Here is a 66,861-nt window from a genome sequence, read left to right as displayed (position 1 = left end):
CAATGATGGAGATTCCACAACCTTTGTAGGTAATTTGTTCCAGTGCTTATCGACCCTTACAGTTAGGAAGTTTTTCCTAACATCTAACCTAAATATTCCTTGCTTCAGTTTAAGCCTATTAATTCTTGTCCTGTCCTCACTGGATACGGAGAACAATTTATCACCCTCCTCTTTATAACAACCTTTGGTGTCCTTGAAGTCTGTTATCATATCACCCCTCAGTTTTCTCTCCTCCAGACTAAATGAACTCAATTTTTTCAGTCTTTCCTCATAGGTCATGTTTCCTAGACCTTTAATCATTTTTGTGGCTCTCCTTTAGACTTTCTTCTATTTGTCCACATCTTTCCCAAAGCGTGGTGCCTTGGGAAACTGGACACAGTACTCCAGTTGAGGCCTTATTACTATGGAGTAGAAGAGGAAGAATTATTTTTTTGTGTCTTGCTTACAACGCTCCTGCTAATACTCCCAGAATGATGAGTTTTTTTGAAACAGAGTTACATTGTTGACTCATATTTAGTTTGGGATAAACTGTAACCCGCAGATTCTTTTCTGCAGTAGTCCTGCCTAGGCAGTCATTTCCCATTTGTCCAATTGATTATTCCTTCCTAAGTAGAGTACTTTGCATTTGTGCTTATTGAATTTCATCCTATTTATTTCAGGCCATATATCCAGCTTGTCAATGTCATTTTGAATTCTAATCCTGTCCTCCAAAGCACTATTTACCCCTCCCAGCTTGGTATCATCCACAAGCTTTATAAGTGTACTCTCTATGCCATTATCCAATCCTTTATGAAGATATTGAACAGAACTAGAACCAGTCCCAGCAGGACTCCACTCGATATGTCCTTCCAGCTTGACAGTGAACCATTGACAACTACTCTCTGAGTACAGTTTTCCCGCCTTACAGTAGGTTCATCTAGGCTATATTTCCCTAGTTTGCTTATGAGACAGTCATGTGAGACAGTATCAAAAGCTTTACTAAAGTTGAAATAAATCACATCTACAGCTTCCCTACATCCACAAGGCTTGTTACACGGTCAAAGAAGGATTCACCATGGATTCACCGAGGGCAAATCATGCCTGACAAACCTGATTGCCTTCTATGATGAGACAACTGGCTCTGTGGATATGGGGAAAGCGGTGTACGTGATATATCTTGACTTTAGCAAAGCTTTTGATTTGGTCTCCCACAGTATTCTTGCCAGCAAGTTAAAAAGTTATGGATTGGATGAATGGACTATAAGGTGGACAGAAAGCTGGCTAGATTGTCAGACTCAACAGGTAGTGATCAACAGCTCAATATCTAGTTGGCAGCCGGTATCAAGCAGAGTGCCCCAGGGGTCGGTCCTGGGGCTGGTTTTGTTCAACATCTTTATTAATGATCTGGACGATGGAGTATATTGCACCCTCAGCAAGTTTGCAGATGACACTAAACTGGGGGGAGAGGCAGATATGCTGGAGAGTAAGGATAGGGTCCAGAGTGACCTAAACAAATTGGAGGATTGGGCCAAAAGAAATCTGATGAGGTTCAACAATGACAGCTGCAGAGTCCTGCACTTAGGACGGAAGAATCCCATGCACCGCTGCAGGCTGGGGACCGACTGGCTAAGCAGCAGTTCTGCAGAAAAGGACCTGGGGATTACAGTGGATGAGAAGCTGGATATGAGTCAGCAGTGTGCCCTTGTTGCCAAGAAGGCCAATGGCATATTGGGCTGCATTGGTAGGAGCATTGCCAGCAGATCGAGGGAAGGGATTATTCCCCTCTATTCAGCACTGGTGAGGCCACATCTGGAGTACTGCGTCCAGTTTTGGGCCTTCCAGTACAGAAAGGATGTGGACAAATTGGAGAGAGTCCAGCGGAGGGCAACGAAAATGATCAGGGGGCTGTGGAACATGACTTACGAGGAGAGGCTGAGGGAACTGGGCTTGTTTAGTCTGCAGAAGAGAAGAGTGAGGGGGGATTTGGTAGCAGCCTTCAGCTACCTGAAGGGGGGTTCCAAAGAGGATGGAGCTAGGCTGTTCTCAGTGGTGGCAGATGATAGAACAAGGAGCAATGGTCTCAAGTTGCAGTGGGGGAGGTCTAGGTTGGATTTTAGGAAACACTATTTCACTAGGAAGATGGTGAAGCACTGAAATCGGTGACCTAGGGAGGTGGTGGAATCTCCATCCTTAGAGGTTTTTAAGGCCTGGCTTGACAAAGCCCTGGCTGGGATGATTTAGTTGGTTTTGGTCCTGCTTTGAGCTGGGGTTGGACTAGATGACCTCCTGAGGTCTCTTCCAGCCCTCATCTTCTATGATTCTGTGAAGGATATTAGGTGGTTTGACATGATTTGTTCCTCACAGATTCATGCTGACAGTTACTTATCACCTTATTTTCTGATTATTTGCTCCATTATCTTTCCAGGTACCAAAAATAAGCTAACTGGTCTATAATTCCCTGGGTTGTTCTTATTCCCCTTTTTATAGATAGGGCAAATGTAGTACCTATTCCAGTCCTCGGGATCTCTCCTGTCCTCCATGAGTTCTCAAAGATAATTGCTAATGGCTCAGAGATCTCTTCAGCAGGTTCTTTAAGTATTCTAGGGTGTATTTAGTCAGGCCCTGCCACTGTGAGGACATTGAACTTGTCTAAGTAATTTTTAATTTGTTCTTTTCCTATTTTAGCCTCAGATTCTACCCCATTTCTACTGATATTCACTATGTTAGTTGTCTGATCACTGCTAACCTTTTTGGTGAAAAGTGAAACAAAAAAAAAGGCATTTAACACTTTGGCCATTACTGTGTTTTCCATTTTTGTCTTTTCCCTCCTTATTGAGTAATGGGCCTACTCTGTCCTTGGTCTTCCTCCTGCTTTTAATGTAATTGTGAAACGTTTTCTTGTTACCCTTTGTGGCCCTAGTTAGTTTAATGTTGTTTTGTGCCTTGGACTTTCTAATTTTGTCCCTACATTCTTCTGTTATTGTTTTTTTAATATTCATTCTTCATAATTTGTCTTAGTTTCCACTTTTTGTATTTATTTATTTGAGTTTCAGGTCACTGAAAATCTCCTGGTTAAGCCAGGGTGGTCTTTTACCATTGTCCTGTGCTTTGGAATAGTTTGCTCGTGACCATAATAATGACTCTTAAAAACTGCCAACTCTCCTGAAGTCTTTTTTCCCTTACACTTGCTTTCCATGGGATCTTACCTGCCAATTCTCTGTGTTTGCTAAAGTCTGCCTTCTTGAAGTCCATTGTCTTTATTCTGCAGTTTCCCCTCTTACTTAGAATCATGAACTCTATCATTTCATGATCACTTTCACCCAAGCTGCCTTCCACCTTTAAATTCTCAACCATTTTCTCCTTTGTCAGAATCAAATCTAGAAGAGCCTCTCCCTTAGTTGGTTTCTCCACCTTCTGGAATAAAAAAAGTTGTCTCCAATGCATTCCAAGAACTGGCTGGATAATCTGTGCTCTGCTGTATTATTTTCTCAACAGATGTCTGGGTAGCTGAAATCCCCCATCACCACCAACTCTTGTGCTTTGGATTATTTTGCTAGTTTAAAAAAAGCCTCATCCACCTCTTCTTCCTGGTTAGAGTAGACTTCCTGAACAAGCTGTACCTTCTATACCAATATTCTAGTCGTAAATTATCATCTGTGATGCCAATTATGTCCTAAATATGATTCTTCACTAGTATTTCTAGTTCTTCCTGTTCATTCTCCATACTTCTTGCATTAATACACAGACATCTAAGATGTTCATTAGATTTCCCCTCTATCTTGCCTTGTCTCTCCTTTATCCCTGCTGTGATTGACCACGTTCCCCCCAGATTTTATATTTTCACTTAGGTCTCCATGTTCTAGACTTACCTGCGGGCTTTTGTCTCCTGCACCCATCAAACCCAGTTTACAGCTAGGTTAGCCAGTCTGTATGTGAAGATACTCTTCCCCTTCCTTGATAGAAGAACCCCGTCACTGCTCAGCAGTCCTTCTTTTCAGAACAGCATCCAGTGGTCGAGGAATCTGAAGCCCTTCTGGCAACATCATCCATGCAGCCATGCATTCATCTCCAGTATGTGTTTGTGTGTGCCTGGGGCCCTACCCCTGACTGGAATGGTCAATCAGAACACCACCTGTGCCAGCAATCTGGTTTGGTTTTGGTTTAGGTGAAGCCCACACTTCCTGTCTAGGCTCCTCCTTTCCCAAAAGGTTCACCAGTCCTCTTCTCAATACCATTGTCTCAACCATACATTGAGATTCAGCAGTTCTGCTGTCTAACTGGCCCTGCTCATGGAACTGGAATGAGAATGCTACATGGAGGTCCTGGACTTTAATCTCTTACCTACCAGCCTAAATCTGGCCTACAGGGCATCTATCCTATCTTTCCCGATGTCACTGGTACCTACATGTACCACGACCACTGGCTCCTCCCCAGCACTGCACATAAGTCTGTCTAGATGTCTCAAGAGGTCTGCATCCTTCGCACCCAGCAAGGAAATCACCATGCAGTTCTCCTGGTCATTACAAACTCAGCCAGGGGTGAAAGTAGGCTGGTACAGCATGCTGGTAAGAAGCTGGTACTGGCCCCATGCAGCTGATGTTAAAGCGCTGCCGCGTGTCACTGCCCCTTTTGCCCACCCGTCGGCAGCCCTGCCGGTAGGGGCAAAACAGGCAGCTGACCCAGGGCTTCCGGCTGCTGCCGCTGCAGCCAGAGCCATGGGCCCTTTTAAATCACCCCTGGAGCCCCACGCAGCGCAGGCCAGGCAGCACGGATGGGCTGGCCGGGGAAGGCCGACCCCCAGCCCCACCCCTTCCGCCTGATGTCAGGCCCCTGTACTGGTGTTTATTTTTAATAATAATATTATTACTTTCACACCTGAACTCAGCTATATATATTTCTAATAACCAAATCCCCCATTACTATTACCTGTCTCTTCCTAAAAACTCACTGTGAGAGGGTACCATGACATCATCTGGAAGGGGGGTCCCAACTATAGGTTCATTTTCCTCTGCTCAAGCTTGGTGTTCTCCTTCTCCAAGACCTTCGTCCTCCTCAACATCGCAGCAACTGTCAGACTGGGGGTGGGAACCACTGTACTGCATCCGGGAAGTTTCATCAATGTACTTCTCTATCACCCTTGGCTCCTCCAGTTCAGCCACTCCGGCCTCGAGCCCATACTTGGTCTTTGAGGGCCATGAGTTGCTTGCACTGAATGCACACATACACCATCTGCTCACAAGGCAGAGCAGCCTACATGTTGCACTCAGGACAATAAATTGGATAGCCCCCGCTCTGCTGCTGGACTTCTGCCTGCATCACTTTTATTCTTGCAGGGGTTTTTGTTTGCTTTGGTTTTGTTTTTGTTTTGTCGATGGGGATTATTAACCTATGGTTAGGGTATGTTTGTTAAGTGTACCTGCCTCTCCCTCTCCCAACTCCCTCACAAAACTCCCCTGTTTGCTAGCTCCTCTTGCCACTTAGGAGCTGGTTTTTTAAACCTCTTTCTCCCTGAGTTATCCCTGAACCCTTGTCAAGGAATCCTAAATGGATTAGGGATACCACGCTAGATCCTCAGTAGCAAACTCTCAGCCTAGCCTAGCCACTGGCTGCTTAGCTCCGCACACAGTCCTCACTATAAACTACAATCAAGCCAGAAGATGGGTAGCAAGCAAGTGCACAACAGTCAAACTAACAACCAACATACTCTCCCCAAGGGGGTCACACAGTCACTGCTCCTTCACCCGGAGAACTCCCTCGCCAAACTCCCCTGATAATGGCTCCTGTTTGCTAGATCACTTTGCAAAATCTTGACCTTAATCTCTCTGGGTCTGTGTGGAATGAAGACAATGATTCCCTGCCTCCCAGGGATGCTGTGAGCATAAATCCATGACTATTTGGGAGGCGCTCAGATACTACAGTGACTCTTAGACTGTAAGACCAGAAGGGATCATGTAGTGTGACCTCCCACATAACATGGGCCACAAAGCAGCTGCTGGAATCACGTGATTATGTGAGAATCTCAGCTTTCATTATCCCCACCCCCACCAAGTTTCTAGCCCTCATGGTTGCAGAGAAAAGCCTGAAATGCAAACCCAGGGCATCTACAAGCTTCAGAAACCAGGATACAATGAGAAAGAACCCAAGGTTTGTACAGCGCCTAACACAATGGGGTCCTGGTCCTTGACTGGGGCTCCTAAGAGCTACCATAATATACCAAATAAATAGCAATAAATATGTGCAGTACCTGGCACAATGGAGTCCAGCCCCATGACTACAGCTCCTAGGCACTACCATAACAAAGCAATTCATAGTAATAAGATTTATTGTTTTGTAAAACACATGATAAAAAACCAGCAGTCAGGCCTCAAAAAATTAACACATCCAGTTGGCAGTACTGCTAACTGATTTTTCCCAATTTTGGCTGGGATTTCAGTGCCTAAATCCTATTGAATGTTGGGCTCCTCAATCCCAGCCATTAAATTCTCTTTCCCCAAATTCAAATGGAATGATCATCTTCAAGAGACTTTTTGGAAAGCTCCATGTCACTTTGGTAAAGGCCAGTTTCTCCTGGTCTTTCCCATGAAAGGACTCGAGATGCTATGCTGTTGGGATAACTAAGTTCTAATTTATTACTACTCATTGAAAGAAAGAGAATAAAATAAAATAAAATAAAAATGGAGCCATCATGACAACTCAATGCACAAAAATTTCAATCCAGTACATTGCATTTCAAAAAAACAAATGGGCACGTTGCTGTTCACAAGCAGTAAAACATTTCCAAGCTGATCAGAAAGTACAGGCAATCAGAGAGACAGTGGGCGCCAGTTACAAAAGCAAATGAGCAGATACTAGAAAATATATAAATCTCAGTTAAACTGTAGTTAAGTAATTACCATCTAATATTTTAGCATTAACCTCTTGTCGGCTGGCAGCCACTCTCACAGGCAGGGGGCAGGTTCCAGCATCTCTGATCCTAAGTGAGGCTTTTATCCCCTCTGGGGATGAGTGCAGCGGAGAGTCATTCTCTGGTTAAGTCTCTGTCATCCCCACCCAGCACTCTGTGGCAGATGGGATGGAAGATGCCCAGCTGAATGTCAAGGTATTCTTCTCCCTCTGGCCTCAGCAATGTGGGTCAGGAAGGGTTCAGGCCTGACCAGGGGGGTCATCTCCCCAGCTTCCTTCTTGAATAATACAAAGACCTTCACCTGGAAGAGGTGGGGCCACCACCTGGGGTAGGATCAGGACCAGATACATTTGTGTCTCTGTCCCTCAGGGAGATTGTCCTTTTACTTGGAGCTGGTCCAAGGCAGGTCCATCTGCGAGGAGGCACTGAGCTCTCTGTCATGCAGTTATTACAATGCAGAGCCCCAGCCTGCACTCTGGAGCTAGGAGAGGTCTTTATGGAGCTGTGTGCCCCAGTAATTTCCTGCAGCCGCAGGTTCCATAGGTTAATCACATGCTGCAATAAGGATTTTTCCATGAATAGAATCTCTCATCCCACGCTCATGAGTGTTACTCACACCTATTTCCTCCATCCCCCCCATCTTCTCTCCTCTGACTCCCTTATTTCCCCTGCTGGATAGGTTGGGCCCAGCAGGTCCCATGAACCGATGATTTAAGAGTTTCTCCCTTTATCTTGTCTGAGTCACTGCTACAGGGAAACTCCCCAAGTCAAGTCTGAGCAGGAGATGGGACAGAAGGGAAGAAACTGTGCATGGGGAAGTGGAGGGAGGCAGGGTTGGGGGCAGAGAGGGAGAATGATATAGGGGCAGCATTTCTCCAATCCTGCCCCTTCCCCCTCATTCTATAACCTCCCAACATTTGATCCTCCACAACCAGAGCTCCCTCCCTCTCTAGTTCCCATCCCCGCATTACCAAACATTCAATCCCATTTCTACCCATCCCACAGCTGCCTCCCACTCTGGTTCTCATTCCCCCATCCTCAAACACTCGACCCCCCACCCCCTTCCACAAACACACGAAGCTCCCTTCAACCTCGGTCCCCATTCTCTCATAAGAGCCAGGGGCTACCCTTTAGCTCAGTGGAGAACACCAGGAGGAGACCCACCAGATGTCCTGGAAGAATTTGGAAGAAAAGGGGTTATGAAGACACGTCCACTTCCTCACCGTCTCCCCAGAAACAGATCCAAGCAATGGACATGTTAAGAGACAGAAGGCCACTGGGTCTCAGGTGCTCTTGGGAAGGTGTGATGTGCCCGATATCCCTGTTCCCAGACTCGAAGATGAGGGAGACATAGTGAGGGCTGGGGTTCTCCGTTCCTCTTCTGCTGGGCCCAGCAGTGGGAGTAGTGTGGACCGCAGGGCATGGGGAGGGGATCTTCAGCCAGGAGCAGGAAGCTACAGGAGGATGGTTCTCTCTCTCTCACCCACCTGGGGTCTGCTAGGCTGGGTGGAGTCAGAGGATCACCAATCATCTTGGGGTCACCTGCTGATGCCCCCTGAATCCAGAGACAGACAGCTGGGTACTTATGCCTCTGATATGCACTGCAGCCAGCCCTCACCAGGGCATCTATAGGGTCTCTCTCCAGTGCAGTCTCTGGTGCATAACAAGCAGTGAGTTCTCACCCAAGCTTTCCCCTTCAGTCAGGTCACTTATAAGGGTGTCTCTCCAGACCGGATCCTCTGATGTGACGCAAGCCCTGAGCTCCGGCCACAGCTGGGCATTTATAATGGTTCTCTCTCCTGCATGGAATCTCTGATAGGCCATAAACTTCTCCTCCACCACCACCATAGTCAGGGCACTTACAGTCTCTGTTTGTTCCACATCGAGCGGCTAGCATGTGCTCTTGCCCCACAGAACACAGAAAAAGACACGGTCCCTGCTTTAAGGAGCTTACAACCTAAGAGACAAAGAGAAGACAGCAGCTCAGACACATGAAGCAGAGAAAGTGGGAAATTTGGCCCTGAGCCCAGAGCTTGCCAGAGGTCCACGAACAAACTGGTGCTTGGACCCCTGGCAGGCCTTGGGTCCAGTATCTCCCCGCTTGACTAGTCACTGGAGCGTAACAGAGCAGGGCAGCGTTTGTTATTAACAAGTAAATAAGTCAAGCTTTTGCGGGTAGCGGAATAGCACAGCTGCTCTTCGCAGGGATCTGAAGAAGAGAGGGCAGGACCCTGCTCCACCAGCATGGGGAGGTGTTCCCGCTGTAGCATCCATTCTCAGCATCATGACGGAACGCTGGGCCAAATCCAGGGGAAGCTGCCAAGCACCAGTGTATCTGCAGGGTTTTTTCTAGCGCCCATCAGGGTGGTATAATTACAGGTGCTTGGACCTCTGGCAGGCCTTGGGCCCAGTACCTCCCTGCTTGACTAGTCACTGGAGTGTCACAGAGCATAGCAGGGTTTGTTATTAACAAGTAAATAAGTCAAGCTTTTGCGGGTAGCGGAATAGCACAGCTGCACTTCGCAGGGATCTGAAGAAGAGAGGGCAGGACCCTGTTCCACCAGCATGGGGAGGTGTTCCCAGCGTAGCATCCATTCTCAGCATCATGACGGAACGCTGGGCCAAATCCAGGTGGAGCTGCCAAGCACCAGTGTATCTGCAGGGTTTTTTCTGGCACCCATCGCGATGGTATCATTGCAGGTGCTCAGGATCACTTCAGGTCTGGCCCAACATGCCCTGAAATTGAGCTAGGCGGCCAGGTCTCTTCCCCTAGAACTTCTGTGAACCTGCAAACAGTTACCTCAGCCAGTTCCTCAGCTGGTTTAATTTGCATAGCTCCCGTTAAGTCAATGCTGCTCTGCCAGGTTCCAGCAGCTGAGGATCTGTCCCTAAAACTTTATTACTCCCACACTGACTATGAATGCCAGTAAAGATCTGCATGAGAGCAGCTGCCTGTGTATGGGGTTCCCCAGGGGCTTATTCTGCCAGCACTAATTACATGAGTAGTCCCATGAGAGTCACTGGGCTTGATCCTCAGCTCTGATGCATCAGTTTTACATCAGTGTAACTCCAGTGGGGTTACATCTGATTTACACCAGGGTGAGCGAGAGGGGAACCCGCCCCCAGGTCTCCAGTGGGTAATTCCCAATATTTAACACCCACATTTGCACAGGTGTAAATAGCTCCACCAGATGGGAGAAAGGCAGTCAGCAGTCACTCCCTGATCCTGCAAACACTCACACAAACAAGCAACTCTGTTCACGGTCCCAGCCAGCTTAACGGGGTGACCCAGGTGAGTAAAGTTTACAGTCTCTCTCCAGATACCCAGACTCCATCCACACCCACCCCTGGCTGTTGCTCAGGTCCCTTGGAGCTGCTACTCCAACCTCTGTGCTAGAGCAGCAGGCAGCCCCTTTGCACTAATTCCAGTGTGCCTTCCCACAAAGAGATCAGGGACACCAGCTTACTCAGTGTGGTTTTCTGTCCCGCTCTAGTGGTGGATCACATAGAGATGTAGGAGCTGCTGCAGCCTTCTGTTCAGCTATCAAAGCCAATTCTTTTAGCTCTGGCAGCACAGCTTTCAGCTCATGCTTTGAGAATCAGAGGCCCAGGGTTCCAGCCGCTGACATCTCATCCAGGGGCCTCATGTTACAACTTGCATGCCTGCAGGGTTGCGGAGCTCAGTGACCCCACACTGGGGGTTCTCCATATCAGGGATGAATTTCACCCCACGTGTATGAGCGTTTGCAGGGTTCGGGCTATATCAGCATCTGTAGTTGCCACAGGTTTCACTGGACACCGATGCCTCCATGCCTTTCAGATCATCAGCTGCGCGCCTGATTCCTCTCATTTATTGTTTCCTCCTTTCCACATTGTCTATTGTTTTGTTTCAGTTGCTTTTATATGATTCGAACCATTGCCTAAAATATCCTCTATTAGTTTTAAAATTTTTTATTCCTTTCTCTGTTTTTATCTTGAACCATTGCCTTGTTTCTATTTAATACACGTTTTCTTTAATTTTCCTCTTCTTGTTGTACGTAATCAGAGTTTAAGGCTAGAAGGGATGACTGAATAATCTAGTCTGACCTCCTGTACATCACAGGCCACCAGCACGCACACGCTAAACCCAACAAAGCCTTTCCTATTTTTTATAACTTTTTAACCTTTTACAGTTTCCTCTTTTTTTTTTTCATTTTTTAAAATCTATTTTCTTAGACACAAACATTTCAAATTTCATTTTTAATACCGTCCAATTCTGGTTTTTATTTCTATTTTAAACCTTTCATTTACTTTTAATTGTTTAACCCCTTGCAATTCCTTTCTTTAATATTTAATCCTTTCCTAATTTCTTTTAATTTTAACCATTTACAGTTGTATATATATTTTTCAACTCTTCCCTATTTTTTTTTTTTAAACTTTAACCTTTCTTATTTTCTATTTTTTAGGTTTTTTTCCTTTAACCCTTTTTTGTTTTCTTCTTTTCTGATTTTCTTTTAAACTCTTTAGTATTTTTCAGTTGTGTTTAACCCTATCCTTTTCCACTGGTTTTCCAGAAACATCTTTTAACTCTTTGCACTTTTCTTGAATTATTACAATTATTGGGTTTATTCATTTAGGCCCTCAGCCTGCAAACACTGATGCTCATGCTTAGCTTTATGCACTGAGAATCACTCTGCTGATTTCAATGGGACTGTATCAATTAAGCATGTGCTTATATGTTGCAGGATGGGGGTTTTAACCCTTTCCTACTTTCTTGTTTAACTTTTATCCAATGCCCGGATACGCTCCTCCGTTCCCTCCCTATTACACCTTCCAATAAGGAACACAATGGAGAAAATGGGATATGGCCTCTCAGCTAGCATAACCTGGTGTTTGCCCCATTGATGCAGATTTGCACTAACTCAGGCTCTGGCCCAACAGCTGAAGGCCACAGTGGGCACGATTAGGCAAGGGGATGTAGGCAGGAAGATGGAGCGAGGGAGTGGGGTGTAGGAGGAGATAAGATCCGAGATGCAGGCTGGAGCAGCCTCATGCAGCCTTGGAGGGGAGGATGAGGGACCTAGCTCAGCAAAGTGCTTGAGTCCCAATGAAATCAATGCTGAAATGGGACAGTCTGTGGGATCAGATGCGAGGGGTACAATACTGCTGCAGGAAGAAGCAAGGATTGGAATCTGGGAGGCAGGTGGTATAGTTGGAGCAGAGAGCGAGGAAGATGGTCAGCGTGGACTGACGGGATGTGAAGTGGGAAGCAAGGAGGCTGGAAGGCAGTAGGGTGCAGTGATCATGTTGAGACTGGGCCAGGGAGCAGTGGGAAAGAAAGGGAAGCGCTGTAAGAGGAAGAACTGTTGGGAGCTGGGGACAGCCAGAATGGGGTAGAAGGGAATGGAGAGATTAGAGTCTGCGATAATTCTGAGGGGGTGACTCTGAGCAGACAGGAGGACAGTGGAATTGCCAACAGAGGCAGAGAAAACAGGCTAAGGAAAGAGCGGGAGGGAAGTCAGGGAGCTGGGATCCTGCTGTGCTGGAGTGAATGCTGGAAGGCCGATGGAAGGGATACAGAGGGATTCTCTACACTTGAAATGCTACAGCAGTGCGGCTACAGCACTTCAGTGTAGACACCACCTGTGCTGACAGAAGGAGTTCTCCCATCAGGGCAGGCAATCCACCTCCATGAGAGATGGTAGCTAGGTCGATTGAAGAATTCTTCCATCAACCTACTGCTGTCTACACTGGGGGTTAGGTCAGCTTAACTACGTCGCTCCAGAGTGCGGATTTTTCACACTCTTGAGCAATGTAGCTGGGTTGATCAAACTTTTTAGTATAGACCAGTCCAGGAGAGAGCTAGAGAAAGAGAAATCAAGAACTGAAAAGAGATGGGGACAGATCAAAGGATGAGCAAATGGAACTGGGGTTCAGAAGAGAATTGGGGAAGCATGGGTGGGGAATAGAGGACTCCTACCAGATGGCACTGATTTCTTTCCCTTATCTGAAGTACTTAGCAAAGTTCTGGATGGAGAGAAAGAGAGAGAGAGAGAGAGAGAGAGATGGAGAGGAGAAGGCAGGTGGAATATTGATCAGGACTGAAAGCAGAGGCAGGTCAAGAGGCTTTCAATGGAGCTGGTAGAATTTTTTCATTGTGAATAATATTTGTTTTGATTTTATCTTTCTTCTGTGAATGGGTTGTTCACAAACCAGTCCTGATTCCTACCAATAGATTTATGGAGCCAGTTCTTGAGCCGTCATAAACTGATACCGCTCCATTATTTACCCCAACAAAGACTAGCTGAACACCAGGACCAATGATTTGTAAATATCAGCAGAATAACCTACGTGAACAATTTATATTCTATGGATTGTTTGCCAGTTGCCTAATTTGACTGTACACTACTTTTATGTGTGTCTTTTGTGCCATTGGTCACCTAAGTCACTTGGTATTGTTTCTGCTTCCTGATTGGATGAGTGAAACTTTTGTAAAAAAGGATATCACACTTTCCAGTGAAAATTTTCAAACAAACACATATGAATATGAAAATTTGTGGAAAAGTTCTGGATTTGTGAACATTTTCACAAATAAGTTGTAGGCACTCCAATTAATAAAATTGGCTGAAACTTTTCTTTTTTTAACTGTGAACATTTCAAAAGTATTTTTGTTCTTTTGTTTTTAAAAATAGTTATTGATCATTTTCATTTTTTCTAAATTTTCAGAATTTTTTTATAGATTAGTCTTCATTTTTGAAAATCATAATTTTAGAAAATGGAATGTTTGAATCTGAAATGAAAATTTTTTGACAATGAAAGAGTTGTTTTGATTTTGAATAATTACCAGCATTTTACTAAGCCCACCAGTCAAAATTGGCAATGGAAATAAAACAAAATGGAAACCGAAAATGTGAAAAAGTGAGAAAAAAAAAACTCACATCAAAGAACAAGAGGCTAAAATATTTGCAACATTTCTGTAAAAAACAAAATTGAAAAATTTGAAAAAAACAAATACCCAAATGATTTTGCAAAAATGTTCATTTTTAAAAAGGACATGTTTTGTCAAAAAATATTTTCTTTAAAAAACCCCCCAAAAACACTGAACAGCTCTACTTGTGAATAACAGTAACATAGAATATAATATGATCCCACAAAAGGGAGCAAAATAGATTTCAGCCCATTTGAACACAAACATATTCACAAATCACTTTCTCAGTTGTTCATCTAGCTCTAGGCTATAATCAGGGAGAAGAAGCACTGGATGGTACCTAGATCGAGCGATAGGTGATGGGCAGAGTTAGGCAAGGAAGATGGTAGAACAGAATAAGTATTAACCTTCAGTGGAGGAAATATGCATCATCATAGGATATTCTCCAGAGCCCCACTGCAGCAAGGGAGTTGGAATAGAAGCATAAGCCAGGGCGTGGTGATACAGACAAGAAAGGTTGGACGTGCGAGGGATTCCATGGCTAATGGATTGTAAATAATGAATCTCACACCTCCCAGTGTGAATTTGTAGCAAGATGAGAAAGAGGCTGAGAACATCAAGGAAGGCATAGACAGGAGATCATGGGAGGAACATCAAGCTGGGTAGGCGGTATGCAGGAAGTGGGCTGTATGGAAAGAGGTAACTTCATTACTGGGGAATAAGAATTCAGAGCCCAAGAGGGGCCAGAAAGGGAACAGGGTGTGGCGAGGACCAGGTCAAAAGAGAGTCAAGGAAACTGATCCAGTGCTGCAAGTCAGATGAGGATGCTGGGGACAGGAAGCAAGATGCAGTCATGTTGGATGGGTCACCAGCATGGAAGCTGGAGGCACCGAGAACGGAGGAGCCAGGCATGTGAAGGGCAAGGAGAAGGGAGAGAAGAGGTGGATGGTGTGAATTTCGAAGGAGGAGAAGGAATGGGGAAGGAGGAAAGAGTAGGAAGCCAACTGCACAGCCCTGGGAGCAGGGAGAGTGAGAGGGGTAGCAAAAGGCAGGGCAGAGGGGGGAGATAGGGAGGAGGTGAAGAGGGAGGCAGGCGAGAATCAGGGGGAGTGACGGGGAACAGAGAGGCTGCGGGGGGCGGTTAGTTTATTAGTGACGGGGCTGGGGCCCCGGACGGAGCAGGCGAGGGGAAGGAAGGGTGGGGGAAGGCGCGGGATGGGAAGGACAGGGCCCAGGGCAGATCCAGCGGGTTGTTGGAGAGGGCGGGGATGGAGATGGGCGAGGGGGAGGAAGGGAAAGAGGGCAGGGCGGGGAGGGGGGCGGAGGAGGTGCCCAGTGGGGACGAGAAGGAGGCAGAGGAGAAGGCGGAGGAGGCCTGCAGGGGGTTGCTGGCAGCGGCAGCAGCGGAGTTCTTGGAGGCGGAGAGCAGTGAGGGCTTGTCGCCGGCATGGGTGCGCTGGTGCCGGTTGAGGTGGGAGCTGCGGCTGAAGCACTTTCCGCACTCAGGGCACTTGTAGGGCTTCTCGCCGGTGTGCACGCGCTGGTGGATGGTGAGCTCTGAGCGCTGGATGAAACTCTTGCCGCACTCGGAGCACTGGTAGGGCTTCTCGCCCAGGTGGATGCGTTGGTGCTTTATGAGGTTGGAGCTGACGCTGAAGCACTTCCCGCAGACGTTGCACTTGTAGGGCTTCTCCCCGGTGTGCATGCGCCGGTGCTTGGTCAGGTCCGACTTCTGGATGAAGCCCTTACCGCAGTCAGGGCACTTGTAGGGCTTCTCACCCAGGTGGGTGCGCTGGTGCTTGATGAGGTTGGAGCGGACGCTGAAGCTCTTCCCACAGTCCCCGCACTTGTAGGGCTTCTCGCCGGTGTGCATGCGCCGGTGCTTCACCAGGGCCGAGTTCTGCCCAAAGCTCTTGCCGCACTCGGGGCAGGTGTAGGGCTTCTCGCCTGTCTGCGTGCCCTGGTGCTTGACGTTCTCTGCCCGGTAGGTGAAGCTCTTCCCGCACTCCGTGCACTTGTGGGTCCTCTCTGCCACGGGGACAGGCCTGGCACGGGAGCCCCACAGGAAGCTCTTCCCGCAGTCAGTGCACTTGCAGGGACGCTCCCCGCTCAGCACGCGGCGCCGCTTGGCGCTGGCCAGGAAGCTCTTCCCGCAGTCAGTGCACTGGCAGGGCTGCTCTGAGCCCAGGTGCACCCGCTGGTGCCGTTCCAGGTGGGAGCTCTGCGAGAAGCTCTTGCCGCAGTCCTCACAGCGGTAGGGCTTCTCGCCCATGTGGATGCGCCGGTGCCGGTCCAGGTGGGAGCTCCAGGCGAAGCTCTTGCCGCAGTCACCGCACTGGTAGGGCTTGCCAGCTGCATGGCTCCGCTGGTGCTGCAGCAGAGAGGCGCTCAGCCCGAAGCTCTTGCCGCACTGCTCGCACTTGTAGGGCTTGTCGCCCGCATGGGAACGCCGGTGCTTGGCCAACGTGGCGCTCTTGTTGAAGCCCTTGCCACATTCAGGGCACTGATAGGGTTTTCCGGCGGCGGCAGCTCCTCCTGCTCCACGCTGTGGCTTGGTGCCGTTGGAGCCGACGCAGCGACCGCAATCAGTGCACTTGCAGGCCTTCTCCCCACCCAGGTGGGTGCGACGGTGGCGGTCCAGGTGGGAGCTCCAACTGAAGCTCTTCCCACACTCGGGGCAGGTGTAGGGCTTCTCGCCGGTGTGGATGCGCCGGTGGCGCTCCAGGTGCGAGTTCCAGTTGAAACCCTTGCCGCACTCGTCGCACTTGTAAGGCTTCTCTTCCAGGTGCAGCTTCTGGTGCTTGACCAGGCTGGTGCTGGCACTGAAGCTTTTGCCGCAGACGTTGCACTGGCAGGGCTTGACACCACCAGTATGGACCCGCTGGTGCTGGATGAAGGCTGAGCCCACGCTGAAGCTCTTGCCGCAGTCAGCGCACTTGTAGGGCTTCTCGCTGGCGTGGCGACGCTGGTGGGTGATGAGGGTGGAGCTGAGCCGGAAGCACTTGCCACACTCGTTGCACTTGTAGGGCTTCTCGGCGCTGCGCAGCCGCGGGCGCTTGTTGAAGCCCGAGCCGAAGCCCAGGCTCTTGCCGCAGTCATGGCACCGGCTGTGCCCCAGCAGGCTCCTCTGGTGGAACTTCTTGAAGCCACGGTGAGCGGATTTTCCCTGCCTCTTGCCTGAAGGTTTCCTTGGCTGCCCTTCCACCTTCTGCGGGCCCTCGCCAGCCTTCCCAACATCAGCGCTCTGGGGAGCACTCCCCTTGGACTTGCCCGGCATCGTCCCCTGCGAGTCCACCTTCTCAAGGCCTCCCTGCTGAGCATCTTCCTCCTCATTCTCACTCACCATCCCATCATCTGCTGGAACAACGAGAGAATCCAGTAACTCCCTGGGTCTAGGAAAGGAAACTTTGGAGAAGGGAATTGGAGAGGGTCTGTCACATATTCAAATACCCATCAACACAACGGAACAGATCAGGAGCCGGCTCTGCCAGACTGCTCCCGTTGCCCCCTCCCATCCCCTGGGACCCTCCCTCCCCCCCAGCTCCCACCCACTGTTTCCCCTCACCTAGCCACCTGCCTCATGACCCGTAATGTCCATTGCAGCAGCCTTTGAGAAACAGGGCCAGATTCTCATAGCTTTACTGAGTAGCACCTTATGCTGCAAACAGTTCCATTAACATTTATGAATCTATGAAGTCAAGACCAGAATGGCCCAATAAATCAGAGAGTCATAGATTCCAAGGCCAGAATGGACCATTGTGATAATCTAGGTTAATCTCCTGTAGAACACAGGCCAGAGAACTTCCCCAAGATACTTCCTAGAGCAGACCTTTTAGAAAAATACCCAATCTTGATTCAAAAATTGTCAGTGATGGACAGTCCACTGCAATCCTTGGTAAATTGTTCCAATGGCTAATTACTCTGACAGTTAAAAATATATGCCTTATTTCCAGTCTGAATCTGTCTAGCTTCATCTCCCATCCATTGGATCATGTTAGACCTTTCTCTGCTACACTGAAGAGCCCGTTATTAAATAAGTTCCCCATGTAGGTACTTATAGACCGATCAAGTCACTCCTTAACCTTCTCTTTGTTAAGCTAAATAGCTTGAGCTCCTTGAGTCTATCACTATCAGGCAGGTTTTCTAATCCTTTGATCATTCTTGTGGCTCTTCTCTGAACCCTCTCAGTTTATCAACATCCTTCTTGAATTGTGGGCACCAGAACTGGACACAGTATTCCAGCGGTGTTTTCACCAGTGCCAAATACAGAGGTAAAATAACCTCTCTACTCTACTTGAATTCCCCTGTTTATGCATCCAAGGACTGCCTTAGCCCTTTTGGCCACAGCTTCACACTTGGAACTCATGTTCAGCTGATTACCCACCATGACCTCCAAGTCCTTTTCAAGATCACTGCTTCCCAAGATTGACTCCCCCATCCTGTCAGTATGACCTGCATTCTTTGTTCCTAGATGTATACACTTACATTTAGCCATATTATAACACACAGTTTGCTTGCGCATAGATTCATAGATGTTAAGGCCAGAAAGGCCCATTAAATCATCTAGTATGATCTCCTGTATAATTCCACCCAATTACCCCTGTACTGAATCCAATAACAATTTCACTGGGATCGCTGATGGAGTAAGGTACCATTCAATGTAAGTGCATCATAATCTAGCCCCAAATTCCTGCCACCCAAACTAGCTAGCAGCCCCACTCCTCGCCAAAAGCACTGATTAAAGCACATCTGGAGTTTCTATGCCCCGTGATTTTGGATTCACAGGGCTTAACACCAGAAGGGACCGTTGTGATCATCTAGTCTAAACTCTCGTAATATAGGATGGAGGATTTCATCCAGTGATTGCTGTGTCTGGCCCAATCATATATGATGAGATAAATCAAGAGTAGAAAAATGTTGAAGGACTGAGATCACTTCATTTTCTGAATCAGATTGCCCCAGTGAGTTCCCATTTTTGTCTCAGATTGTCCAGAGATTTTTCTACTTGGGCATAAGATCACTTGTATGAAATTCCAGAAGGATCGGTTTAGTCCAGGTGAAGTTAGAGAGTGAGACTAAAATAAGGCTCATTTCACTGAGGCGAGAGTCCCTTCATTGTTATGTTTGCAACCAGCTTGTATTGTAAGTAGGAAATTCCACAGGAAATTGTGAAAATGAAATATGGAACTATTGTGGAATGGAATGGGATGAGGAACAACTTCCAATTTGCTGAAATTCTCCCCTTTTTTCCCACCGTTTTCTGGACAGCTCTGGTGGAGCTGTGTGATTTTGCTGGGCACAAACAAACCTTAGCCCCTTTCCAAAATTTTCTAAAGGAGCCATTTTTAGTTTTTTCCTGTCAGAAAGTACTTATGAAATATTTCAGGAATGCAGTGTGCCAAGGAGAATTAACTCAAATCGTGTGGAAGCAAAAGGAATTTTGATTTACGAGAGGGATCAAAATCACCCTTAGCAATGGGACTGTGGTTGCAACCTTTCCTATGAAGAGACTGTCCTCTTTTCGAGTTAAACACACGCCAACCGAACCAGGGTGAGAACCCCAGCTCCAGAGGTTCTACAAACACAGGCATGTTCGGCATAAAGGAAGAATCATGCTACATACAGAAATACCTTTGTTTTGTTTAAAAGAAAAGGAGTACTTGTGGCACCTTAGAGACTAACAAATTTATTTGAGCATAAGCTTTCAAGAGCTACAGCTCACTTCATCGGATGCATTCAGTGGAAAATACAGTGAGGAGATTTATATACATAGAGAACATGAAACAATGGGTGTTACCATACACACTGTAACAAGAGTGATCATTTAAGGTGAGCTATTACCAGCAGGAGAGCGGGGGGCGGGGAACCTTTTGTAGTGATAATCAAGGTGGGCCATTTCCAGCAGTTGACAAGAATGTATGAGGAACAGTGTACATTGGTCAAACTGGACAGTCTCTACGTAAAAGAATAAATGGACACAGATCAGACGTCAAGAATTATAACATTCAAAAACCAGCTGGAGAACACTTCAATCTCTTTGGTCACTCGATTACAGACCTAAAAGTTGCAATTCTTCAACAAAAAATCTTCAAAAACAAACTCCCACGAGAGACTGCTGAATTGGAATTAATTTGCAAACTGGATACAATTAACTTAGGCCTGAATAGAGACTGGGAGTGGATGGGTCATTACATAAAGTAAAACTATTTCCCCATGTTTATTTCCCCCCCACACACTGTTCCTCAGACGTTCTTGTCAACTGCTGGAAATGGCCCACGTTGATTATCACTACAAAAGGTGCCCCCCCCCCCCCCCCCCCCCCCGGCTCTCCTGCTGGTAATAGCTCACCTTAAGTGATCACTCTCATTACAGTGTGTATGGTAACACCCATTGTTTCATGTTCTCTGTGTATATAAATCTCCCCACTGTATTTTCCACTGAATGCATCCAATGAAGGGAGCTGTAGCTCACGAAAGCTTATGCTCAAATAAATTGGTTAGTCTCTAAGGTGCCACAAGTACTCCTTTTCTTTTTGCGAATACAGACTAACATGGCTGCTACTCTGAAACTTTTGTTTTCTTTGTAAGCTTAAACCAGGTGATAGAGGGTAGTATTCTAGCACACAAATAGAAAGACCCTGATCTTGCAAACATGTATGCACTTGCTTAACTTTAAGCACTTGAGTAGCCCCACCACAAAAATAAAAGTATTTGCAGAGAAACAGCCATAGTGCTCAATCTCACTCTCACCAAAATTAATGGCAAAAACCTCCCCATAATGTTAATGAGAGCATGACTGAGCCTCTCACTGCTGACAACAGAAACCCTCAACTCTTGAAAGGCAGCACGATGTGGTGCAAAAGGCACAGGACAGGCAGGCAGGGCTCTCCTGGGTTCTAGTCCTAGCTCTGTGGGCAGTGAGTTGCTGCACCTCTCTCCCCCCTCCCAGCCTTTGTCTGTTTAGACTATAAGTGTCTCTCACTATGGAATGTCTCCATGGCAGACGGAGGTGTGACTGCAGCTCACCTAGACGTACCCATGCTGGCTTTAATCTCACCCGCATGGCTAAAACTGAAGACACAGCAGCATGGGCTTTACAAGCAATGTACTAGCGTTGTTAATCCACACTGGGGTCTGTGCTGACCTGGCTTTACTACTATTTTTAGCCGTGCTAGCTAGGTTAAAGCTAGTGCAGGTATGCTACCTGTACTGCAGTCGCAACTCTGATTGCAATGTGTGTGTATACAGCACCTGGCAAAATGCAGCCCTCTTCTCAGTTGGTAAAACAGACTGTGTTCCCATTTTCCACCAGGCCTGGAGAACCAGCAGCCCAGAAGTTAATGTAAATGTACCACTAACAGGCTCTGATCTCACAGCAGATTCAAGCATGTCTTATCATAATGGAGAGACAAGGTGGGCGAGGTAATATCTTGTATTGGAGCAACTTCTGTTGGTGAAAGAGACAAGCTTTTGAATTTTCACAGACCTGAAGAAAACCTCTGTGTAGTCCAAGAGCTTGTCTCTCTCCCCAACAGAAGTCGGTCCAATAAAAGATATCACCTCATCCGCCTTGTCTCTCCAATATCCTGGGATCCACAAGACTACAACAACACTGTAATGATAAACTAAGCTCAACTTCAAAGAAGAGCTAGCAGAGCCATGTCCCGTTTGAGGCCTGTGGCTGCTGGATTTTATCCATACGGGGTGAAATCCACCCCCATGCAGAGGAAGAGCACATCACGGCCATGCCATGCTCGAGTGGTGCCTAGGCTTTGGGATGGCCCTCCGCCCAGGGGCACATAGGGCTCTGAGAGGGAAAGGAGCACGGGCTCTGCCAGGCTGACCCATCTGCACTGTAACAAAGCAGCAGGATGAACCGGTTACAGAAAGAGAGCCAGGTGCCAGCTGAGGCCTCTGGCAATAACGACAGGCTGCAGCTGCCATGGTTACCATGTGGCAAGAGCACAAACTGAGCCTGTCACAGAGTGCTTGCAAACCCAGCTGATGGGGGCAATGCGGACGGAGTGCAAGAGGCAGGATTGTGAAGTGGCATAGAGCAAGAGTCTCGCCTCCAGCAACAGCCTAACCCAGGGGAATTCCGCCCTGCCTGAGCCCAGCATGCGTAGAGCAGGTAACAGGAGCAGAGAAAGAAGGGGCAACAGGAAGGCTGGCATTGTAATCATAGCCTAGCCTTCGGGAGATCTAGATTCAAGCGCCAGCTCTGTCACAGACCAGCTCACTGCCCCTGGACAAGGCCCTTCATCTCTCTGGGCCTCAGCTCTCCACCTGTAACGATACATCTTTTGTGGGTCTTCTTCACTGAGACTGTAAGACCCTTAGGATAGAAACGATATCTCTGCAGTGCCCAGCACAAAGAGGTTCTGATATTGGATGGGATATCTAGGCAATAATGGCATATGAATAGTTTTTAACAGTTGCAGTTTGTAGCCTAAGCCACAAAGCAATAGTGAAAGTCCAGATATGTGCAGGCCTTAGAAAGCTAGATGGAGTTATAAAAGGAGAAAGGTGCATTGCCCTGCCATGATTGAGATCCTGTAAATGAAGCCCCACATTGTCTTCCCAGTGCATCTTAACAAGTGCATCTTGTCTGTACTACAGACTTCCACTGGCTTTGCTATGACGGTCAGGGGCGTGAAGAGGTGTGATCGCTGACCAGCAGGGCTGTGCTGGCAAAAGTCTGTCATGTGGACACAGCTACACAAACAAAAGTGCGGTTTTACTGGTATTGCTTGTTTTCACTCATGAGGTTGGACAGTGCATATCTTAGCCAGGATAGCGGGGTCCACATTAAGAGCACTTTTGCAAATATAGTACATCTGTATTCCTAAATTGGTAAAGCGCACCTAGTATAGGCATAGCCAAAGAGTAAACAAAGTAAGCACAAAGATAGAAAGAGAGTTATAAGAGGAATTCAGAGACAGGACTGCCTTCTGTAATCACACCGGACTCAGATGAACAAGGAATGTGGAATCTCCTCTGAAGCAGGAAGTCGGGGCAGATGGGTTAACGCATTTCATTGTAGCGATGATACAGAAAGGCAAAGACCCAAGGAGAGGGATGTGAATGCTTGCAAAATAGTAAATCAGAACCTATCTGCAAACAAAGGGGAGATGACAGCTTGCAAAAGAACCTTCAGCCAGATCCTCAGCTGGTGTAAACTGGCAAAGCGCCACTGACTTCAAATTAAAGTTTGGCTTCAGCAGAGCTACAGCGATGGGCACCAGCTGGGGTGCTGGCAGAGCTACACCATCATTTGCAGACATATTTTCCAGTGAAGGAGTTTGTTCAGGCCCATTAGAAACTGCAGACTATGTGGAATGCTGAAGCGCACCAACCAAGACACGTTACTATGCTAGCTAATTTTCAGAGCTATTCCAGCTTTGTTCACCTTTGCACAAGGAAGACACAGTGTATCAGTGAATTAAAAACTGCAGAGAGAATTTCAGAGTAGAATATGTCAGTTGAATGGAAATGTACTTATCTCAAAAGAAAAGCACTTTATTTAGCACAGTGTTTCTAACCTTGCTGATACCAGGGACTGGCTTGCTGCCTTCCTAAACTGTGTCAGGGAGATCTCAGGGACTGGCACCTGTCCACGGACCAGTCACAGAAAAGCACTGATTTCGCACATAGGTGATGCTGTCGAATGACTTGCTCTGCCTAGCACATATGTGAAAATCTCATCTATTAAAAAGGAAAAACAAAAAAACCCCACCCAACTTGCCCCAAAGTATCTAAGGATGTCAGAAAAATGGTGTGTTTCACTGTATTTGATGAGAACTAGACTTGACTGAGTGGTTAAAGACTGGATTGCCATGTGTTTGCACAAAGGGGGCAGAGGGCCGGCTGCATGATCAACCTTCACTTGGGCAATTCCTGACTTTCGACTACTTAGCGCAACACCATTAAAGGGATCCATGAAAACAGCCCCAAGAGGGCTCATATTTATGGTGTCCGTGATTTCTCAGATGAAATCTGTTGAGCTAAAGATATTAAAAATGAGTTCAGGGCCCCATGGTGCTCAATGTCGCATATATACATAGTAAGAGGCTTGGCCCACCGAGCTCACCACTGCAATGCACAACACAAAGGGGGAGAGGGGAAAGGGAGATAGACAGGGAAGAGATTTGCTCGAAGTCATCCAAAAGGTCAGTGGCAGAGCCCAGATTAAACTTAATTCTTCTGTGTGCTCTAACCATTAGACCATGCTAGTCATATTATGTATTTTTTTCCTAACGCTTAGCTAGATAAAGTGAGCCTGCAGTCTGAAAACCAAGCTGTTTTTTCCATTGCCTCACACCTCACCAACAACAAAGTATCTGCATTCAGAATTTAACTCACAAGGCTGTTGATCATGGGTGAGCTGGAGCTAGGTTGGCTCAGGGATAGCAGGGATAAAGAACAATAGCACCATAAAAGGCCTCAGTCCTGTAGTGAGATCCATGCAGGGGTAAACAGCAGTAAGAACTTATTTACAGGAAGTCAGCAGCTCTGGCTGACATTGCACACAAGTAGCAGGGCTGTTGAGGAAGGTGGTCACTTTTCAGACTAGGGCCCCATTCTAGTGTAGTATGAATGTTGTTGGGGTTGCATCTGCTGAGGTTGCATCTGGACAGATTCATCAGTATCTTCCTGGCTTCTGCTCAGTGCAACGCAGCTGTAACCTGGCATAACCGGCCAGTTAACCTTTGTTTCTGGCTGATTTGTGTCACCAGAATAGCCCAAAGCAACCAGAGCCTGCTGGTGAATCCCAGCCCTACGTTTACAGACAATTACAGGTCAATTGCAAAGGAAAAATATTTGCCTAGCAACCTTTCCATATTAGTCTGTGTCTGGTTAAAGATTTATTTAAAAACACTTTTCTTCTGCCTTTCCTTGTTCTTTGCAGTTTGCATTTTTGATACATGCTTTGCCCTCAGCAGCTCAGCAAGCCTCATATGGGCCCCAATCCTGCCTCTGATCCATGCAGCTGGATCCTTTAGCCTGTGCCCCTGTTCACCCGTTTGCAGGATCAGGGTCTTGGAGTGGGACTAGTGCGACAGAAAGGTGTCCTGGTGAGCTGTGATCTGAGCTCCTGCTAGTCCACCCGTCCCATCCCCCCCATTCCTTGTGTTGCTGGCCCTCTACGGAGTGGGGAATTTCACCCGCCGCGCTCCCCCAGCCTCCCAGCACTCCATCTTGCCCTCCCCAAATAGCAAGGGCTTCAGCCACAGGGGAGGGGACGGAGTCCGGGAGAGCAAAGCACTGCAATCGCCCACTGCCTCACCCACAGCGACTTACCAGAGACCAATCCTCTCCTCCTGTGTGACTCGGCAAACGCGGTTATCCGGGGCCAGCTGATCGCAATCTCCTCCGCTAGGCGAAACATGGATTGGACACGAATTAGATGTGTGGCAGGGTAGACGCGGGTGCTCTCTGGAAAGCAGCCACTCCCTCCCCTTCAGCCCCCAATATCAACAAAACACCTCAGTCTCTCAAAGCTGCAGCTTTGACTGGACTTCCTCCGCCCTGTGCTGAGAGGCTGTGTGTTCCAAACCTCTGCCCCCTCCCCCACCCCCCGCCACACACACATCCTCACTGTCTCTTCACCTGCTTCACTCCACACCTGCCCCATCCCCCCCACTTCCCTACCTCTTGTGCCTGGGGCACAACGGTGTAGTCTCCTGAGGACCCAAATGCTTTGGTTTCATGACAGTCACTGGCCTCAAGGCTGGGGTAACTGGGCGAAACTGAATGACCTGTATTATGCAGGAGGGCAGACTTCATGGTCTAATGGCCGCTTCTGGCCTTATGCTCTATGAACACATATCCAGCAAAACCAACTTTTGAGCCAGTGCAAACGTCGGGTCTCACACAGAAGTTGGCAAATCAGAACCACAGCTCCACAAAGGGCCAGACTGAACCACCTGCACCCGCCTGGGATTTTCCAAGCAATCTGACAGTCAGGAGCCCAAACCACATTCAATATCAATGGGATATGGCCCCACGAACCTAAGAGCCCTTCAATGTCAACACGTCAAGGAGGTTACAAGAATATCCTGCATCTTGGCAGCAGGTTAGACTAGATAACCCTTGTGGTCCCTTCTAGCCCTATGGGTCTATTATTCTAATATCCTGATACACATATTCTGGTTCACCAAAGAACGTCATGTAGGATCTCAAATGAAAGCCACAGTCATTTTGGTCATTAATATCATTGTGAAACGTGCGTACAGACTATGTATAGACTTATGGATGTGTAAAGAAAATATGTTCCTAGAACTTGTATCAAGGCTGGGTCGACAAACAGGTTTCTGCCAGACCAGGGACGTATATTCACCCCTGTATCTCTCGTTCACATGTAAATTAAGCATTGCAAGCCAACACAATGGAAGCGCCATTTACATACAAAGTCAACAGGAGACACAACACCAGAAAACGAACTCCAGGGGCAGACAATGAATTATGGGGAACATAAGAGGAAGGCAAGAAGACACACTCCTTAATCCTGCATCTAGAAAGTTAACGGGCAGCACATTTACATTCATAAAAACAGGATGCCAGCTGGACTTGGTTGGAAACCCTGCAGAAGGCTTTGGGTGAGATAAGACTGCCCGAGACAGGAGGTTAGCCTCTTAAGTTTAGTCTCTAGAAAGCACCTATAGCCTTAGTTTTATATGTAACCCTTCTGTTTCCATTATACTGACTCACTATCTCTTGAATCTTGGCCTTTGATAAAAAAAAATGTACCGTTTTCATTATACACATATCTCAGTGCGTGGTGTTATCCAAGGAGCTGATCCTGAATTCAATCCTTCAAGCTGGTCCTTTGGGGACAGTCAACCTAGGATTTCTGTGAGGGGACAAAGGGCTGGACACTACAGGGGGATGCATCAAAGGGACTTCGGAAAGGGGTACACTGATCGTTACCCTGCCAGGTGAAGTAAGGGCTGGCACACCCCAGAGGAGATTGTTTGGGTGGCTAAAGGGTGAGCACCAGCAAGTCTCCCTCTTGCTGGAGGCAGGCCCTAAGGGGCAGATTTTAAAAGGTATTTAGATTCTTAAACCCATTTAAAAATCTGGCCTTAGCCTCCTTAGAAAATTGCAGCCCTTGGGTAGTAGCCTTGTTTCCCTGGCTTCAGCAGGTGAGATTGTAACTTTAGGCCCAGCCCTGACCAGAGTGTCATGCCAGCCCTGGGACTATGCCTCAGACACACCCTTCTGAGTCACAATTCCTCCCGTTCACTCCTGGAGGGAGGAGTAATTTAAGCTAGCCTAGAGCGACAATCAATTACTACCCCACCCCATGCTGGGTCAGTGAGCAGCCAGGTGATGGACCCCAGGCTACGCCCATCGCCTGCTCAAGAGAAAGTATCAATGGGCAGGTAGCCCCATCTATTCCTCTGAGCCCACGAGAAGTGCGAGGGGGTCTGTCATTCCTTTGCACAGGCGTCATCTAATCCATTGGCCTGCTAGCGGGCAGTACCCTCGTCCCACCTACACTTGTGCACATGTTTAACACTACACATGTGAGAAACGTTAAGCACATAGGCCTGGTCTACACCTACAAAATTAGTTCAAGGCTGGGAAAAATTCTGCACTCTGTGCGACATCGTTAGGTCAGCCTAACCCTCGGTGTAGATGCAGCTGGGTGGACCTAATCATGGCATCGAAGGGAGGAGGATTAGCTACAGCAACAGGAGAACTCCCTTCTGATCCATTCTGATCATCTCGTCTGACCTCCTGCAGAACACAGGCCAGGGACCTCCCCCAACAGTTTCTACCCCGAGCAGATGACTTCTGGTGGAGCAAGTCAGTGTAAGGTCTTGTCTATACTAGAAAGTTGTACCACTGTATCTTTACTAGTGTAGTTAAAGCAGTATAACCCCCTTTACTGTGGACACAGTATTATGGGGCTAAAGGTGCATATTACTGGTACAGTTTATTCACGTATAGGAAGGGGAATAAGCTATCCTGGTATAAGGCACCTTTATAGCCACATAACTGCGTAAACACTACTATAATGCATCCGATGAAGTGAGCTGTAGCTCACGAAAGCTTATGCTCAAATAAATTGGTTAGTCTCTAAGGTGCCACAAGTACTCCTTTTCTTTTTGCGAATACAGACTAACACGGCTGCTACTCTGAAAACTACTATAATCATATCAATAAATAAATACTGCCCCTGAGTGAAGCAGCCAAAGTAGGGCTGCAACTGGGGAAGGTTGGATAAAATGGGCTCAGCACCCCCTGGACCCAGAACTGTGCAGAGGGACCCCCTCACACACACATGGACAAACTCTGGGGGCCGTAGGACCTCGCCTCCCCTCCCCCCTGCCATGTGGCCTTTAGGGAAAACTGCAGAGAGGAGCCAGCCAGAGACTCCAGTCACAGCAGTGACCTTTGGACATTCAGGGAACTGACTGCAGCTTTGACTGGACTTCCTCTGCCCTGTGCTGAGAGGCTGTTTGTTCCAAACCTCCCCCACACACATCCTCACTGTCTCTTCACTTGCTTCACTCCATACCTGCCCTGTCCCCCTCTTCCCTACCGCTTCCCTTTCATGTCCCCTCTCCCTTCCCTTTTCTTTCCATCTAGCTGATCCCCTCCTAACTAACCACCTCCCCCCCTCCAAGAACAAAAAATACCCCATGGCACTAACGTGTCATTTGCTCCCATCCCATTTCTCACTCTCCTGCTGTGTTCTACCCCTTCCCTCACCCTGGGTCTGTCTGGTCTATTTCAACTGTTCGCTCTTTTTGGCATGGACTATCAACTTCTCGGTTTCTACTGCACCTAGCACAATGGGGACCCGTTCTTGGCTGGTCCTACCACAATAAACATGATGATGATGATTATTAACAATAACAACATAGTTCTATCAGTACAAAAACTGTATCAGCCTGATTGTTTGCAGGATTGGGGCTTGAGGTGCTGGTCCTTGTACATCTAGGAGATGGAAATGGGCCCCAAGCAATTCTGGAATGCAAACAGCAACTGGGTGGACAAAACTTTGGCTCAGATTCTCTAGAAAAGAACAGCAAACCAAACCAAACAAAAACTATGACAAATATTCAATCCATATAGGCCGTGATCTAATATATATATGAAAATAATAATACAGCTTCGCAGAGATGTAAAATAAATTATTGAAAATAATACAAAGTGGCCTGGGGATTTAGGAAAAAGCAAATGATTTTAAAAAAATATAAATAAGCCGAAAATTTAAATATATATATATATATATATACACACACACACACATATATATGGGCAGGGAGAAGAGAGGGACAGGAATTTAAGTATAGAAAAGTTTTTAAAGTTACAAAATTAATGGAAAAGTGGTTTAAGAAAAATATAAAAAGAAAATAGAAATGGAGTGCTTTTTGTTTAGTTTAAAAAAAATAAAATAAAGAATAAGAACACATGAACTGATAGGAGAAACTTGTTCATTTCACTATGCCTGCTCCAGCAGAGAATCATAGGACTGGAAGGGACCTTGAGAGGTCATCTAGTCCAGTCCCCTGCACTAATGACAGGACCAAGTATTATCTAGACCATCCCTGACAGGTGTTTGTCCTACCTGCTCTTAAAAATCTCCAATGATGAAGATTCCACAACCTCCCTAGGCAATTTATTCCAGTGCTTAACCACCCTGACAGTTAGGAAGTTTTTCCTAATGTCCAACCTAAACCTTCCTTGCTGCAATTTAAGCCCATTGCTTCTTGTCCTATCTTCAGAGATTAAGAAGAGCAACTTTTCTCCCTCCTCCTTGTAACAATCTTTTATGTACTTGAAAACTGTTATGTCCTCTCTCAATCTTCTCTTTTTCAGACAAAACAAACCCAATTTTTTCAATCTTCCCTCATAGGTCATGTTTTCTAGACCTTTAATCATTTTTGTTGCTCTTCTCTGGACTTTCTCCAATTTGTCCACATCTTTCCTGAAACGTGGCGCCCAGAAGTGGACACAATACTCCAGTTGAGGCCTAATCAGCGCAGAGTAGAGCAGAAGAATTACTTCTCGTATCTTGCTTACAATACTCCTGCTAATACATCCCAGAATGATGTTTGCTTTTTTTGCAACAGTGTTACACTGTTGACTCATATTTAGTTGATGGTCCACTATTATCCCCAGATATCTTTCCGCAGTACTCCTTCCTAGGCAGTCATTTCCCATTTTGTATGTGTGCAACTGATCGTTCCTTCCTAAATGGAGTACTTTGCATTTGTCCTTATTGAAGTTCATCCTATTTACTTCAGACCATTTCTCCTGTTTGTCCAGATCATTTTGAATTTTAATCCTATCCTCAAAGCACTTGCAAGCCCTCCCAGCTTGGTATCATTCGCAAACTTTATAAGTGTACTCTCTATGCCATTATCTATATAATTGATGAAGATATTGAACAGAACTGGAACCAGAACTGATCCCTGCAGGATCCCACTTGTTATGCCCTTTCACCATGACTGTGAACCACTGATAACTATGCTCTGGGAACAGTTCTCCAACTAGTTTTGCACCCACTGTAGAGTAGCTCCATCTAGGCTGCATTTCCCTAGTTTGAATATGAAAAGGTCATGCAAGACTTCAAGTATTAATATTAGTTGTGAGCATTATGGTGGCACATAAATGTTCCAGAGCTACATTGTGCCTGGGGCTGCATGGACGCACAGTGACCGAGATCAGGGGACTGTCTCTCACTGTGTCTGTGCAGTGCCCGGCACAACGGGGCCCTGATCTCAGTCATCGTGTGTGTGCAGCACCGGTGCAATGGGGCCCTGACCTCAGTCACTGTTTCTGTGCTGTGCATGGCATGACGGGGCCCTGGGGCCATAATATGCTACCATAATGATCACAACTAATATTATAACAGCCTGACACCATGTGGTGTCTTTATACTTGAAGAAACAAAGACGGTTACTCACCTTCTCGTAACTGTTGTTCTTCGAGATGTGTTGTTCACGTCCATTCCAATCAGGTGTGTACGCGCCACATGCACGGTCGTCGGAAACTTTTCCCCTCAGCAGGTCCCATCAGGTCGGCCAGGGAGCCCCCTGGAGTGGCGCCCCCTCCATGGCGCTCAATATATGACCCTGCCGACCCGACCCCCCTTCGGTTCCTTCTTTCCAGCTATTCCAACAGAGGGGAAGGAGGGTGGGTATTGGAATGGACGTGAACAACACATCTCGAAGAACAACAGTTACAAGGAGGTGAGTAACCATCTTTTTTTCTTCTTCGAGTACTTGTTCACATCAGTTCCAATCAGGGGACTCCCAAGTCCTCCCATGGGGGTTAAGGAATCACTGACTGGAGCACCACTCTGCCGAGAGCTGCATCATCTCTAGCATGCTGGGTGACAAACGTATACACCGAGGACCAGGTCGCCACTCTGCGGATCTCCTGGATGGGCACCTGGGCCAGGAAAGCAGTGGGTGAGGCCATAATAGCCAGGGCTGGGACCTTGGCAAGGTCATAACAGGTATGGATGCAGTCCATAATCCAGGAAGAAATGCATTGTGACGAGATGGGAAGCCCCATCATCTGGTCTGCCACCGCTACAAACAGCTGGTTCCTGAAAGGCTTCATGCGCTCAATGTAGAATGTTAGCACTCTCCACTCATCTAGTGAGTGAAACCTCTGCTCCTGTGCATTGGCATGTAGCTTGGGATAGAAAACTGGTAGAAAAATGTCCTGGCTGATGTGGAATTGGGATACCACCTTGGGCAGGAAGGCTGGGTGTGGCCTGAGCTGTACCTTGTCCTTGTGGAAGATTGGGGTTGGAGGTTAGTGCTTTTAACTCGGACACCCTCCTGGCCGATGTGATGGCAACCAGAAAGGCCACCTTCCACGAGAGATACAGAAGGAAACATGTAGCCAGTGGCTCGAATGGGGCTCCCATTAGTCTAGCTAGGACCAGGTAGAGGTCCCAAGTCGGTACCGTTGGGCAGGACTGTGGATATAGCCATTCCATGCCCTTAAGGAAACAGCCCACCATAGTGTTGGTGAAGACTGAGCATCCCAACTCTCCCGGGTGGAACGCTGGGACAGCTGTACCTTGATGGATGATCCGGCCAGGCCTAGCCGCTTCAGGTGCAGTAGATAGTCCAGGATGAATGGTATAGATGCCTGAAGTGGGGATACACGACTGTGATCGCACGAGCACGAGAACCTTTTCCATTCGGCCAGATAAGCAGCCCTGGTGGAAGGTTTCCTGCTTCCAAGCAGCATCTCCCTCACCGATTCCGTGCATTGGAGCTCCATTGGGTTTAACCATGAAGCTTCCAGGCCATGAGATGGAGGGACTAGAGGTCCGGGTGAAGCAAGCAGCTGTGGTCCTGTGTAATCAGATCAAGGAGGAGCGGCAGCGCGATCAGGTTGTCCACTGACCACTCCAGAAGCACGGTGTACCTGGCCATGCAGGAGCCAGCAGAATTACCTCCACCTTGTTCCTGCGGATCTTGAGGAGAGCCTTGTGGATGAGTAGTATCGGAGGGAAGGCATACAGTAGACGGTTCCCCCAATGTATCATGAACGCATCTGAGATAGAGCTTGGACTGTGCTTTAGGAAGGAGCAAAACGTTGGACACTTCCTGTTGCGCCTGGTGGCGAATGGGTCTACCTGGGGAAACTCCCACCTTTGGAAGATGGAATGTATGATGTCCAGATGGATGGACCACTCGTGACTGTGGAACGACCTGCTGAGGTGGTCCACAAGCTCATTCTGTGTTCCCGGGAGATAGGATGCCTCCAGGTGAATGGAGTGGCCTATACAAAACTCCCACAGGTGGAGGGCCTCCCAACAGAGAAGGGAAGAGCGGGCTCTGCCCTGCTTGTTTATGTAAAACATGGCAGTGGTGTTGTCGGTCAGCACCGCGACGCACTGTGCTTGCAATATGGTATGGAAGGTCTGGCAGGCTAGTCTCACTGCTCTGAGTTCCTTTATATTGATGTAAAGCGGGATCTCGGACTGCGACCATCTACCCTGAGTCTGTAGGTCTCCTAGTGTGCCCCCACCCCAGGTCTAACGCGTCCGTTACTAAGGTCATGGATGGTTGAGGGCTGCTGAATGGGACTCCTTCGCAGACCATGCGAGGGTCCAACCACCAGCCTACTGGAATCTGGGCTCTGGTAGAATGGCTCTTGCCTGAACCGAGACCAACACTACCCCAATGAATTCTATTCGTTGGGTGGTTGACAATGTCGACTTGTGCAGATTGAGGAGAAGACCCAGCCTCTGGAAGGTCTCTCTGACCAACTGGACCTGGGACTCCACCTGTTTCCTGGTGCGCCCCTGCAGCAGCCAGTTGTCGAGGTAGGGATACACCTGCCTCTTACGGAGAAAAGCCGCAACCTCGGACTTGCATTTGGTGAACACCCAGGAGGCTGTTGATAACCCGAATGGGAGCACTGTGAACTGATAATGTATGCGGTTAACAACGAACCTCAGGAAACGTCTGTGGGCTGACCAAACGGCTATATGAAAGTAAGTGTCTTTCATGTCGAGGGCAGCGTACCAGTACCTCGGATTCACGGAGGGAATAATTGCGCTCAGGGAGACCATGCGGAACTTCAACTTTACCATGAACTGATTGAATCCTTGCAGATCTAAGATGGGTCTGAGACCCCCCTTTGCCTTGGGGTTTAGGAAATAATGGGAGTAGCATCCCTTGCCCTTTAGCTCCTGAGGAACCTCCTCCACTACCCCTATAGGGAGGAGCGATTGCACCTCCTGGATAAGGAGTTGCTCGTGAGAGGGGTCCCTGAAGAGGGATAGGAAAGGAGGGAGGGAGGAAGGGGAGGAGCAAAATTGGAGAGAATATCCCACCTCTACCATGCGAAGAATCCAGCGGTCCGATGTTATATGGGACCATGCACGACAGAAGTGGGATAGACGGTTCAGAAGGATCCGGGATAGTGGCTGGTACGCCGTTCTCGGGCATCCCTTCAAAACCCTTGCTTGGACCCCGACGATGGCTTGGTCGGGCCCTGCCCTTAGCTCAAGGGAGGGTTGGAAGGTCTACGCCTGGTATTCCTGCCCCTACGGCGGTATGTATCCTGCCTTGGGCGGGGTAGGCATTGCCTCTGCGTGGTAGGGGCTAAGGCTTGAAGGGCTTTCTCTGGGTAGCAGGAGTGTGATTCCCCAGAGATTTCATAGTTGCCTCAAGTCCTTTAGGCTGTGGAGCCTCGAATCTGTCTGGTCCAAAAACAGCCCTGTGCCCTCAAAGGGAAGGTCCTGCAGGGTCCGTTGAACTTCCGGTGGAAGCCCGGAAACTTGGGAGCCATGCAGTTCTCCTCATGACCACCCCAGAGGAGATGGTACATGCCGCAGAGTCAGCCCAGTTGAGTGAGGCCAGCAAGGATGTCCTGGCCACTGCCTTCCCTTCCTTGACCAGGGCCAAGAACTCAGCCTTCGACTCAGTGGGGAGCAACTCCTTGTATTTGGACATGGAGTCCCATGAATTAAAACTATACCTGCTGAGGATAGCTTGTTGGTTAGCTATCCTCAGCTGTAGACCCCCACGGCATAAATTTTCCTGCCTTCCAGAGCGAGAATGTCCACCACCGGGTCCTCTGACTCAATGACTTCCTCCGCCTGTAGGCCCATGTTACGAGCAATGCAGCGGAGCAGGTCCTGGTGCACCCTATGGTCAATGGACGGAGGACCTGAAGCTGATGCTCCTGCCATTGCCTCATCAGGCGAAGATGACGAGGAGGCCAGTGGGGGAACAGGGTCATCGTGGCCCACTATGTGCCCAGGTTGCTCCTGGATAGCATTGGTGTCCAGTTGTTTGGCATGGTCATATGTGACCTGAGCTGTGGGTGGGTCTGGAGCCAGTTCCGTTATCCCATCTGTAGAATGAGGGGAGGTCTGGATAGGGTCGCCTCTGTAGCACGAGGCGTGGGTCTATCCATCGGTGACCGTGCAGGATGATACCACGATGTCACAGACCTAGAAACCCTGGATGGGGTTGATGGTAAGCCCAGGGGGTCCAGAAGGGCCATCGTGCAGCGGGTGGCCACTGTGGCTTCCAGGTCGACTGTGCGTATCTCCGGCACTTATCTGAACTGTGCCTACTGCGTCACAAGTAGTAGGAGTCAGCCTCACAGTCCGAGGATCCCGAAGGCAATGACCACGGCAGTGCCGACGATCCTCAAGCTGGCGGTCGGTGCTGAGAAAAGGAAGTCGGGGATTGGAGTCACGACGCTCATGTAGAGGATCGGTGCCAGCTGTCCTACAACTTAGACCGGTGCTGTGAATCCGGTGCCGGAGAATGGCTCCTGTGTTCCGGTGCCGTGTCTCGGTACCGGCCCATAGAGGGTGACCGTGATCGGTGCCAACCTCTCGGTGCTGGACACACAGATTGTTGTGCTCCCTGCTCCAGGTGATCTTGTACTGAGGTCGGTGTCGGGGTAGGGGGTGTGTGTTGCAGTGATGTAGACTGGGAACGGTGCCAGGAACGATGTCGGTCTGGCGATGAAGAGGGCCTCATCATTGTAGGGTTGCCTCTAGATGGCACCTGTCTGGGCGGTGCCGGAGGCTTCTCTCTAACAGCAAGGGGCTGAGGCACAGTACTTTCTATAAGCTCTTTTGCAGCCTGGAAAGTATCTGGGGTGGAGAGGAGTTCCAATTCCTCCACAAAGCACTGCCCAGCCGGAAAGTCACTAAGTGGGCTCAACGGTGCCATCTGGGGCCCCAGAGTCAACGGCACAAGGTCTTGCTGCTTGGAAGTTGAGTCCTTCCTCTGGGGCAGCAAAGTCTCCCCAGATGGTCTCGCTCTCTGAGGAGAGTGCCCTCTGTCCGCCTTCTTATGGCGCTTGTGGGGCACTGGGGATGTTGACCGGTGCCAGGGCGCTGCTCCGTACTGCGGTGTCAGGAATTTCCATTACTGAGGGTCTCTAGCACCAGAATCCTTCCTGTACCGATTCGTGGTCTGACACCGGGGCGCTCCGCACCGAGCTTGGGCCTGGGACTTGGTAGTCAGGTGCTGCTGGACCAAGTGCGGCTTCCAATAATAGCTGCTTCAAATGGAAGTCACGTTCCTTCCTAGTCCTGGGCTTGAAAGCCTTACAGATCTGACAGCGCTCGGACTGATGCGCCTCCCCTAGACACCTCCGGCACGAGTCGTGAGGGTCACTATTGGGCATAGGCTTCTTGCATACACCACAAGATTTAAATCCTTGGACCTGAGGCATGCCCGGAAACCCAAGGCGGGGGAAAGGGAGAATGACCTACTCACCAAGACTATCCTAACTACCGAACAATAAACTAACCACAAAACAAAAGACTGTGTAGGACTAAGTAATAGCTAAGGGAACACTTGCATGCAAGCAAAATGCAGTTCCAATGCCGCCACGGAAGGTAAGAAGGGAACTGAAGGGGGGTCGGCTAGGCAGGGTCATATATTGAGCGCCATCAGGGCGCCACTCCAGGGGGCTCCCTGGCCGACCCAATGGGAGCTGCTGAGGGAAAAAGTTTCTGATGACCATGCATGCGGCACGCGCACACCTGATTGGAATCAAAGTGAACAATCACTCGAAAAAGAACAATTCTATTTCATTCTGCTTCTCAGAGCCTGCTCCTGGTTCTTTCCGACACAATCCGGACCCATGGTGACAAACCTGGCTTCAAAATGAACACGCCACATTCAGCCCTGGCCTAGCTCCATACAAGTCGGTGGAGGGGCTGGCTCTGGGGCACTGAGTGGGAAAGTCTATGCAAACAAGGTAATATCATATTTGCATAAATGATAAACATGCATCAACTCATTTGCATAAACAGCCTCCTCTTCCAAAAATCCCTCACCCCCATACACACAGTACCTACATCTCTGCCTCCCTCCCTCCTCCTCAACTTCCCCCATCCTCACTCCCTGTTCTCTCTGGCTACCTACCATAGCTCCCCCACCATTTCTGGCTGGCCCCCAGAATTCCCCCATGGATTGGTTCCCATTTCCCTTGTATCCCGCTGCCCATGGTTTGAAGTCCTATAGCTTCCCTTCTGCACTGTAACCAAGGAGACAGGGCCTAGTGCACTCCTCACCCACCCTCTGCCCCCAATGGGAGTAAGAGAGAGAAGTGGGACCCTGGGGAGAGAGGCTTTGTGTCTGACGGGGGCAGAAAGGAGGGGGTTAAAGGCATGGAGAGAGAGAGCCTGGGTGTAGGGGGAAAATGGCAAGAGTCTCACAGAACCTGGATGTGGGGGTCTAAAGGGAAGGCAGAGTCATATACCGCCTCTAGCCATCCAGCCCCACAGCTATCTAAGCTACTTATACGGCCCCATCACCATAGTATCTGAGCTCCTCACAATCTTTAGCCTCACCGCACTCCTGGGAGGCAGGGCCCTGCCACTGTCTCTGTGTTTCAGAAGGGTGAGACGAGGCCTAGAGAGGCTAAGGGATGGTGGCTGTCACATAGGAAGTCTGGGGCTAGGGTTACCATATGTCCGTATTTTCCTGGACATGTCCAGCTTTTTGGTTTTTAAATCGCCATCCAGGAGGAATTTTTAAATATCTAAAAACGTCTGGGATTTTGCCATTATTATTTTTCCCCAAAGAAGAGTTGATCATTCAAGAAAGAGAGTGAATGTTGATCATTCGAGAAAGAAACTGAATGTTGATCACTTGAGAGATCTGCTTTTTCCCCCAGCTCCCAGTGCTTGCGCCGCGAAACAGCTGTTTCATGCAGCTGGGAGGGAGGGGGGAGGAAGGGGAATGCGGCGTGCTCAGGGGAGGAGGCGGGGCTGGGGATTTGGGGAAGGCATCCAATGAGGAAGGGAGGGGGCGGAGACTCTGGGGAAGGGGTTGGAATTGGGAAGGGGCTGGGGCGCACAAGCAAATACCACCCCCCAGCCCGGGGAGTGTCCTCTTTTTTGAATCTTCAAATATGGAACCCTATCTGGGGCAAAGCGGGGAATTGAACGCAGGTCTCCCAAGACTTATGTTAGCGGTTAGACAAACCACAGCCACAGTCGTCCTCTATCACGCCAGCTCTCCCTTGGTCCATCTCTCCCTTCCCATGCACTTTCCCCCTCTCCCTTGGTCTTTATACCTTGCTCCTCCATAGTGTCTCTATACCTCTCCAGCTGCTTTGCTTCTTCATTGATGTTAAGCCAGAAGGGACCATCTAGTCTGAACTCCTGTACAACATAGGCCAGAGTTTCATCCAATGATTCCTGTATCGAGCCCCCCACTTCCAGCCAAACCTAATCAGTTTCTGTCAATGGTAAATGATTTTGTGTGGGCTAGGGAAAAGGGAAGAAAACACCCCATATGAATCATGCTGCTCCAGCTGAGGCCTGCGGTCATGTGCATTTTGCCAATTCACTAACAAGTCAGATCAAGTTATCCCTTATTGTATTAGACTTTGTTCTTTGTATTAGACTTTATTATTATTTCACAAATTCATGTCAAATTCCCCACATTCTTTCAGTCAAGAAAAAAATGATAAAAAAAATCAAAACATTTCCATTTTTCTATTCAAAATTACTTTTCTTTTAGAAATTTCCTTAAATTTTAGAAAAATTAAGAACTTGAAAAAACGCTCAAAATCTAAACAAACCATTTCATTTCAGGTCAAACAAAGCATTGTATTGGATCTGAAAATAAAATTTGTTTTGTTTTTTTTGGAACTGAACTGTGAACCAAAAAGTCAGTTATTCACACAGCTCTGATTGAAATATTAATTAAATGGTGCAAATTCTTTGCCAGGTTCACTTGCTTTTAGGTTGTATCCCTGTCCCCTTTGTCTGCTTGTGTCATTTAATCATAAGCTCTTCAGGGCTGGAATTTTCTCTGTCTGTCTGTACAGCACCCAACACAATAGGGCTCTGATCCCAACGGAGACCTCTGAGCGCTACCATAACATCAATATTTAATAATAATTGGGCCCTTTTAGAAATCTAGCCAGCAGCAGCATAAGATCTAAGCACCGCTTAAGTGGCCCTTTGCAGAGGGGTGAGTTTTCATAGGCAAATGCACACTCAGCATTGAAGGAATTGCATTCCGCAAGGACCAAAATACAGTCAGAGGACATTGTACGACAGGGTTACGAAAGCCTTACAAAAGGTCTGAGTATCAGGATGCAATTTGTAGTACTGAAGGCAGACTTCCAGACAATATGAAAGATGCAAAATGCTCTTGAAACATAGCAAGTGGAAACAATGAGATCATGTCACCATTCGTAAGGACTCACTTTCGGCCAGATTTGTAAGGGTATTTAGGTGCCTAAAGATGCAGATAAGCACTTTTGAAAATCCAACTAAGCGGATTAGGTGCCTCCTCTCCCGCCGACTTTTGTGTAAACTCGTCTAGAGGGCCCCAATACAGTCAGCGTGCTCAGACCAGATTGGGCCTCACACATGATTTAGGTAGCTGAAAACCTATCTTCCCCTGGTTTGTGGATCTCTCCAGGGCTTAGGCAGCAGACAGGCACCTAGAGGGAGGCAACAGTGCTCACACTCAGAGGCAGAAACATAAGTACCTAAGGCACTGAAGTTTTGTGAATCTCAGTGTAGCCTAAATTATTTAGGCACCCAAGCACTTTTGTGAATCTAGGCCATTGAGGTTACTCAAATGCTTAAAATTAAGCATGTGTTTACGTGATTTGCTGAAGAAGGATGGGATTACTCATATATTTATAGTTATACAGGAAGTCAGACTACATGATCCCCTCTGGCTTGATAATCTATTAAATCTATGAAAGAAGCATGGGTTTAAATACACTGGTTAATCAGGGGCACAGTGAATTGATATATGTAGGTAGCCCCCTGAACCCTTAGCTGCTCATAGTTAAGGCTAAGATTTAGTCACAGGTATTTTTAGTAAAAGTCATGGACAGATCACAGGCAGTAAACAAAAATTCACGGCCCATGACCTGTCCATGGTTTGTACTATATACCCCTGACTAAATCTTGGGTGCTCTGGAGGGGAGGCTTCAGGGGCACCACAAGTGCTCTAGGGCAGGGGTGCTGGTGCTCAGAAGGGAGCAAGGAGAGCGCAGCGCGTGGCCCGAGACCACTGCTGCTGCTCAGAGGGCCGGTGGCCCGAGACTGCCCCAGCAGCGGCCAGTGCGCCTGGCCTGGGGGCTGCTTGAGCAGCTCAGGCAACCCCCAGACCAGCCGCAACAGCCGCTGCAGAAGTCACGGAGGTCCTAGAAAGTCTCCGAATCCGTGACTTCCGTGACCTCCACGACAGACTCACAGCCTTATTGATAGTATTACAGTAGAACTTCAGAATTACGAACATCTTGGGAGTAGAGGTTGTTCGTAACTCTGAAATGTTTGTAACTCTGAACAAAATGTTATGGTTGTTCTTTCAAAAGTTTATAGCAGAACATTGACTTAATACAGCTTTGAAACTTTACTCTGCAAAAGAAAAATGCTGTTTTCCCTTTATTTTTTTAGTAGTTTACGTTTAACACAGTACTGTATTTGGTTGGTTTGGGGGTTTTTTGTTGTTTGTTTTTTGTCGCTGCTGCTGCCTGATTGAGTACTTCTGGTTCCAAATGAGGTGCGTAATTGACTGGTCAATACATAACTCTGGTGTTCGTAACTCTGAGGGTCTACTGTATGTACATAATTGTACACTATGAATATATCTTTGCATACAGATATATCAATAACATTCATGGTTATTTCCTTGAGTCAGGAAGGCCAAATCACACCTGGAGTTGCAGCTAACAAGAGATGTTAAGAGGAACAAGAAGGGTTTCTTCAGGTATGTTAGCAACAAGAAGAAAGTCAAGGAAAGTGTGGGCCCCTTACTGAATGAGGGAGGCAACCTAGTGACAGAGGATGTGGAAAAAGCTAATATACTCAATGCTTTTTTTGCCTCTGACTTCATGAATAAGGTCAGCTCCCAGACTACTGCGCTGGGCAGCGCAGCATGGGGAGGAGGTGACCAGCCCTCTGTGGAGAAAGAAGTGGTTCGGGACTATTTAGAAAAGAAGGACGAGCACAAGTCCATGGGGCCGGATGTGCTGCATCCGAGAGTGCTAAAGGAGTTGGCGGATGTGATTGCAGAGCCATTGGCCATTATCTTTGAAAACTCATGGCGATCGGGGGAAGTTCCGGACGACTGGAAAAAGGCTAATGTAGTGCCCATCTTTAAAAAAGGGAAGGAGGAGGATCCTGGGAACTACAGGCCAGTCAGCCTCACCTCAGTCCCTGGAAAAATCATGGAGCAGGTCCTCAAGAAATCAATTCTGAAGCACTTCGAGGAGAGGAAAGTGATCAGGAACAGTCAGCATGGATTCACCAAGGGCAAGTCATGCCTGACTAATCTAATTGCCTTCTATGACAAGATAACTGGCTCTGTGGATGAGGGGAAAGCGATGGACGTGTTGTTCCTTGACTTTAGCAAAGCTTTTGACATGGTCTCCCACAGTATTCTTGCCAGCAAGTTAAAGTATGGGCTGGATGAATGGACTATAAGGTGGACAGAAAGTTGGCTAGATTGTCGGGCTCAATGGGTAGTGATCAATGGCTCCATGTCTAGTTGGCAGCCAAGTGGAGTGCCCCAAGGGTCGGTCCTCGGGACGGTTTTGTTCAATATCTTCATAAATGATCTGGAGGATGGTGTGGATTGCACCCTCAGCAAGTTTGCAGATGACACTAAACTGGGAGGAGAGGTAGATATGCTGGAGGGTAGGGATAGGATACAGAGGACCCTAGATAAATTAGAGGATTGGGCCAAAAGAAATTTGATGAGGTTCAACAAGGACAAGTGCAGAGTCCTGCACTTAGGACAGAACAATCCCATGCACCACTACAGACTACGGACCGAATGGCTCGGCAGCAGTTCGGCAGAAAAGGACCTAGGGGTTACAGTGGACGAGAAGCTGGATATGAGTCAACAGTGTGCCCTTGTTGCCAAGAAGGACAATGGCATTTTGGGATATATATGTAGGGGCATTGCCAGCAGATCAAGGGACGTGATCGTTCCCCTCTATTCAACATTGGTGAGGCCTCATCTGGAGTACTGTGTCCAGTTTTGGGCCCCACACTACAAGAAGGATGTGGAAAAATTGGAAAGAGTCCAGCGGAGGGCAACAAAAATGATTAGGGGACTGGAACACATGACTTATGAGGAGAGGCTGAGGGAACTGGGATTGTTTAGTTTGCAGAAGAGAAGAATGAGGGGGGATTTGATAGCTGCTTTCAACTACCTGAAAGGGGGTTCCAAAGAGGATGGATCTAGACTGTTCTCAGTGGTAGCTGATGACAGAACAAGGAGTAATGGTCTCAAGTTGCAGTGGGGGAGGTTTAGGTTGGATATTAGGAAAAACTTTTTCACTAGGAGGGTGGTGAAACACTGGAATGCGTTACCTAGGGAGGTGGTGGAATCTCCTTCCTTAGATATTTTTAAGGTCAGGCTTGACAAAGCCCTGGCTGGGATAATTTAGTTGGGGATTGGTCCTGCTTTGAGCAGGGGGTTGGACTAGATGAACCTCCTGAGGTCCCTTCCAACCCTGATATTCTATGATTCTAGGATTCCGCATTTTTACAAAAAATCCTGTGGTGTTGGTACTCCAGTATATACAGTAAATTTGTTTGTGGCTGTCATCCATTATGGGATACTCGAATAGAGCAATATATCTTCCTGATACAGTAAACAGATGTAGATGACTTCAAGTTAGAGACATAATTAAATATATATGTGGACATCTGTTCATTTAGATCCTTAGCTTTAAGAATGTGTTTCCCACCATCAAGTCAGAAAAGGATTTTCCATTTGCATTTGACTTTTCCCTTACAAATCTCTCTCCCCCCCTTTTTTTTGATACACTAAGGACAAGATTTTCAAAAGGGCTCAGCATTGGCCTTACTCTGCTCCCATTGAAACCAGAGGTAAAACCCCTATTGCCTTCAATGGCACAACTCACAGGGACAGATCTTCAGCTGGCGTAAACTATTGTATCTTCATAGACTTCAACTGAGCTGTGACGATTTATACAAGCTGAGGATCTGACCCACAGTAAACGAAGTTAAGCACATACATAAATCTTTGGAGAACTAAGGCCTTAAGATTTATTTTTAGAGGTTTTTAAGGCCCGGTTTGATAAAGCCCTGGCTGGGATGATTTAGTTGGTGTTGGTCCTGCTTTGAGCAGGGGGTTGGACTAGATGGCCTCATGAGGTCTCTTCCAACCCTAATCTTCTACGGTTCTACGATTCTATGATTTTGGTCAATCAAATATAGAAATCATAGAATCATAGAACTGGAAGGGACCTTGAGAGGTCATCTAGTCCAGTCCCCTGCACTCAAGGCAGGGCTAAGTATTATCTAGACCATATCGGACAGGTGTTTTAACCTGGTCTTAAAAATCTCCAATAATGGAGATTCCACAACCTCCCCAGGCAATTTATTCTAGTGCTTAACCATCCTGACAGTTAGGAATTTTTTCCTAATGTCCAACCTAAACGTCCCTTGTTGCATTTTAAGCCCATTGCTTCTTGTCCTATCCTCAGAGGTTAAGAACAATTTTTCTCCCTCCTCCTTGTAACAATCTTTTATGTACTTGAAAACTGTTATCATGTCCCCTCTCAGTCTTCTCTTTTCTAGACTAAACAAACCCAATTTTTTCAATCTTCCCTCATAGGTCATGTTTTCTAGACCTCTAATCATTTTTGTTGCTCTTCTCTGGACGTTCTCCAATTTGTCCACATCTCTCCTGAAATGTGGCACTCAGAACTGGACACAATACTCCAGTTGAGGCCTAATCAGCGCAGAGTAAAGCAGAAGAATTACTTCTCGTATCTTGCTTACAATACTCCTGCTAATACATCCCAGAATGATGTTTGCTTTTTTTTCAACAGTGTTACACTGTTGACTCATATTTAGCTTGTGACCCACTATGACCCACAGATCCCTTTCCGCAGTACTCCTTCCTAGGCAGTCATTTCCCATTTTGTATGTGTTCAATTGATTGTTCCTTCCTAAGTGGAGTACTTTGCATATATCCTTATTGAATTTCATCCTATTTACTTCAGACCATTTCTCCAGTTTGTCCAGATCATTTTGAATTTTAATCCTATCTTCCAAAGCACTTGCAACCCCTCCCAGCTTGGTATTGTCTGCAAACTTTATAAGTGTACTCTCTATGCCATTAACTAAATCATTGATGAAGATATTGAACAGAACCGGACCCAGAACCAATCCCTGCGGGACCCCACTTGTTATGCCCTTTCAGCATGAGTGTGAACCACTGATAACTACTCTTTGGGAATGATTTTCCAACCAGTTATGCACCCACCTTATAGTAGCTCCATCTAGGTTGTATTTCCCTAGTTTGTTTATGAGAAGGTTATGCGAGACAGCATCAAAAGCCTTACTAAAGTCAAGATATACCACATCTACCACTTTCCCCCGATCCATAAGGCTTGTTACCCTGTCAAAGAAAGCTATCAGGTTGGTTTGACACGATTTGTTCTTGACAAATCCATGCTGACTGTTATTTATCACCTTATTATTTTCTAGGTGTTTGCAAACTGATTGCTTAATTATTTGCTCCATTATCTTTCCAGGTACTGAAGTTAAACTGCCTGGTCTGTAATTCCCCAGGTTGTCCTTATTTCCCTTTTTATAGATGGACACTATATTTGCCCTTTCCAGTGCATATGATCTCTCTGTTTACTTCATATTTCTTTATTAGTAATTGTTAGTCTTAATTATTTCTATTTTTTACTTTACAACTCTTTCTATACCTCATGCCTTAAGCTGATTATACTTGAAAAAAAAATAAAAAACCAGAGCACTTTTGTGATGAATTTTTTTAGAGTCACAAAATAGTTAGTGCAAAAACAAGTGAACTTAAAAAAAAAAAAAAAATGGGCTGATTTTGCTACTGACTGCTTCCAACTCAACAGCCACGTGGGAGTAAAAGATGGTTCTCAGTAACTCAGTGTCTGCATGAGTTTATCATGAGATTCTGACCGAGTGTCATTAGCATTCACTCTGAGCAAAAGAACAGCTCTGAGACGATCTATGCTCATTCGACTTTTCTCCTCACTCCAAACACCATTCATCACCTGAAACCTGATTCCGCCAGCCAGGCAAACACAGAGTCAATTCTACCACTAGAGCAACACATCTGGAACAAACACTCTGTAACTATAAACGAACCCAAATATTTTGTCTGATGAAATTAAAATCTGGCACATTTCTAGAATTCCAAAAGAAGTTCCCAAGACACAGGGACAACAAGGGAAAACAAGGGTGTCTCTATACATTCAGGCTGTATGGCGACTCTTCATTTGCACATTAATTATACATATACAAACTCCAAAATGGCCCAGATTTGCTAAATTTCAAGATATGCTGCATTTGTTTCTCCTGGGCTGTGAAGAGAAGTAGAAGGCCTCAGTGGAGGCTGATATATGGATGATTATGATCTGCCACTTGGTACAAATGCAGTTTTGGGTTTATAACATTAAATCATTCTCAGGGGGTTCAGAGCCAGTGTCTGGGCACCATTCATGATTCGGAATCAAATGAAAATAAAATAGTATAAAGAAATATGGCAAGAGAGAAATCAACACTAAAACAAGTGGAAAACTGGTGAACAAAAAACATTAGGAAATAGTTATCGGAGATGGGATTTTACAATCATTATTAATATGCTCTTTAATTTACATGTATTTGTGCAAATGAAAAGTGATTAAAGTTAGGCTGGGTGGAGAGGTGCAAGAAGCAGGGGTGATAGCTAATGTAGATGAAATATACAGCAGGAGTGAAGTGCTGCCAGTAGTAACTGGTGAGCTTGAGACATTCAAGGCCAGATCCTCAGCTAATATAAACTGGCAGGCGCCTGCTGATTTACAGCAACTGGCAGGATTAGCTTGCTAACTTCATTAATTATTATTAATTGTATTGCAGTAGCACCTAGGGATCCCAAATTAGATCAGGGTCCCCACTGTGCTGGGCACTGTACAGACACAGAGTAAGATATAGCCCATGCCCTGATGAGCTTCCAATCTAAATAGGATCTGACCCTCACTCTTCTGAGCTCCTTCTGGAGGTAGAAGAATTAGCCTGTGGAAATTAATTACAATCCATTTTCTCAAAAAGAAAAGGAGTACTTGTGGCATCTTAGAGACTAACAAATTTATTTGAGCATAAGCTTTCGTGAGCTACAACTCACTTCATCGGATGCATTTTCTGGGAATCAGGGCCTCTCATCTGAGATACACCTTCAACCTTAACCGTTTCCTCCTAACAGTGATGGTGATGTTGTTTAGGGGGAAAGGAGGGCTAAACTAGTAACCTAAGAAATCTCTAACCTGCTAAAGCAAAACTCTGTATAATCCTCCCAGGATAAGAAACCAAGGGGAAGGACAAATTAATCTGGCACTAAAATGATGCAATGGCAATGAAAGCTAAATGGATCTCAGAATCTTTATTTAGCATAGCTCTCCTCCACCCTTTGTCTGTTGTTATCCCCGCCCCCGCCCAGTTTGCAACATACTGTGAACTTCTGAGGGCAAAGAATCATCCCTTCTTCTATTTCTATAAAGTATCTAGCATCCCAATGATGCTGCAGAAATAGTCATTTGTTACAATGACCATGCTACTATTTTAACTCTGGGCTGGGGGGACCTGGCATCAAAACAGATAGGAATCTGCTCATGGAGTGGGAGGGGCAGATTTTGCTGGAGGAGGAGGGATCATTCCCCATAGACCAGGGGATATGATGATGCAGTCACAGCACTAAGTGTTTAACCCCTCATCTGTGTCTAAACCTGCCCCTATGGGCAGGGCTCTGGAGCTGTGCTCCGGCTCTGCTCCAGCTCCACGCAAAAACCTGCAGCTCCATTGCTCTGGAGCTGCTCCGCGGGCTCCACTCCAAAGCCTTGCCTATAGGTGGAGCCAGTCCTGGGAAGGGGAGGTGCAGCGACACTGTCTGTGTGTCTGGACAAGTAGCTAAGCCTGCACCACCACATAGAAAGCCCTGGAGAGGAGGAGACTCATAGATTTAAAGACCATAAAGGGCCATTATGACCATCTAGTCTGACCTCCTGCCTAACAAGGGCCAGAGAACCTCAGCCAGGGATCAATCCATATATTAGCACCACCAATATTATGTTCCTGAATCTGGGAGGCATGGAGGGGACAGGCTCTCTCAAATGGGTTCTGGGGACTATGGGGCTGATCCCCCTGAAGGCTACAGGGGAGGGGAGAATCTGACCCAGGCACTTTGGAGGACACACCTCCCTCCCCTCACCCTCACCTTCTAACACCAGAGGGTGCAGGGATCCTTACCCAGTGAGATCACATTCTCATAGTTCTCCTGCATCTCGTCCGTGGGATCCAGATTAGCTCACTCACTGCCCCTCGGTGGAATACACAGCCGCCTCCTCAACAGTCCCTGAAACAGCCAGAGACCCTCATTCAGAACCTGCTGTCCCAGCCACAATCCCATCAGCTCAGCCACAGGAACCCTAAGTCGGTCCCTCTGCTCTCTCTCTCCTACATGTCCCTCCCTTAAAGTGATGGTTACACATTCCCATATGATTCTTTCTAGCCTCCCCACCAAGCCAACCCTCATTTCTGGGTGAGTACCAGACAGTCATCTCCCCCTGAATGGCTTCTCTGGCCTTACAAATGTAGTAAACCACTGACAGCAGGGATACAGGATTGGGGCAGGTTCTTTATTCTAATGGAGCACAGCCAGGCACATCATGAGCTCCCTACACTCCCATTTCTCTGGTCTCCTTTCTCTTGGTAGCGGTAGGGACCATATTTGGGCTATGGCAGGGCTAAGAAGTCTTGGGTTGAAACTTCCTAGCGATGATGCTCAAGTGAGCCCAACCTGCCAGGGAGGAGGGGAGGAGCTGGAACAAAAAGCAGATGTGATTCTGCAGCCTGTCATGAGGAGAAGGGTGACTGGAGAGGTTTTGGAAGGGGCTTTAGTCAATTTCACACCCCGGGTTCCCCTGGCCTTTCCCTGCAGACAGACACTCTGCAACCCTGGGACTATGCTCAGTCGTTTTATTATAGAGCAGATCCAGCCCCTCTCCCTATATTAACCCCGCTCCCCCGCCAGTAAAAGAGTTTCTGAACCAAATGCTAGAAAAATGCAGAATCGAAGGTGCCACTTTGGGCGATCCCTAGGGCTGCCAGTTTTGGTTGGAGGTATTCCTGAAGGTTTCCTCATATGACAGAATCTTTAACTATGAATCTTTAATTCCTGGAGGGTTGGCAACCCTAGGCAGTGGTTCTCAACCACAGCTCCAGGGCCCCCTGGGGGACCATGAGCAGGCTGCAGGGGGGCCACCAAGCAGGGCCAGTGTTAGACTTGCTGGGGTCCAGAACAGAAAGCCAAAGCTCCACTGCATGGGGCTAAAGCCTGGGGTTCCAAGCTCCATCACCCAGGGCCCAATCAAAGCCTGAGCAACTTAGCTTCACAGGGGCCCCCTGTGGTGTGGGGCCCTGGGCAATAGCCCTGCTTGCTACCCCCTAACGCTGGCCCTGGCTTTTATATGCAGAAAACAATGGTTGTGGCACAACTGAGCCATGGAGTTTTTATAGCGGGGGGGGGGGGGGGACTTAGAAAGAAAAAGGTTGAGAAGCCCTGACCCCAGGGACACCCACACACACACATGGTCCCCTGCAGCGCGGGGACCAGGCAGAGGCAGGAACTGGCTTTTCCTCTCCCTGCGCCTCCCCTTGTCCCAGGGAAGTCAATCTGCCCGGGGTGCTGCAGGGAATGGGGCTGGGCAGGGCTGCGAGCCGGGAACCTCCCTCCCCAGATTGCTCCTGCTGCCCCTTCCCGTCGCCTTACCCTCTTCCTTTCTCTGGCTGGGGAGACGGGCTTATTGTTGCATTGGTCGGGGGGGGGGGGCGCGTTAGCTCTCCCAGGGCTGCTTGGGCTGATGCAGGCGCTACGGGCAGGCAGAGCCGGGGTGTGTCCGGGCGGGCAGCGGCAGCGCTGGGACTCCGGGGTGGTAGAAAGCAGCCCTTTCCCGAGTCACTTTCCTGCCCATCCCCAGCACTTTCCCCGAGTTCGCTCGCTCTCAATTACCTGGAGCTTCCGGTTCAGGGAGCTGATGTCGGGCGGCAGGGGCCGGGGCTTCCCCGGGCCGCTCAGTGCCGTGAGAAAACGTCCTATAGCGCCCGGGTTTGTTGCAGCCCGGGTTGGGTATGGGGAAGGACACAGGAAGGGGATGGAGCAGCTGAGAGTGGCTGTAGCTAGGTGCTGGGTGGGAGGAGGGGAGACAGGAAGGGGGGACAATACAGAACAGAGGGATCCCCCCAGCCCGTGGTGGGGCTGGCTCTCTTTCATTGCAGCTGCAAAGAAATCAGGCTGCCTCCATTGTGAGCCGGGAAGCCGGGCTGCGCCGGGGAGGTGTGATCTTGCCAGCCAGGGACTTTCTCATTGTTGCAATTGGTCGCCCTGGCGTCCTAGAGCAGCCCCGGGCTCTGCCGACACCAGCTCCCGAGCCGGAGCCTGCAGGTAACTGAGAGAGACCCCGGGGGAAAAGGGCTGGAGCTGGGCAGAAAAAAACACGGCCCCCATCTCTACCAGTCCCCTCACTGACACCCCCAGGCTCTGGCTCCCCTGAGCCCCTGCAGGAGCCGAGCCAGCCAGCGGAACAATAGCTGTTAGCCACTGGTTTATTAACCAAAAGTTTGGTAACTCCCACTGGTACTAGCAAAAATTTGCCCCACGGGGAGTGATTCCTGAGGTCACGTTGTCACTGGTAGCAAAGTTCCTTCCTGCATGCTAGGGCTTTTGTTCGGAGTCTTCCTTTCGGCACTGGTCCATTTCTTCTTCAGCTACCCTGTTAGGAAATACCCTAGCTCGGTAGAAAGGCTGGGATTTCTGAAGGTTTAGGGAGATCGGTACCTGACTCCCATTGTCTTTCAAGGAGAGTTGGGAATCTCTGTGTCTTCTTCACCTTTGAATTCTAAAGCCATATATGCCCCAATCCCTGCACCTGCCCTCCCTGCATTGCCTGCTGCCTGCACCTGCAAAGATTTCAGGTACTTGCTTTAGCAGATCCTCTCCCCTCTTCCAGCCAGCTGCTATTAAAATGCATGCATGAGCTTCCCCACTTGCCTTGCCCTTCCGGCTCTAGGGAGAGACCGGGTCACATCCTCAGCAGGTGTAAATCAGTCTGCCTCACTTGGCTTCAGTGCAGCCACAGCTGATTTACACCAGATGAGGATCTGGCCCCCAATTTTTTATAGACACCCAAACTCTCACTATATGAAACTTTGCAAAAACTTTAAAACCTTTTTATAAACCTTTTAAATGTTCCCAGATTCCACTAGGCAGCATCTGTGAACACTTTTGCAGATGGTCACCTGTTTCAGTGGGGTTGGGTCACAGTGAAAGGCCAAGGGCTCTGCCCCATTTTGTTTCATGACATGGGGTACAGGTCTGGGCTTGAAATAACAAGGCATGTCATTTGGGTTTATGTAGACTTTAGCAGTAGTGCGAGCAGACTGGTGCAGGGGCAGCAATCCCAGGCCCTTATGGGATTGTGGAACTGAGAGGAGGGGATGCTTCTTGTTTCAGGGGCTAGTGGCTTTCGAGGTCTGTGTATCTCACCATGGATCAGTGGGCTGCTGTGGATCCTGATCAGAAACCTTTGTGCAGGGGTGGCATACAGGAGAACGATGATCCCCTGGTGATTCTGAGTAAGTATCCCATGGAGGCTGTGGGGTCTTTGCAGCTGCCAGGTCAGCTTCTGAGTAGTGTTCTCCTGTGGACCCTTCCACAGAACTCAGAACAATGGGAAGGAGGATGGTTGTGTGGTGAAAGGGACAGACTCCCCTCAGACTCCTGGGGACAGAGTAAAGGGACAGGTTTCCACCAGAGAAGCAGAGTTGGGAGGACATCTAGGCAAGAGTGAGGGTGAGAAGACAGGGCAAACATCTATCCAATCCCACTATTGACTGAGGTCGCCCTAAGGGAACAAGGGGAAGAACCATGTATCCCAAAGCTCAATGAAAATAAGAGCCCGAGAAGTGAGGAAAGAGTTAAATCAATGTGAGAATCCCCTTCAGCTCCCTCAGGATCATGTCTCCAGCAGGTGTATCCTCCGGGCTTCCCATCCACCCAGCCTGACCCCTAGCAGTAGCTCCCTTCTCCCTGAACCTGCAGATGGAAGTTGAGGCAGGGTGGGTCCCCTCTTCTCCCTGCTCTAGGGAAGGGTTTGGGGTGGGGGGAGGGCAGATTTGACTTCTGGTCTTTCAGTGTGCCCCAGCAGTTATTTGGGTTTGTTCCTCCACTCCCCTGTGCAGGGCCTGACTCCTGTGCGGATTCTCTCCCTACCCCAGCCGGGGACAGGGCAGCGAGTGAGACTGAGGAGGAGAATCCCGGGGAGGAAGGCCCCGAGATCGTGGAATTGGATCCAGCATTGCTGGGCAGGCTGGAGGGGGCTGGGGCCAGGAGCCCGGAGGAGCAGGGTCCAGACTGTGAGAGCCTGCGCTGGACGGTGGTGCAGCAGATTGACTCCCCCGGGAAGCCGGCGCAGCGGCGGGGCGGCGGGGGCAAGTCAGCTGGCGCCAGCTTCCAGAACTTCAAGAGCATCATCGTGCTGCAGAAGAGCTACGAGTGTGGCGAGTGCGGCAAGACCTTCAGCTGCAGCTCGCACTTCAGCAAGCACCGGCGCACCCACACCGGCGAGAAACCCTTCTGCTGCCTGCACTGCGGGAAGAGCTTCAATGTCAGCTCCAACCTCTACCGCCACCAGCGGGCCCATGCCGCCGAGCGGACCTGCCCATGCCCCGAGAGCTCCCCACCGCCGGTGCCAGTGAGCGCCCCCAACCCCGCCACTCCTCGGCCCCGGGGGCTGCCATACAAGTGCGAGGAGTGCGGCAAGAGTTTCCGGCGCAACACAGAACTGGTGACCCACCAGCGGCTGCACACGGGGCGCTTGCCCTTCCAGTGCACCCACTGTGGGAAGAGCTTCTCCTGGAGCTCCCACTTCGACCGGCACCAGCGCATCCACACAGGCGAGAAGCCCTACCAGTGCCCCGAGTGCGGGAAGTGCTTCAGCCGCAGCTCCCACCTCTACCGGCACCAGCGCACCCACGCTGGGGGCCGCTCCTATATCTGCACCTACTGCGGGCGCAGCTTCAACAGCACCCTGCACTTCGACCGGCACCAGCGCACCCACACCGGCCTGCGCCCCTACAAATGCACCCTATGTGGCAAGGGCTTTGGCGATGGGCTGGCCCTGGTCAAGCACCAGCGCCTGCATCTAGGCGATGGGCCCTTCCACTGCGAGGAGTGCGGCAAGAGCTTCGGGGCGAGGGCGCAGTATGCCCGGCACCGGCGCAGCCTGCACGGTGCCGCCGCTGCCAACACCGGCGGCGAGAAGCCCTACCGCTGTGGCGACTGTGGCAAGAGCTTCTCCTGGAGCTCCCACTGGGAACGACACCAGCGTATCCACACTGGGGAGCGCCCCTACCAGTGCGGCGACTGCGGCAAGCGCTTTGGCCGCACCTCCCACCTCTACCGGCACCAGCGCACCCATGCCGGCGGCCAGCCCCACGTCTGCGCCGACTGCGGCAAGAGCTTCAACAGCACCTTGCACTTCCACAAGCACCGGCGGGCCCACGCAGGTGAAGCCCCCTGCCATGCCTGCCCCGACTGCGGAAAGGCCTTCGCTGACGGCTCCGCTCTGGCCAAGCACCGGCGCACCCACACTGGAGAGCGGCCCTTCCCTTGCCCCCAGTGTGGACGGCGCTTCAGTGTCAGCTCTCACCTGTACCGCCACCTGAGGAGCCACACCGAGGAGAAGCCGCTGGAGGAGATCGCATCCTACTAGAGATCAACTCCTCTTCCCCCTTTACCTGGGAGAGGAACCCCCCCATGCTGGAGGTTTAGCTCACCTGGACCTGGCTGCCCCTCTCTGGGCACGGGAGTGAACCCCATGCACTGCCAGCCAGAGCGTTAGTGGGGCTTACCTCACAGGGATCTGACCATGGGGATCGCCGACCTGCAGGGGTAGCTGAGACCTCTAGGAGAGCAGTGGGCAACCCCATTGTGGGCATTCTGGGGCCACAGGGACGGGTGCAGTGTAAGGTCCCAGTCTGGAGCCCCTTGAAGGGCTCCACGTCGATGGGGGTCTGGATCAGCCCTGAGGATATAGGTAGATAAGGTAGATTAGGTAGGTAGGATAGGTAGGAGGTAGAGCAGAGTGGTGGCTGTACTAGGGGGCTGGGCAGGGTGGAAATAAGAGAGGGAGAATGTTAAATGGTGTGTGATTGAGGGCGGATTACCCTCTCGCTCGCTCCGGTGTAAATCAGGAATATACTCACCGGCGTCATGGGGGCTGATTCCCCTCTCATTCACTCTGGTGTAAATCAGGAATAACCCCACTGGAGTAACTGGGGCCAATTCCCCTCTCGCTCACCCCAGTGTAAACCAGGAGTAACCCCACTGGGGTTAGTGCAGTTACAGGAGTGTGGAGGCAAGGGCGAATGGGTGATCGGAGCTGGGGCGGGAGGCAGTATCTGGGGATCAGGCAGGTGGGGCAGGAGGTGGCGAGGAAGATGGGAACCAGACTGGGAGGGGAAATGAAGTGTTTGGGGATTGGAGTGTCTGTGCGGTGGGAGCAAGAGAGGGATGTGGGTGATGGAGGACTGGCATGTCTGTGGACTGGGCTGGTGGGGCAGATATGGCACTGCTAGGGGTCTCCAGACTGAGGAGGATGGGACCAAGTTTACTGCCACTCCTTCTCTGGGTTTCCATGCCCTATCCCTGCCTCCTGATCAGACAGGACCCAGGAGGAGAAGAAACTCTGCCACATGGAACCCCCCACAAGCCATCCCATCCAGGAGGGGAAATGCAGGGGACTCAGCATGGAGAGAGCCTGGGAAGTGGAGAGAGCTTGGTGTGTAATGCACCTGACTCCAGCAGGAATGAGAGACAGAAAACCTTAGGGTAGAGTGTGATTAACTTGTGGAGTTCACAGCTGCAGGAGATGACTGGGGCAAACACCTCAGCAAAGCCCTCTGCCAGCTCCATGGAGCAGTCTGGGGCTGTTGACTTCCAAGCGACTTCCTGCGTGTGTGAAAATCTCCCTTAGACACACGCCCTGCCAGTCCCGATCCTAATTCAGAGCACGAGGGACAAAAACCTGCTCTCCACTGTTCTAGGGATATGGAGGGGGTGAGTTTCTGTAAAGGAAGAAAGCTAATCACTCCTGAAATTAGCTATCCAAGCTGGGGCTCAGAAGATCATGAGCTTCATCAGCTGCACTTTTTGGAAGGATCTGTGAGGTATTTACATACCAGGAAATCTGTTGTTGTTAGAGGTTAGATTCTTTGTTGGTGTCAGTGGACATCCAGGGATTTCTGCCCATTTATGCCCAGTGATAGATTAGCCCTTTCTCTACAGTAGGCTTCGGCCTTGTCTATGCATCAAAGTTGACTTGCTTTTAAACTCGATGGGTACAGTTAAAGCACTATAACCCTCACCCCCTTTAGTATGAATGTTATCAAAATCATCACAGCAAATCCCAAAGTGGTGTAACCTCCCTGCAGATGGAGCGCCACCTGAATCAATTTGTAGCTAGATCCTCAGTATGGTCTTGCTGGATGGTCAGTCTATGTCCGTCACTGGTGAGCTTATCAAAGTCTTTGACAACCACTTGATCGCTAGCTGTGTAGCAGTGTTCCTTGGTAACCGCACTTCGTAATTCATTATTACTCCTGAGGGCATTCTGCGCCAAAAAAATTAAAATTCTGTGCACAATATTTTAAAATTCTGAAAATTTTATTTGTCAAATAAATGTGGAGTCTCCAGCATGGCATTAGGGAGCATTGGCCACTGGCTGTACGGAGGTGGGAGATCACTGTGCAGCTCCCTCCCGGGACACAGACTCAGCAGTGAGGCTTCACCCAATCCTGACATAGCGCAAGGACAGGGCCTGCCCCAGAAACACCCCATGGCCCTGCCCCTCCGTGCCAGATGCACCAGGTAGGCTAAGCAAGGCAGGATCTTAGTGTGGGGGGAATCCAGTTATGGGTTGAGAGGGTTCTGTGGGGCAATCTGGGTGTGGACGGCTCAGTGGGAGATCCAGGTGTGGAGGGGATTTGGATGCACAGGGGCTTGTTGGGGGGTTCTTGGTGCAGTGGGAATGGGACTTTAACAGGGGATCCAGGTGAAGGTGGTTGGGACTCAACAGGGGGGGTCTGGGCATAGGGGGATAGAGCTTGGCAGGGGGGTCTGGGTATGTGGGGCTCAGTGGGCGGTCCAGATGCTGGAGTGGGGCTCAGTGGGGTAGGGATCCATGTGCGACTGGTTGGGACTTGGTGGGGTAGGGATCAAGGTGTAGGTGGCTCGTTGGGTTGGTCCGGGTATAGTGGGAGTGGGGCTCGTTGGGGGGTTCTGGGTGCAGGGGGGTGAATGTCAGCGGGAAGATCTGGATATGAGGGGGTCTGGATGCACAGGGGTTGGGTGGATGCGGGGAGAAGCTCTCTGTACAGTTATCCCTCCCCCTGCAGCTGTGGAGCGATGAGTGCAGGAAGTGGCAGGGAAGGGAGTTTGCAGAGCTTCTTGCAGCTGTGGGAGAAATCTGGGGATGGGTCTGAGCCGGACCTGGATGCTGTGCAGAGGAAGAGGAAGTCCCGTCCTCCACAGCCCAACCCAGACTAGCAGCTGAGCCTGGCACAGGGTAGGAGTCACCAGCCGGGTCTTCCTCAGTTCTGCCTCCTGCTCCACAGTGATTTACCTCTCTGCCAGCTTCCCTGGGCACCCAAAACATACTGCTGGGGAGGGTCTCATGATCTCTCTTGTGGCTTCCCTTTGCTTCCCCATCAGAAAGTCATTTTTCTGCAGGGAAGGAAAGAAATTTGTGGGGGACATAAATTCTGCGAATGCACAGTTGTGCAGAATTCCCCGAGGAGTATTCATTAGTATTATTAATTCATCCTAATAATACATCAGTACCAAGAAAGCCACCGAAACTGAACCAGGGCTGATGAAAGCAGTTGCTGGGTTTGGCTACAAATATCCTCATTGCTGATCTTGTCCCAACACTTGAGATGGAGCAGTTGGCAAAGATCACATGAGTTGTATTGGTACAAAGGTGTCGTCTCTCAGTATAACTGTTCCCATAAAGGAAGGAGAATAAACTCTACCATCATAAGACATCTTTATGCCAATATAACTGCCTCCGCACTAGGGGCTGTACCCACTGTACTATTCTGATGGAAAATCAAACTCCTATCCCATATAGCTAATCTAGTCCAAAAACTCTGTGTAGACAAGGCCTGAAAGTGTCCCTCCGCTGCTACCACTGGTTCTGTTTTCCATTGATGTGAGAAGTGGGAGCCCTAATGTAGACTGAGTACTTGTGGTTACCAGCATGTTAAGCACTTTTCTGTGTAAGCTAATTCTGTGCATGTCAACACAGTGCTTCAAATACTGGTCTGTTCCTGGAGCCCTGCCTAAAGTAGCACTCACCCCATTCTTACCACAGGTGGAGCTGAACTGGCCCTCGCAATAGTGGGAAATGTTGGACAACAAAGCCTACGTCCCTCATGGAGGCAGCAGCCCTTTCACATGGGGCCGGTTGGGAAGCCCCAGAGTGTGTTATCCTAGCTGGGCATTGGCTTTGACTGGACACTTGGTTACCTGGCTGGGCTGGAGCGACACATGCTGCTGAGCGATGGCCCAAGCAGAAAAGGGCTATTGGCTGGAGTTAAAGGTGACCTGCAAAGGGATTTTGCTTTCTTTTATGCTTGTTTTTTATGTTAGAAATTCTGGTCTAGTTTACCGTAGAAGACTCTACAGTGCCTGGGAGAACGAGTGAAGAGAGGACATCCCAAGAAAATGGAAATTGAGCAATTGGAAGGAGAAGGGATTTTTGACCAGCCTATTGTAAAACTTTTTGGTTTTTTATTAATACCTGTTTCATTCCAGTACCTATTCAACACCTGTGAAAAAAGAAAATCAATGTTAACGATTATAGGCAGCCCTGTTTGAAAAGCTTGCCTAACAGTGGGTTCCTCTGTCCATATTTAGGCACCTAAATAATTATATTATTTAATATATTAGGTAATTTTTAGGTGCCTAAATGTGGATTTTGGAGCCAAGCTTTAGGCATCTCAGCTCAAAAATATTGCAATGAAGACTCACTATCGATATCTCTAAGGCCCCAACAAGACATCCAGCCTAGCCAGGGGAGATGTGGCTTGACATGCCTGACATTTCAGAGGTAAAAAACAAGCAGCCAAAAAGACACATGTAGTTACAAAAAATAAAATCTTTCCAGCCTTTGCTCTGCGTCACCAGGAAACAAAGACACAGGTCTGGTTTTGTTTTCCAATCCACTGCAGGTCTCCTTTCAGCCATAGAATCCCATCTCCGGAGCAAGGAGCCCAGGTAGAGTAGTAGTTTAGCATGGGGGCTTGAACCCTGAGCTTTTTAGCTAGAGTTCTGGGAATGATGTTCACTCGACATAAGCTCCACTGCTGTCCTTGCTGTCGGGTCCATCTCTGGTCAAGGGGAGCTGGGACTGTGTTTGTATTGTGAATAAAATAGACAAGGGGGGGAAATATCTTGGGTCTGTGTTCAGTTATTTCTCTGCTAGAGACGGGATTAGCCCCACTTTCCTAACAGCACCTTGCAGGGCAGATTAGCAACACTGTGGTTAAACTGCTGGCCTAGAACTAAGGAGATCTGGGTTTAAATCCTGACTCTGCTACAGACTCCTTGGGTGTGTCTTTGGCTCCTTGGGTCCCAGTTCCCCACAATGGGAATAATACTTCCCTGACTCTCAGGGATGCTGTGTGGAGAACTTAATGTCTGTGAGCTACTCAGGCAGTACATATTCCTAGCAAGAGCCAGTGGGTGTAATGGGCGTAGCTACTCAACAGAAGTGTGCCAGTTTATACCAGTTGAGGATCTGATACAAAGGGGCCTGATTCCCCCACTGTGGTTGGAAAGTTAGCAGAATAAGACAGTCTTATTTCAGAATAAGAGCTCTTATGCCAGGGTTTGCGCTTATTTATCAAAACCAGTTTCAATTCACACCTTGTTATACTGGTGCAGCTTTTTGGTGTAGACAAGTCCTTGGTGACTTCATACATACAGACAGCAGCTTTCAAAGAGGACTCCTTTGGGCCTGAGTCTTATTTACACTAAGAGCTTGTCTAAACCAGTTTAATTAAAGGTGTGCATATAAACTCGTTTAGTTAAACCAGTGCAAACCCCTGTGTGGATGCTCTTATTTCAGTGTAAAGGCAGCTCATGTCTAAACATTAGTCACTTAATAAAAATCCCATGAGATTTGTTTCAGCAAAGGGGGTGATGCTTACGTGATGGTAACGTTAGCAGTCAGCATGCATGGTATAGACACAGCAATGCCATGTCGATGTCTGAATTGCTCCCAATATTCACAGGTTAGATCATTTCATGCATGCTCACTTCAGCATGCCCAATGCTTCTGATGACTCATGAACACTTGAGGGCAGCATAACTCAAGGAAAGTCCCTCATTCAACACATTAGGGAGCCCACTGACTTCAATGAAGCTGTTCCCACACATGAAGTTAGGGGTGTGCTAAATACCTTGCTGAATCAGGGTCAAAAAGAGGATCTGATTTATATAGCCATAGATTTTAAGGCCAGAAGGGGGCCATTCTGATCATGTAGTTTCACCTGCATCATACCCGGGGATTCCTGCATCCAGTCCATAACCTGCAGTAGAGTTAGAACAGATCTTTCAAGGCAGGTTGGCACTGCAAATTAAGGTGTGATGGCAGCTTGGGAAGGCATACCCATGCTGGCTTCAGTTTAGCTAGCATGGCTAACAGTTGCAATGAAGACATGGCAGCCCCAGTACAAGCCCACTATGAATTGGCTAGCCTGCCCCAGGGTCTGGGCTGCCATGCCTTCACAGCTGTTGTTACCCACTCTAGCTAAATTAAAGCTAGCACCGAGTCTGTTTACCCAGGCTGTAATTACACCACCAATTTCAGGGTTGACGTACCCTTAACAAGAGACACCCAGTCTTGATTTAAAGACTCCGAGTGATGGAGGATCCACTGCGTCCTTCAGGAAGCTGTTCCAATGGGTTAAAAATGCGCACCTCATTTTCAGTTTGAACCCTGCCAACTTCAACTTTCAGCCGTTGGATTTCAATTTGCCTTGAGACGGCATAGACCATGATCACTGTTTCTCTTAACCCTCCCTTCAGTAAGCTAAACAGATGGTGCTCCTTTGGCATCCCATTATAAGGCCTCTTTTCCAGGCCTTGCATCATTCTTGTAGCTCTTCTCTACATCCTCCGTGACCATTCAACATGTGTGGACACCAGAACTGGACACAGCATCCCAGCAGTGATCTTGCTAATGCTACATGTCAGATAATATCACATCCCTACACCTACTTGCTACTCCTGTTCATGCATTCAAGGATCTCATTAGCCCTTTTAGCAATAACATCACACTGGGAGCTCATGGTAAAGTCATTTTCAAAGACACTGCTTCTCAGGGAACAGAGATTGGATCTTTAATTATTTGTCCAAGAAAGATCAAGAATATTGAATGAAGGTGATGTCCCTTCGCGTTAACACAGAGATTCTTCTGTTTCCAGAAGGGTGAATCATAACTAGAACCAGTAGAAATGTTTCGTTCCAGTTTTCTGCCAGTGAAGTTCCATTTTTGAAAGACAGAAATTTTCTCAAAAGTATTTTGACATTCTCAAAATTATCAATTTTTTTGAAAATTTTTGGTGGAAACATTTTCATTTAGCAGTAAGTATTTTCCATTTTCATTTACTTTTTTGTTTGTTTTTCAGATTTTATTTCCCACTGAGGGGTGGGAAGGAGTTATTTTCCCCTCATTGCAATTTTTGATTGGCCAGCTTAATCATAGAGTCATAGAATATAAGGGTTGGAAGGGACCTCAGGTGGTCACCTAGTCCAACCCCCTACTCAAAGCAGGACCAATCCCCAACTAAATCATCCCAGCCAGGGCTTTGTCAAGCCTGACCTTAAAAACCTAAGGAAAGAGATTCCACCACCTCCCTAGGTAACCCATTCCACTGCTTTACCACCCTCCTAGTGAAAAAGTTTTTCCTAATATCCAACCTAAACTTCCCCCACTGCAACTTGAGACCATTGCTTCTTGTTCTGTCATCTGCCATCACTGAGAACAGTCTAGATCCATCCTCTTTGGAACCCTCTTTCAGGTAGTTGAAAGCAGCTATCAAATCCCCCCTCATTCTTCTCTTCTGCAGACTAAATAATCCCAGTTCCCTCAGCCTCTCCTCATAAGTCATGTGCTCCAGCCCTGTGATCATTTTTGTTGCCCTCCGCTGGACTCTTTCCAATTTTTCCACATCCTTCTTGTAGTGTGGGCCCCTTCTGAGGACCTTAAATGATATTTTGACCTCTTCTCTTTTCCCTGTGTAATACCACAGCTAATTTTGGCTCCATTTGGAGTCTTATTACATGCAGCAGAGCTGAAATCACTGATACTTAGGTCTAAGCATTAGATCTACTTGGGGCTAGTGGTGCACCAGCACTGAAGCTCCCCTACTACCAGCTAAAAATCACTGAGAGCTGAAGTTACTAAGAGCTGAGATCACTAAGAGCTGTGTTAAGGGGGCGGGCCTGAAGACAAGTTGGTGAGTGGACAGCAGGATGCGGAGAGCGGAGCGGATAGCCGGGCGGCTGGCGGAGAGGAGCGGACAGCAGGACGGCTAGCGAAGAGGCCTGGAGAGTGGAGTGGAGCAGATAGCAGGGCGGCTGGCAGAGAGGCACAGCGGGCAGTGAAGGCTGCAGCAGAACCCCATGGAGAGGTGTGGCACTTGGCTGTCGACCCGAGCAGCAGAGCATGTAAGATGCCCCCCACCCCACTCCATATCTCCCTCCACTTCCACCCAGGCTGGGAGGTGAACTCTGCAGATGAATTTCTGAACTCTCAGGGGCTGCACTGACTAAGGACAGAAACTGGGGGGAGGGGGTGACTATTGGGTTGCTGGACTTAAGACCCTGAAGGGAAAAGTACACTGCAAAACTTGCTTGGGCGTGGGTCTTTTGCTCATGGTTGTTGTTATGAATCCTGTTTGTGGTGTTTCCCCAACATAATGCCGCATTGTTTCCCTTCTTTATTAAAAGGCTTTTGCTACACTCAGACTCTGTGCTTGCGAGAAGGGAAGTATTGCTTCTTAGAGGCACCCGGGGGTTGGTATGTAATTGTCCCAGGTCACTGGGTTGGTGTTTGAGCCAGTTTTGCATTGTGTTATTGAAACGGAACCCCTAGATACTGAACCCGGCCCTTGTTGCTGCCAACTCTGACAGGCAGAAGGGTTACATACAGGTGGTTTGTTCCTGCAACTCCATAAGGATTCTTTAAAATACAGCCAGCTCTCCTGGACTCCTTACCCCCTCATGTTATTCTCCCAGGGGATCCTGCCCATCAGTTCCCTGAGGGAGTCAAAGTCTGCTTTTCTGAAGTCTGGGGTCCATATGCTGCTGCTCTCCTTTCTTCCTTGTGTCAGGATCCTGAACTCAACCATCTCATGGTCACTGCCTCCCAGGTTCCCATCCACTTTTGTTTCCCCTACTAATTCTTCCCTGTTTGTGAGCAGCAGGTCAAGAAGAGTTCTGCCCCTAGTTGGTTCCTCTAGCACTTGCAGCAGGAAATTGTCCCCTACACTTTCCAAAAACTTCCTGGATTGTCTGTGCACCGCTGTATTGCTCTCCCAGCAGATATCATATTGGTGGGATTGTTCCAAATGACAAAAAATACCACATTTTTGGTTTGTTTCAGTTGCAAAAAAAATTTTTTTTAAAAGAAAGAAAAAAATCTGTCAAAGACTGGAGAATTTCTAAAACAAATTTGATACCTTTCAAGAGCAGCAGAACAAAATAATCTGATGGCAAATATTTTTAGATGCCTCAGTTTTTGAGGCACAGCAGGAGACACTCAGAGAGCTTTAGGTGCACTGATCCCATTGAGTTTCAATGAGACTGGTGTTCCTAAACCCCTTAGGGTTTTGTAAATGTCCCCCTAAAGAAGGTTGATTTACAGAGAGCAGATGATAACACTTTCTGGAAATCCTGCCCTTTTACAGTGTCTCATCTTGGCTGTGGCCCCTTTCAACCTGAGCAGTTAATCAAAGTTCAGGCCCTGGGGATGTTCCCATTGGAAATGGAAACTGATGGTGTCTGATATTTTCACTGATGCAGTTTTATTTATTTACAAAGGATGTGCAAAGTCCCGTGTCTCTGAACACAGAAGGAGCCAAGAAGAAAAAGAGCAATTTCTTAGTTTCCAGCCCCAATCCTCTTTATCCAATGGTACGAAAAGCTCTCCCTCTAGCTTTTTTGCCAAAGTTAAACTCTGCTTAGAGGCTATGCTTATGCTTTCTTGCTTTTTGCCTCTGCCTCTCTCTCACTCATGCCAGATCTGCACTAGGAAATTAGATCTGCATAACTACATTGCTCAGAAGTGTGAAAAATCCACACCACTGAGTGATACAATTAAACCAACCCAACTCCTGGTGTGGACAGCGTTCAGTTGACGGGAGAATTCTCCCTCAGTCTAGCTCCTGCCTCTTGCAGAGGTGGAGTATCTATGCTGTTGGGAGAACCCCTCCTGTCGGCGTAGGTAGCATCATCACTGAACCCCTACAGGAGCGCAGCTGCAGAGTTTGAAGTGTAGACAAGCCACCGTGAGATGTAGCCAAAAAGCTCTTGGGTGGGTTAACACACACCTCGTGTTTTAGGTGGGGCTTATGTTCACAGTTATGTTAATTGAAGGGTGAGTTCACACCCTTGGGGTTTTAATCCAATGGGGCTTTAACCCAAATGGGGGTTTTAAGCCACGCCCACAACAAGGTTTTACCCAGCTCATAACATTGGTTACCCATGGTCTATAGTCACTTGTGAGAATAAAGGCCTTTAAATCTAGTGGGTCTGGTAAAGAAGGTGACAAAATCCCATGGAAATGGCTCTAAGATTCTGTCTAAAATTCTGGGAAAGAAGCAAGGTAGAAAGTTTGACCAGCACCAGACCAGCTCACAGACACAGACCAGCAACTATAGCAGCCCTATGATGTCAGGGCTCGTTCCTAGGCGCCTGCAATTTGTATCACCCCCAGTAGGCACCATCCTTTTTATGCAGTTCTGGAAGCTGCAGTCCAACTCCTGGTTTATGGAGGATAAAATCCTGGCTTCCTGTCAAGGCCTTCCAGAGTCACTAAGAGGGGACCAACCTAGGCCTAACATCTGATTTTACCTGGACAGTCCGGTTTTGGGCTTCTGTGTCCAGGACCTATTTAGGGTTGCCAGGAATCTGGTTTTTGGGACCTGGCAACTCTAAATGGCACCCAAACCAAAAAATTCAGTTACCACGGGGTAGGGGGAGGCATCAGGTCATTAACCCGCACCAGCCTCTGCTCAGCCCTGCTGCCTCCTACTCCAGACTCCTTGAGATGATCCAGCGAGCAACGTGGGGAGGAGGGGAAAGGAACTAGTGATGGGGGTGGGGCTTTGGAAGGAAGAGACGGAGAAGGGGCCGGTCTTGGGGAAGAGGTAGGGAAAGGGGTGGGGTTGTGGGGGAAGAGGTGGGACGGGGTCGGGCCTCAGGGGTCCAATTACTGGGAATTAGAAAGGTGGCAACCCTACTGTTGGGGACACTGGGGCATGGCCACTAGGTAACTCGAGGGGATGGAAGACCACGAATGTCGATGAAGCCCCCTCGCACTAGGCCCAGGTGTCCTTGGCCCCACCCTCCCGCCTGGAGGCACTGGCAGCAGCTCTGCGTACTAGGCCCAAGTGTCCTTGGCCCCCCCGCCTGGAGGCACACACAGCAGTTATGCTGAGAATCTGCAACAATATGTTGCAGAGTCAGACTGCCTGAAACTAAGCAAGGCCACACAGGGGAGATATGGAAGAACAATGCTGAATAAAGCAGCTTTATGTATAGTTTAACAAATGATACAGAGAACCAGGGAACTATCTGGGAACTGGATTGGCTGGCTATATGGATACTTAGGGCAGCTTGCTATTGGATAAGTATGCTGGGAAAAAGGATGTATAAAAGCCTGTGTAACTTCCTGCTCTGGGTACAGGATTTGAGATTCAAATCTCCCTGTACCTTTTTGAAGCTTCAAATAAACTTTTCTGCTTCTCCACCCCGTTGTGATTATTGGGTGTAGCACACCAGGTAGCGAACCAACTCCAGCTGTTGTTCAGCCTCTCGGCACTGGGTGCCGGCAACACTACCTCAGCATGAGTTATTCTTTTCAGCCAAAGATATAATCTGAAGCATGCTAATTTGGGGACCCAGTAATGGCACACAGTCCAGGCACGCTGGGCTCCCTCCACCAACCCTGGCTGTGTCTAGAAAGATGCTTGTAGATGATGATGAATAGGTAAGGGAACTGTTGGCCCCTTACTGAAACTTAGTGGGGTTTTTTGGTTGGCCCTCTTCCAGTACCAAAAGAAAGGGAAAGGGCCAATGAGAAATCAAGACCCTGAGACTGACAGTTCCCAGGGTCAATGGGGAGAGGCCAGAGCTCTGGGTCAGCCTGATTGACAGGGAGGCAGGCCAATGAGGGAGCCAGGAGCCCGGGGCACATCCTCTGTGTGAGCTGAGCCGGAGCAGGGCAGAGCTAAGGGGAGAGGAGCAGAGCAGAGCTGCAGAAGCACCGAGGTGGAGGAGGCAGAGCGGAGCCGGAGCCAGAGCTGGGAACTGAAGCAGCCCATACCAGGACTGAGCTACAACGGGGAGCTGCGGGCCCAGAGCTGGGGAATGGATGCCTGCCGTGCCACCAGTAACACCGGCACTGAGTGCAGTGAGCAGCAGGGGTCCCTGGGCAGAGGGCCCAGCACAGGGAGACATCATCAGCCAAGAGGTCTGGCAGGCCGGACTCGAAGCGGGGGATGTGACCCCGATGGGAGGGCCCATGCTGGGGAGAAGGGTCTTGCCTCCTCGGGTCTGAGGGCATGTGGCCACTGCCAGAGCAAGTGTCTGACCTGCAGCATCCCTGCAGCAAAGTCAGGGTCTGGGCAGGAGGCCTGGGACGTGTGAGGAACAGATTGTGAACTTTATGTTCCAGAGACAGCTGTTTGTGATGTCCCTGTGTCACAGAGCAGGGTTACTTGTTTTCTTTAACTTTTCCCATTTTTTCCTTATTTTTCTTACTGTTTCCTACTGATTTATAAATTGTATTTGGTTTGAACTTAATGCAATGATCAGTTGGCCAGGGAAGCGGCCGGTGTGTGGAGACAGCACCCTGGAGTAGGAAGTGCTCATGTGACCGTGACAAGATTGGGGGTCGAGCCCCCCAGGAACCCTGGGCCTAGCCTTGTCAGGGTTACAAGGACTCTGCCACATGGGAGGGAGGAAGCGGAGCCCTCAAGGTCAGCCAGGCCAATGGATAAAGGGAGTGGGAGTGAGGAATCAGACCCTTTCGCTAGCCCATTTCACTGGGGTAGTGCAGAAGCTAGGAAAGTTCAGGATCGTTTCCTCACTTACAAATAGAAATGATACATGTGTAAAAGCTAACTTTAGGGAGAGAGAGAGAGGCATGCTAAAAACAACAGTTGATCTGCAGCTTTTGTTTAGAGAGAGCTGAGGTTGAAAGCCATACAGGATGGCTCCCATTTGGATGGAAAATCTGTGGCGTGGAGTTCAGGGTGTTTTCTCTTGTGCAGCTTATTTATGAACTGTGCACAAGATCCTGTTTTCCAGGAAGAAATAGTGTCAAGACAGATCTGTTTTGCAGCACTCTCAGTCCAGGCATCTCTGCCTTGTCCCCAGAATCCACTCTCTGTTTTGTTGCTGTCTCTCTCCAGGGATGCAGCAGCTGACGGTTCCCACACAATTTCTAGAATACACCCGGTTGCTACAACTCCCCCTTCTGATTACAGGTGGCAAACCCCTAGAGAAATTAAGGGGAGTCAGTGAACTCACTCAGCCACAGATCTTCCAAGGTATTTCGGGGTCAGACTCCCAGTGATTTCAGTGGAAGTGTGGCCCTGAAAGATCTTTGAAGAGTGGGGCGACAATCGCTTACATGCACAACCCATCGTGGGGAGCCATGTCTGGATGCTGCCAAACAAACCAGATGCAGATTTTATCCCACCCAGCCGTGCTTCCAAGTCTGCAAAACTTCTTATGAGCGGGTGCTAGAAAAGTAGCTAGCGGCATTGCCAATCAGCTGAAAAATCCCTCACTCTGTAGAAAGGCAATACGTTCTGGGGTCTTTTTCTTTGCCGTTTGGTGCTTGAGCCCTTAAGGTTTGTTTTCCAGCTTTTCTCCTCCACAATAAGAGTTGGAAAAACAGGCCCAGGGTTTTAAAGGTGTTTAGGTTTTGGAAATCAATGGGAGTTAGGGGCCTAAATCCCATTAAATATCTGCCCCTCAGGCCTTAGCCACACACAAAAGCTACCTTGCTTTAACTATCCTGGTGTATAACAGGGCGCTCTGCCCCTTTAATGAGATGCAGCAATGGTAGGTGTCAGTAAGGAAGCAGAAGGGAGGTCCCTGGGAGGAGAGATGGTGTGAGCCTGCTGGGGAAAAGGGCCCTTCAGGGAACAGGCTGCCTGGGAGCCTGAGCTCAGCTAAGAGATCAAGGAAGAACCCTGCAGCGCCTGGGAATAGGGGGAAGAACATGCAGAAGGGGTGCCCAGAAAGGGGGCCAAATCTATGTTTTCTTCTGGTTAGTAAGGACACGGTGTGACCATTGTTGAAGGTGACCAGGGGAGAGGAGCCTTGGTGATGGTGGAAGATCTTCAGTGTAAAATTTCCAGTCTGTAGGACATTCGCAGGTCTGGACTCGGAGGGCTTGATCTTGGACTTGAAAGGCTGATGTTTGTTTTCATAAAGGAGCCCAAAAGAGGGCATTATTGGAAGGAGGAATTTGTGAAGTTCCTGTTCGAGAGCCTGAGGAGGGGAAAACTGAGGCTGAGTGCTGCAATGCCTGGTCTTGCCATGAGGGGGAGCTAGGGAGACAGGATGTTACATGACACCTGTTTCAGAGTAACAGCCGTGTTAGTCTGTATTCGCAAAAAGAAAAGGAGTACTTGTGGCACCTTAGAGACTAACCAATTTATTTGAGCATAAGCTTTTGTGAGCTACAGCTCACTTCATCGG

The 66,861-nt window shown here is 48.6% G+C and overlaps 2 protein-coding genes across 11 annotated transcripts; one reads left to right on the top strand and one right to left on the bottom strand.

Annotated features, from left to right (window-relative positions):
• Positions 1–6,283: 6,283 nt before the first annotated feature.
• Positions 6,284–48,938, bottom strand: LOC114022086 (zinc finger protein 345). Of its 9 annotated transcripts, none has more exons than XM_037913508.2 (4): positions 48,808–48,938; positions 47,046–47,151; positions 25,091–25,165; positions 6,284–17,195 (listed from the first exon to the last, which is right to left on the bottom strand). In XM_037913508.2, exons 2-4 carry the CDS (start codon positions 47,077–47,079, stop codon positions 14,932–14,934), a joined length of 2,373 nt encoding a protein of 790 aa, XP_037769436.1. In that variant the 5' UTR covers positions 47,080–47,151; positions 48,808–48,938; the 3' UTR covers positions 6,284–14,931. The 9 variants fall into 9 exon arrangements, with proteins under 9 accessions (XP_037769436.1, XP_043384627.1, XP_043384628.1 ...); XM_043528692.1 differs by having other exon boundaries at positions 6,284–17,147; XM_043528693.1 differs by having other exon boundaries at positions 6,284–17,144.
• A 5-nt stretch (positions 48,939–48,943) lies between these two features.
• On the top strand, positions 48,944–59,723 carry LOC102934367 (zinc finger protein 436). 2 transcript variants are annotated; one of them, XR_005227527.2, is made up of 4 exons: positions 49,061–49,239; positions 50,308–50,429; positions 51,036–54,023; positions 56,228–59,723. XR_005227527.2 is itself a non-coding variant. In XM_027832797.3 (3 exons), the coding sequence occupies exons 2-3, from the start codon at positions 50,342–50,344 to the stop codon at positions 52,565–52,567; spliced, it is 1,620 nt and encodes a 539-aa protein (XP_027688598.1). In that variant the 5' UTR covers positions 48,944–49,239; positions 50,308–50,341; the 3' UTR covers positions 52,568–54,500. The 2 variants fall into 2 exon arrangements, 1 of the variants encoding a protein (XP_027688598.1); XM_027832797.3 differs by lacking the exon at positions 56,228–59,723 and having other exon boundaries at positions 48,944–49,239; positions 51,036–54,500.
• The last annotated feature ends 7,138 nt before the right edge of the window (positions 59,724–66,861 follow it).

This window comes from Chelonia mydas, chromosome 14 (genome assembly GCF_015237465.2).
Source record: "Chelonia mydas isolate rCheMyd1 chromosome 14, rCheMyd1.pri.v2, whole genome shotgun sequence".
Taxonomy (NCBI): domain Eukaryota; kingdom Metazoa; phylum Chordata; order Testudines; family Cheloniidae; genus Chelonia; species Chelonia mydas.
This window is presented reverse-complemented; position numbering and strand designations above follow the sequence as displayed.

Coding starts and splice junctions, on each gene's coding strand:
- LOC114022086 (XM_037913508.2), bottom strand. CDS start 47,079: ATGCAGGAGAACTATGAGAATGTGATCTCACTGG. Junction 25,166..47,045: donor TGAGAATGTGATCTCACTGG/GTAAGGATCCCT, acceptor TGTTTCGCCTAG/CGGAGGAGATTGCGATCAGC. Junction 17,196..25,090: donor GAGGAGAGGATTGGTCTCTG/GTAAGTCGCTGT, acceptor CCTTCTCCAAAG/TTTCCTTTCCTAGACCCAGG.
- LOC102934367 (XM_027832797.3), top strand. CDS start 50,342: ATGGATCAGTGGGCTGCTGTGGATCCTGATCAGAAACCTTTGTGCAGG. Junction 50,430..51,035: donor TGATCCCCTGGTGATTCTGA/GTAAGTATCCCA, acceptor TCCCCTGTGCAG/GGCCTGACTCCTGTGCGGAT.